Here is a 56,395-nt window from a genome sequence, read left to right as displayed (position 1 = left end):
ATATATATATATATATATATATATATATAAAACAATTAAAAAGGGGGGGTTCCAAATCCGAATTGAGGTCAGGGGGCTTTGGGTGCTGACGAAAAAAAAGGGGGGTTACCCTGGAGACCTCTAGGCCCCTTACAAAAAAAGAAATAAGAAAATATATAAGAAAAAGATAAAAAAAGGGGCCTTTAATAAAATATATATATATATATATATATATATATATATATATATAAAAAAGAAAAAATGTAATTAAAAAAAAGGGGGGGGGGGGTTGCCATCTGGGGCCCTGGGGACCTCTGGGCCCTGGGCCATTTAATAAAAAAAAAATATATATATATATATATATATATATATATATATATATAAAAAGGGGGGTTGCCGTCCGGGGACCTCCGGGCCCTGTATTAAAAAAAATATATATATATATATATATATATATATATATATATATATATATATATATATATATATATATATATATATTAAAAATATGTATTTATCAAAAATAAAAAAGGGGGGTTCCTATCCGGGGCCCTGGAAACCTCCGGGCCCCTGGGGACCTCTGGGCCTTTTAAAAAAAAAAAAAAAAAAATATATATATATATATATATATATATATATAATTTTTTTTTTAATAATTTTATAAAAAAAATATTAAAAAAGGGGGGGGTTGCCATCCGGGGGGACCTCCGGGCCCCTTACAAAAAAAATAAGTAAAAAAAGAGGGTTGCCATCCGGGCCATTGGGGACCTCCAGGCCCCTTACAGGTGTACTGCCTGTACCCCCCTGATGGCGGCCCTGATTAAACTGACCCATCCATGGCCAACTTAAGACCTTTCCTCCTTTGAAAAGTATTTTCAATGCAGCCTCACTTGTTATAAAGGTTATATTTATTTTAATGGAACATTTTATAGAAATACATTATTTACATATTTATTGTAGAGTATTTTTTTTTTTTACAAGGCTTTACAAAAGACGGAGCAATCAAGAATTATTTTTTCCTCTTCATATTCTGTTGACTCCTGAATGGGACGACCTCTTCATACAGCGAATAGGATGGAGATGTGTGGAATGGTGGCGTGTTCCTTGCTTGGTTATCTTGTAGCTGTAATGGCAAAGTGTGAATTACAGTATTTAAACAAATATAATAATTGTAGCAAGGGGGAGGTTGCCATCCTGGGCCCTGGGGACTTGGATGGCAACCCCCCCCCCCTTTTTTTTATAAAAACATTTTTAATTTTTTTTTATATATATTTTTTATGTCTTTATTAAAGGGCCCAGAGGCCCCCTTTTTCTTAAAGATCTTTTTCCTAGATCTGGGGTTCTCTGGGCCCCTTACAAAAAAAAAATATATACAGTATATACCATATTTATCAGTGTATAACACGCACCCTCACTTTAAGAGGGAAGTTTCGGGGAAAAAAATTTCCACAGCCCCCTGCGTATAACACGCAAGCACAGTTTACCCTCTATTTTTAGGGTAAAAAAGTGAGTGTTATATGCCAATAAATTACAGTATATAAAAAATTATTATATAAAAAAAGGGCCCTTTAATAAAATAAAAAAAAATATATATAACATTTTTTTTTTTTATAAATAAAAAAAAAAAAGGGGGGGGGGGGTTGCCATCCTGAGCCCTGGGGACCTCTGAGCCCTTTAATAATAACAAATATATAATTATATTTTTTTTTATATAATTATATATATATATAATATATATATATATTTTTTTTTTATAAAAATAAAATTAAAAAAAAGGGTGGTTGCCATCCAGGGGGCTTGGGGGACTTTTTTAAATAATAATACAAATAAAAATAAATGTTTTATAAAAAATAAAATAAATAAAAAGGGTGGTTGTCATCCAGGGGGCTTGGGGGACCCTTTTTAATAATAATAAAAATAAAAATAAATGTTTTATAAAAAATAAAATAAAAAACAGGGGAGGTTGCCATCCGGGGCCCCTTACAAAGAAAAGGGGGTTGCCATCCGGGCTCTTGGGGACCTCCGGTCCCCTTACAGTTGTACTGCCTGTACCCCCCCCCCCTGATGGCGGCCCTGAACCTCAGACATGAATAATGAACAAAGCATATCCCTCTATAGCAGGGATGCCCCAACCTTTTGGGGAGCGAGGGCCTCAAAAGCTATATATATGTGATCCCACCAAGGGCAAATAAATAAAGCTAATTTGAGTTATTTAACTAGACATGTTCCTTTAAATAGGCATTGGTTAGTGACAGGGGGCCATATTCTTATAGATCTCCGGCGGCGTAACGTATGTCCTTTACGTTACTCCGCCGCAAGTTTAACTGGCAAGTGCCTGATTCCCAAACCACTTACCTGTAAACTTGCGGCGGCGTAGCGTAAATTCCACCCGCGCAAGCACTCCTAATTCAAATGATCCTGGTAGGGGGCGTGGATCATTTAAATTAGGCGCGCTCCCGCGCCGATCGTAATGCGCATGCTCCGTCGGGTAAATTACCCGACGTGCATTGCGCTAAATGACGTCTCACGGACGTCATTTGTTTTGACGGTAACGTAAATGGCGTCCAGCGCCATTCACGGACGACTTACGCAAACGACGTTAAATTTTCAAATTTCGACGCGGGAACGACGGCCATACTTAACATTGAGTACGCCACCTAGGGGGCATGTTTATCTTTACGCCGCGTATCGCTTACGGAAACGACGTAAAATCACTACGACGGGCAAGCGTACGTTAGAGAATCGGCGTGACTAGTCATTTGCATATTTTACGCTGACCGCAAAGGAAACGCCACCTAGCGGTCAGCGTAGATATTGCAGCCTAAGACACACCGGCGCTGGCCGTCGTATCTTAGGCATGTTGAAGTGTATCTCAGTTTGGAAATACACTTAAACATAGGACGGCCTTAGAATCGGACTTACGTTGGCGTATCTACTGATACGCCAGCGTAATTCTTTGAAAATAGGGCCCAGGGTCTCTTTGAAGAATATAAGTACAAGAAGTTACCTGGATTTGTTCGTAGTCCGGACATCTGTCGTCTGTCTGCAATGCTGCATAAGGACTTTCAACCACAGGTTTTGGATTATGCGGCACCTAGAAATTTTAGGACAATTATTATTAGACTGCAAATGTATGGCCAGCTATCAATTAGTCATTTTTGTCTCTACCCTCAAGATTCGAAATACATGCAACAGTACAGGAGGTGACTCAGTACCAAAAGCAAACACCAAAGGGCTCCAACGATATGTAGTATTAAAAATGTATTTTATTAGAAAAAGAAAAGTCACGAGACTTCTCCACTTGTCTTTGTTTTTTTGTTTTTTCAAGTACTACACTTAGCTGTCGTCCTCTGGTGTATGTTTTTCATACTGCTAGTTAGAGATGTCCCAGAATCTATGAAAGGAGCTGCCAGAAGTGTAACCTGATGGAGTTCTATGTACCCTTGTAAAGATTGTTCCCTAGTACAAACGATCGTTTTTCCCGTCAGGAAAACTGCTGTGTTTTCCTTTGGCCGGAAAAACCGGACGTGTGTATGCTCCCGACAGGAAAACTGTGGTTTCAAAAATTAGGACATGTTCTCTTTTTTTCTCGCCGCGAACCGCGGCATTTTCCCCCCCCCGCAGTTTTCCTATGGGAAACACTGCTCTGGAGCATACACACGGCCGGTTTTCCCGACCAAAGTTCTCCTGGCAGTATTCCTGTCGGGAAAACCGGCCGTGTGTACACAGGGGAAAGGGACCGAGACGGTTCTCGGTTTTCCCCCCAGTTTTCCCGGCGGTCAAACCGATCGTGTGTACTAGGCATGTATCTCGTTATTAAAGAACAAAACAAAAAAAACACACAAGGGCTTTATGCCACCTTTGTACCATTATCCAATATTGATTATATGCAGGGCCGCCATCAGGGGGGTGGGACATGCAGTACACCTGTAAGGGGCCCAGAGGTCCCCAGGGGCCCAGATGGCAACCTCTTTTTTTTTGTAAGGGGCCCGGAGTTCCCCAGGGTCCTGAATGGCAACCCCCCTCTTTTTTTTTTTTTTTATAAAAACATTTTATATATATATATATATATATATATATATATATATATATATATATATATATATATATATATATATATATATATATATATATATATATATATATATATATATATATATACTGTGTGTGTATATATATATATTTTTTTTTTTTTTATAGGGCCCAGAGGTCCCCATGGTCCCGGGTGGCAACCCCCCTTTTTTTATTTTTTTTTTATTTTTTTTTTATAATTTTGTTTTTTTTTTGTAATTTTTTTATAATTTTTTTTATATATTTTTTTTTTATAAAAACATAATTTTAATTGTATATGGACTTTTAGGCTGGGTTCACACTTATGAAAATAAAATGTGGGTTTCCCCGCATCCAATTCACATGACAGGAGAGAGTGACCAGCTCTCTCAATGGAGCCGGTTCACACATCTCCGGGGGCCCGCCGCGGAGAGCACAGCATGAGAGTTGAGTTGAGTGGCATCTTGATATAGCGCGGTCATTTACCTCGTAGAGTCCTGTGCGTCTTAGGCTCTGTTTTGGGTCCAAATTTAGGCAAACATTTTGACCTAATTTGGACCTGAAATGGTGAATGGGGAAGCACCAGACCCCTGCTGTGCCCAGCGCCACACATAGTGTGAACCCAGCCTTGTATGAAAAAAAAGTGGATTTTTTTTTTGCAAAAAGTCATAATTTAAAACACAAATACTGACTGTAACATTCACATAGAGATTGGTATCTCTGGAGGCTTCCTCAGTTGCAGGATTCGGTGGCCTTGAAGCTCTTTTTCTTCTGTGAAAAGAAATTTGCTGTTGTATTTAATATAATACAGATATGTGCTAATCCTGCACAAACTGGGGAAGATCCACATACATACGCAGCGCCCGGCGCAGATGTAATATACGCTACGCCGCTGTAACTTACCTGGCTTTGGTTTGAATCCTCAACAAATTCGCGCCGTAAGTTACGGCGGCGTAGTGTATCTCTCGCGGTGGAATTCAAATTGGGCGGGTAGGGGGCGTGTTTCATTTAAATGAAGCGCGTCCCCGCGCCGAACGAACTGCGCATGCGCCGTCCGTAAAAACTCCCAGGGTGCATTGCTCCAAATGACGTCGCAAGGACGTCATTGTTTTCAACGTGAACGTAAATGGCGTCCAGCCCCATTCACGGACGACTCACGCAAACGACGTAAAATTTTTAAAATTAGACGCGGGAACGACGACCATACTTAACATTGAGTACGCCACCATATAGCAGCTTTAATTATACGCCGGAAAAAGCCGAAAAGAAACGACGTAAAAAAATGCGACGGCCGCTCGTACGTTCGTGGATCGTCGGAAATAGCTAATTTGCATACTCGACGCGGATTACGACGTGAACGCCACCTAGCGGACGCCGAAAAATTGCATCTAAGATCCGACGGCGTACGAAGGCGTACGCCTGTCGGATCTAACACAGATGCCGTCGTATCTTGTTTTGTGGATACCAAAACAAAGATACGACGCGCAAAATTCGAAATTACGTGGCGTATCAAGAGATACGCCGCGTAATTTCTTTGAGGATCTGCCCCACTGTGTGCAAAGCTGGTTTGCATGGCCTGTGTTTGGACATCATTGGTTACTGCACTGGTGCCCATGTAGGAGAAAGCAACCAGTGCACCATAATTCCCCTTTGCAATATCACATGGTCAACTTTTCTTGGATCCTTTAAAACAGGTATCCTCAAACTATGGCCCTCCAGCTGTCGCGGAACTACACATCCAATGAGGCATTGTAAAACTCTGACATTCACAGACATGTTTAGGCATGATGGGAATTGTAGTTCCTGAACAACTGGAGGGCCGTAGTTTGAAGACCCATGCTTTAAAAGGTATAGAAATGACTGGGAGTTGCCAATATCATAGCTCACACTGAGCTGTGGGTCCTCCCCATGTGACATCACTAGTGCTCAGGGATTGGCCCTGCACTGTCACATGCCTTTATTATACCTAGAAGCAACTCTGAACAGCTGAACAGAGCAAAGGAAGGGTCTGTTTGTGCTACAGGGAGTGAGGGGATTAAAGTGAACCTTCTGCCCTGACCTGCTTGGGTAAAATAGACTGAAAAAACATTACCCATGCTCAACTGGTTTGTTTTGACATAAATTGCTGAAGGCGGGTGCTCTTGGCTGGAGTGTGTACTCCGAAGGCATCAATCTATGAAAAAAATTATCCGGGAACCCGATACATTCCAAGTTCCAAATACTTTTTTAGGCTACATTTAAAAGCAGCACAATACAGCCAACATGTTTCGGCTATACAGCCTTCTACAAAGTCTCTTTGAAGAACGCAGCGTGGCCGAAACATGTTGGCTGTATTGTGCTGCTTTTAAACGCATCCTTATAAAGTATTTGACCCGGTACTCCAATCTTGGCACACATGTGGCCCTACTCTTGCTCTACAAGTTTCCAAAGTTTGTTGTCTGGGGGGCCTACGGCCCGGGGAGCACCGATTTTTCAAAGCCGGGCACCCCTTCCATAGACTCCCATGTTAAACTTTTAATTTCTCCGGTGATTTTGGGGACCTGGTACTGGCAGGTCGTGGGTCCCCTGGCCCCAAACTTGTTACACATGTCGCCCCATTTCTCCTCTACATGTGTGCAAATTTGTTGTCTGGGGGACCTACAGCTGGGGAGCACCGATTTTTCAAACTGGGCAGCCCTTCCATAGACTCTCATGTTAAACATCAGTCTAGTCATGGGCACAGTGAGGCATGGACACAGTGAGGCATGGGCACAGTGAGGCATGGGCACAGTGAGGCATGGGCACAGTGAGGCATGGGTACCATGAGGCATGGGCATAGTGAGTCATGGACACAGTGAGGCATGGGTACCATGAGGCATGGGCATAGTGAGTCATGGACACAGTGAGGCATTGGTACAGTGAGGCATGGACACAGTGAGGCATGGACACAGTGAGGAATGGGCACAGTGAGGCATGGGCACAGTGAGGCATGGACACAGTGAGGCATGGGTACAGTGAGGCATGGGTACAGTGAGGCATGGGCATAGTGAGTCATGGGCATAGCGAGTCATGGACACAGCGAGGCATGGACACAGTGAGGCATGGACACAGTGAGGCATGGACACAGTGAGGAATGGGCACAGTGAGGAATGGGCACAGTGAGGAATGGGCACAGTGAGGCATGGGTACAGTGAGGCATGGGTACAGTGAGGCATGGGCATAGTGAGGCATGGGCATAGCACAGTGAGGCATGGCACAGACACAGTAAGGCAAAGTGAGGCATGCAGATGGACACCCTAGGCTTATACTCGAGTCAATACGTTTTCTCCGTTTTTTGTGGTAAAATTAGGTGCTTGGCTTATATTTGGGTCGGCTTATACTCGAGTATATATGGTAAGTGTTATGCTGCAGAGGTTAAAATTGTGAGAACCATTTACTTTACCTTTTAAAAAAAGTCGTAGTACTTACCTATACCATATCACAATGACTACTGCCAATAATATGAGCAACACCACCATAACAACTGCCGCCACCACTCCTTTGATGTGTGAAGACGCACAGTCCACACCTAAGTAAAAAGAAACTGAACTTTAATGCACAATTGACCAAAACTGACACATTCTGTTTATTATTGGAGTGGGACAACACTCAACACCAAACAAAAAGTGAGTAGAAATCTGCAGAATATTGATCTAGATAGCAATAAAAAGATGGCCGGGTTTGTTGGCCATTGGGCTGCTTTGCTGATAGAGCTGATAGCCATCCCAGTAGGTAACTGTAGGCGCATAGCTGATGACTTTTAATAAAGGACACTTACCTGTCCAGGGATCCAACCCGTCCTCGCCCAGGCCGGTTCTTTACCGGTCTTCGAGTTCCCAGAATGTTTACTAAGTGGAGCCGGGTGTGAAGCCTTGTGGCTTCACTGCTGGCTTCCCACTGCTCATGTGAGAGTTGTGGTGCACTTTGTAAATGAACCCTCAGCCTTCTGGGACCTGTGACGTGTCCCAGCAGGTTGTGGGGAATTAGGTGAGGCAAGAACTTCCACTCCAATCGCCTACTTGTCCAAATGAAGTACCCGCACCCAGGGCCGATCCGCCCTATAGGCTCACTATGCATGCCGCTTAGGGCCCCACAAAGCTGCGGAGGGCCCCCCAAATTACTAGAGAAGGTGAGAAGTCATTTTCGGCCCCTCACCATGCTTCTCAACTCGCTGGCTGCATAGGAGAAGAGGCAAGAAGTCGGCACCCTCAGCTTCTCACTTTAATGTAAGTTGTAATTTCCGACAGCAGAACACCCCCTCCCCCCGCTTCTCAACTTTAATGTGACATGTCATTTTGCTTAGGGCCCCAGGGAGGTCAGGATCGGCACACGTCCGAGGAACTCGACGGGCAAAACACATCATTTTGCTCGTCGAGTTCTGTGTGAATCTCGGCGGGCCAACTTTCCTCATTGAACAACGAGGAAATAGAGAACATGTTCTCTATTTGGCTCGACGAGGAACTCGTCGGCTTCCTCGGCCAAAAAGTGTACACACGCCGGGTTTCTCGGCAGAATACGGCTCCGACCGAGTTTCTGGCTGAATTCTGCCGAGAAACTCGGTCGTGTGTACGGGGCCTGAGTTCCAAAAAATGATGGCAAAAAATTAGACCTATTTTCCAAGCCTACCTAAGGTTGGTCCCTGGCAGGGATGTATTCTGGCCTAGACCGACAAAGCCCAGGCCTAGGGCAGCACCTTGCGGGGGGCGGCCGGCCGCCGCCCCCCCCGCACTAAAATGGCACTCGCACCCCTGGTCCCTGGGAGAATTGGCTGCCGAGAAATCAGTCCCTGGTGCCAAAAAAGATTGGGGACTGCAGCTCGAAATAGTCATTAATACAATCATAAATCCCCCCCCCCCATCCCATTATGCTTACAAAGCAGTGTGATTGGCTCAGATTTGGTCCCCCCGATATCATTCCTAGCCACACAATAATACTGTCCAGATTTGTCTTCCGTCATCCCATCCACTTCAAAGTCCTCTCCATAGAGGACAATCTGATTGTTCTTGTACCAGGTGTAATTGGTAATATCCGGGTTTCCATAACCCTGACAAATCAGTGAAAACTTGTCACCTTTCCTCACATGGCCGGTCTCGTGGGTACTTTGGACGGACACCATTTTTGGAGGATCTAGGAAAACAAAGTAGCAGCCAATTATATTAGAGCAGATTTAAATCTACCTGGATGTTTGCTAAATCACTGTGTATAATATACAATTAAAAGATACTTTAGTGGCACAAGACCTCAGGATCCAACTAGGGTGTATTTGTCACAGTTAAAAGTATACATAGGATACATAAATACATACTCTTCAGTGTTTCTGCCCAGTACAGGCCTTAGTCATAGCTATGACTAAGGCCAGTACTGGGCAAAAACTTGCTTACTATGTATCTTTTAATCACAACAAATAAAGCCCTAGTTGGATCCTGATTGCTTGTGCCACTAAAGCATTTTATTCATGGCTGATGGTATGCAGGAACCATTAGCGTTCACGCATCAGCTTAGGATATCAGGGATCTGAGCGACGGTGAGTTTTGGTCTGTTTACCTACAATATACAATTTCCTTTTTATGAATTTTGGGTGTTTTTTTTCCGATCCTTTGTTGGGACAAGACTGGACCATGCCTACACAAAGTATGTACATCTGCTTGTAGTCTTTACCAGGAGCCCTTGTGACTGACTGAATGAATGAATGAATGACTTGTATAGCGCTACACATGCAAACTGAATCGCCTCTAGGCGCTTTTTGCAGCCAGTGTCTTCCTGGCTGGTGCAGTCATTTACCCTGTAGGATCTTGACACGCTTGGGGCACACATATATACATATATATATATACTGGGCCAATTTGGCCAGGATCCAATTAACCTACCAGCATGTCTTTGGAGGGTGGGAGGAAACCGGAGTACCCGGAGGAAACCCACGCAGACACAGGGAGAACATGCAAACTCCAAGCAGATGGTGTCGTGGTCGGGATTCGAACCAGCGACCCTTTTGCTGCTAGGTGAAATTGCTAACCACTACACCACTGTGCGACATTTAGAAGGGCAATCAAAGGAAAAGGTAAGAGAACCAACAATGCACTAGCTTAAAGGAGTTGTAAGGAATTTTTTAATTTTTTCCAAATAACAAACATGTTATACTTACCTCCACTGTGCAGTTCGTTTTGCACAGAGAGGCCCCGATCCACGTCTTCGGGGGTCCCTCGGCGGCTGTCGCGGCTCCTCCCCGCAAAAACTACACACAGACATGCGAGCGAGCTCACATGGTGTGTAGCTGTTGCGGGTGCGCTCCCGTGATACAGCGGCGGGCATAGTGGGTTCTGAGACCCGTCACCTGATTGGCCGAGAGGAGAAGCGATTCTATTGGCCGCCAAGGGGGAGGAGGGAGGAGATGAAGGAGGAGGGTGAAGGAGGAGGGTGAAGCTGCTGCCTGCCACCCAGGGAAAGCGATGCCCGCGACCTAGATGGGGTAAATGGGGGGCTGGTATCAGACTGACCGGCGGGTGGATTGTTTGCTGCCCCCCCACCCAGGGGCGGACTGACAACTCATGGGGCCCCCAGGCAATAGAAGATTATGGGGCCCCTGGGCTTACAAATGGCCACCACGCCAGGAGGCAGTACAGAGGCGGGGCAGCTAAAATCTCGGGATTTTCACATCAAAAGCATGTCGGTTTCGGACATATCAGGGACAGATCTAAAAAAAACGTAGATTTTTACATACTGTCCCTGGTTTTACTGAGCCTGGCAACCCTGATGGGGCCACGTAGTGGCACGGGGGCCCTCGGGCAGTGCACGAGTGACTCAATGGTCAGTCCCCTGCCCCCACCCCAAAAAATATACCATCAGCCGCCACTGGTCTTATGTGAACAAGCCATTACCGGCTTGAACAAGCATCTGATCAAACCGATATTGGTTTAATCAGGTGCTTTGGAGGGCAGGGGAGACCTCAAATATCTCAGTAAAAAGTGGCCTGTAAAAATATCACCACACGTGATGAAGGTATCACTATAAACGAGAGCAATAATTCTAGCACCAAACCTCCTGTGTAACTCTAAACTGGTAACCTGTAAAAGCCCTTAAAGCGGATGTCCGCTGAAAAAAAAATATTAAAAGCCAGCAGCTACAAATACGGCAGCTGCTGACTTTTAATATTAGGACACTTACCTGTGCTGGAGTCCAGCGCCGTCCGCAGCAGAGGACGAGCGATCGCTCGTCACCCTGCTGCTCCCCCCTCCATCCACGGTGAGGGAACCAGGAAGTGAATCGCTCTGGCTTCACTGCCCGGTTCCCTACGGCGCATGTGCGAGTTGCGCTGCGCCTGCTGATTGGCTCCCGCTGTGTACTGGGCGCCGAGTGTTCCCAGCACACAATGGGGGGGGGTGACGTAATGCCCGCAGTCTGCCCGAGACTGTGTGGCCAGAAGTGGGTGAAAATACCTGTCTTTAGACAGGTATCTGCACCCCCCTTCCCCCTGAAAGGTGTCAAATGTGACACCGGAGGGGGGAGGGTTTCGATCAGCGGGAGTTCCACTTTATGGTGGAGCTCCGCTTTAAAGCGTCACCTATGGAGATTTTTTAAGTACCGTAGTTTGGCGCCATTCCACCAGCATGCGCAATTTTAAAACTTGACATGTTAGGTATCTATTTACTCAATGTAACATCATCTTTTCTATTTTCCCAAACCATTGGGTATTAGGATTAAGTGGATAACTAACACTTCTGCCATATTTTATTGTTACTTACGCAATACCCTGAGCACCTTTAGTTTTTCTTTTTTTTGTCTGTTAGGATACTGCGCAAAACATTTCAGGATTTCCAAATTATCTTCTGAGTCTACTTTGTAGGTTAGTTTTGAGACGGTCTCCCACTCTCCGTTCAGCAGCTCTTTGTGATGTGTTTTGGCAGACAGATTCCCGACGTTCCACGTGAGTGTTGGTGGGTTGGCAGGACAGGTGTGTTTGGCAGCACAAGTGAAGACATAGGTATTTCCTTCTATTAGTAATTCAGGACCAGATATATTAAGTTCTGGAATGTCTGTAGAAGAAGATATAAACACAGAAAGATAGGAATTAGTATAAGTATCTCTATGTTAGCATGTGGAGATAGAAAGAGGAGAAAGGGGCCCAGCCATGCCTACAGATTGAACCCGATAGGGGTAGGCTGGTACAGGCTACCAAGTACTGTACTGTTATAAGCACAATCTTATGAATCAAGGTAACTCGGTTGGTTACTAAGGATTAATGTGACAATTTTAATCTGTACTGTTAAGTAAATACTTTTAATAACAATCTATTGTTAAAAAAAAAAGAAAGAGGAGGAAGGAAGGAAAGAGAAGAAAGCAAGGAAAGAGAAAGAGGGAAAGAAAGAGAAGAAATAGGAGAGAAAAAGAAGGAGGGAGAAGCAAAGAAAGAGAAGGAAAGGAAGAAAGAAAGAGAAGAAATAGGATAGAAAAAGGAGAGAAAGAGAAGGAGAATAAAGAGAAAGAGGAGAAAAAGGAGAGAAGGAGAGAGAGAAGGAGAGAAAGAGAAGGAGAATAAAGAGAAAGAGAAGAAAAAGGAGACAAAGAGAAGGAGAATATAGAGAAAGAGAAGGAGAGAGAGAAGGAGAGAAAGAGAAGGAGAATAAAGAGAAAGAGAGGAAAAAGGAGAGAAAGAGAAGGAGAATATAGAGAAAGAGAAGAAATAGAAGGAGAGAAAGAGAAGAAGACTATAGAGAAAGAGAAGAAAAAGGAGAGAAAGAGAAGGAGAATATAGAGAAAGAGAAAAAATAGAAGGAGAGAAAGAGAAGGAGAATATAGAGAAAGAGAAGAAAAAGGAGAGAAAGAGAAGGAGAGAGAGAAGGGGAGAGAGAAGGAGAGAAAGAGAAGGAGAATAAAGAGAAGAAATAGAAGGAGAGAAAGAGAAGGAGAATAATGAGAAAGAGAAGAAATAGGAGAGAAAGAGAAGGAGAATATAGAGAAAGAGAAGAAATAGGAGAGAAAGAGAAGGAGAATATAGAGAAAAAGAAGAAATAGAAGGAGAGAAAGAGAAGGAGAATATAGAGAAAGAGAAGAAAAAGGAGAGAAAGAGAAGGAGAATATAGAGAAAGAGAAAAAATAGAAGGAGAGAAAGAGAAGGAGAATATAGAGAAAGAGAAGAAAAAGGAGAGAAAGAGAAGGAGAATATAGAGAAAGAGAAGAAAAAGGAGAGAAAGAGAAGGAGAGAGAGAAGGAGAGAAAGAGAAGGAGGATATAGAGAAAGAGAAGAAAAAGGAGAGAAAGAGAAGGAGAATATAGAGAAAGAGAAAAAATAGAAGGAGAGAAAGAGAAGGAGAATATAGAGAAAGAGAAGAAAAAGGAGAGAAAGAGAAGGAGAGAGAGAAGGAGAGAAAGAGAAGGAGAATAAAGAGAAAGAGAAGAAAAAGGAGAGAAAGAGAAGGAGAATATAGAGAAAGAGAAGAAATAGAAGGAGAGAAAGAGAAGGAGAATATAGAGAAAGAGAAGAAAAAGGAGAGAAAGAGAAGGAGAATATAGAGAAAGAGAAAAAATAGAAGGAGAGAAAGAGGAGAATATAGAGAAAGAGAAGAAAAAGGAGAGAAAGAGAAGGAGAGAGAGAAGGAGAGAGAGAAGGAGAGAAAGAGAAGGAGAATAAAGAGAAGAAATAGAAGGAGAGAAAGAGAAGGAGAATAATGAGAAAGAGAAGAAATAGGAGAGAAAGAGAAGGAGAATATAGAGAAAGAGAAGAAATAGGAGAGAAAGAGAAGGAGAATATAGAGAAAGAGAAGAAATAGAAGGAGAGAAAGAGAAGGAGAATATAGAGAAAGAGAAGAAAAAGGAGAGAAAGAGAAGGAGAATATAGAGAAAGAGAAAAAAATAGAAGGAGAGAAAGAGAAGGAGAATATAGAGAAAGAGAAGAAAAAGGAGAGAAAGAGAAGGAGAGAGAGAAGGAGAGAAAGAGAAGGAGAATATAGAGAAAGAGAAGAAAAAGGAGAGAAAGAGAAGGAGAATATAGAGAAAGAGAAGAAAAAGGAGAGAAAGAGAAGGAGAGAGAGAAGGAGAGAAAGAGAAGGAGAATAAAGAGAAAGAGAAGAAATAGAAGGAAGAAAAAGGAGAGAAAGAGAAGGAGAGCGAGAAGGGGAGAGAGAAGGAGAGAAAGAGAAGGAGAATAAAGAGAAGAAATAGAAGGAGAGAAAGAGAAGGAGAATAATGAGAAAGAGAAGAAATAGGAGAGAAAGAGAAGGAGAATATAGAGAAAGAGAAGAAATAGGAGAGAAAGAGAAGGAGAATATAGAGAAAGAGAAGAAATAGAAGGAGAGAAAGAGAAGGAGAATATAGAGAAAGAGAAGAAAAAGGAGAGAAAGAGAAGGAGAATATAGAGAAAGAGAAAAAATAGAAGGAGAGAAAGAGAAGGAGAATATAGAGAAAGAGAAGAAAAAGGAGAGAAAGAGAAGAAGAGAGAGAAGAAGAGAAAGAGAAGGAGGATATAGAGAAATAGAAGAACAAGGAGAGAAAGAGAAGGAGAATATAGAGAAAGAGAAGAAATAGAAGGAGAGAAAGAGAAGGAGAATATAGAGAAAGAGAAGAAAAAGGAGAGAAAGAGAAGGAGAATATAGAGAAAGAGAAAAAATAGAAGGAGAGAAAGAGGAGAATATAGAGAAAGAGAAGAAAAAGGAGAAAAAGAGAATGAGAGAGAGAAGGAGAGAGAGAAGGAGAGAAAGAGAAGGAGAATAAAGAGAAGAAATAGAAGGAGAGAAAGAGAAGGAGAATAATGAGAAAGAGAAGAAATAGGAGAGAAAGAGAAGGAGAATATAGAGAAAGAGAAGAAATAGAAGGAGAGAAAGAGAAGGAGAATATAGAGAAAGAGAAGAAAAAGGAGATAAAGAGAAGGAGAATATAGAGAAAGAGAAAAAATAGAAGGAGAGAAAGAGAAGGAGAATATAGAGAAAGAGAAGAAAAAGGAGAGAAAGAGAAGGAGAGAGAGAAGGAGAGAAAGAGAAGGAGAATATAGAGAAAGAGAAGAAAAAGGAGAGAAAGAGAAGGAGAATATAGAGAAAGAGAAAAAATAGAAGGAGAGAAAGAGAAGGAGAATATAGAGAAAGAGAAGAAAAAGGAGAGAAAGAGAAGGAGAATATAGAGAAAGAGAAGAAAAAGGAGAGAAAGAGAAGGAGAGAGAGAAGGAGAGAAAGAGAAGGAGAATAAAGAGAAAGAGAAGAAATAGAAGGAGAGAAAGAGAAGGAGAATAATGAGAAAGAGAAGAAATAGGAGAGAAAGAGAAGGAGAATATAGAGAAAGAGAAGAAATAGAAGGAGAGAAGGAGAAAGAGAGAAGAGAGAGAAGGAGAATAACCATTCTACTTTATTAGAGTAGAACGGCTGGTACTGGTACCAGTGGGGAAGCTAGACATTATTTCACCCGGGGCAAAGAATCAGTTCGGTGCCCCCCCCCTTATGGGACAAGATTAGGCAGAAGTGAGAAACTCCCAGGCCATAGCTGTTGAGTCAGCTGTCTGTCCCCTCCCCCATGCTCCTCTGTCGTCCCCCCTGCTCTTCTGCTCCTCCCCCTGCTTCTTTGTTCCCCCCAGGTGAGCACTGCGGGGAGGAAGAGGAGGTGAGCGCTGCGGAAAGAGAGAGACAGAGGAGCGGAGGGGGGGGGGCGTTCCGCTGTCACTGAAGCTGGCCCACTGAGCCATCGGCCCACCGGGAAACTCCCTGTAGTCCCAATGGCCAGTCCATCCCTGTCCGCAACCTCTGATTATGTCCCAGTCCAGCCCTGATCTTATGATAACTCCCCATGAATATGACACAATTCCTTTGCAATTGAAAATCTCTATTCAGGTCGCAATTTTCCACTTACAGCTAATATAAAGATAAACCTCATCCTCGCTTTCTTCTTTCCATGTTGGTGGGTCAGAGTCGATCTGAGGAAAGTAGAGGCCACCATCCATGGAGCTCACATTATTGATCCTGATGGTGCAGTTCCCTTTGGCCAGGTCCCCCACTAAAGATACCCGACCCAAAAATGACTTGAGCACCGAACTCGAATTCTTGCTGTTATAGATTTCTCCCTGATTGCTTTTGCTGTACTTGAGCCATTGGATGACCGGCTTTGGTTTAGCAATAGTGAACTTGCATGGGATGACAACACAGGAGCCTTCCAAAGTTTTCATGGTTTTTGGCAATTCAAATGTCTGCGCTTCTACCGATCTCCACATATCATCTGGAATAGAAGAAAAACTTGTAGATAATCATACAACAACAAGCTTTTGCAAAAGTCTGAACACCTTATGGGGTTGATTCACTTAAAGTGGTTAATCTCTGCATAGAAACTACACTGGTCACCAATGTAATAGGGGTTTACACTGGCCACCAATGTAATAGGGGTTTACACTGGCCACCAATGTAATAGGGGTTTACACTGGCCACCAATGTAATAGGGGTTTACACTGGCCACCAATGTAATAGGGGTTTACACTGGCCACCAATGTAATAGGGGTTTACACTGGCCACCAATGTAATAGGGGTTTACACTGGCCACCAATGTAATAGGGGTTTACACTGGCCACCAATGTAATAGGGGTTTACACTGGCCACCAATGTAATAGGGGTTTACACTGGCCACCAATGTAATAGGAGTTTACACTGACCACCAATGTAATAGGGGTTTACACTGGCCACCAATGTAATAGGGGTTTACACTGGCCACCAATGTAATAGGGGTTTACACTGACCACCAATGTAATAGGGGTTTACACTGACCACCAATGTAATAGAAGCAATTTGCTTACCTTTGCAGAACATGCTGATGGTAGGCTTAATGATCACAGTTGTAGGCAGGACCTATCAGTTGTAGGCATGCTCATGTATTTCCCCAGTGGGCAGCATTCAGAATAGGTGATGGCAGATATGACCTTGGAGCTGGTTCACACTTCCGCGGCACGACTTCGGGGGCGACTCTGCAAAACGACTTCTGTATAGAAGTCAATGCAGGTCGCCCTGAGCCGCCCCCGAAGTCGTACAGGAACCTCTTTCTAAGTCGGAGCCACTCGCTCCTATCAGAACGGTTCCATTGCATTCAATGGGACGCGACTCGCTTGACGAGTCGCCCCAGTGTGAACCGGCTCTCAGGGAGGCATGTTATACATATGAATACCACTCATATTTACATATGAATGCTGCCACTATTTACATATCAATGCCAGTATTTACATGTAAACACAGGGTCTGCGGGTGAGTCATCTGTAAACAAGAATAGGGCAGAGCTGGGTAGCATTAGTAGCAGAACTTCACACTGAAATATAAGGACACAGCACAGGACTAAAACATCAAGGGACAAGAGAATTTTAGCTGACAGGTATGAGGCAGCTGCTTTGGGCCCCAGAACAATGACAGGGCCCAGGGCAGATGTCCCTTTTGCCCTACCTTAAAGACGGCCCTGGTTCCTTCTTGATATTCAGCTTTTCAAAAGGATTGTATAGCTTTGATCTTGGTAGCCAACCTGATTAAACCTGGGATATGATCTTAAGAGCCTGATCCTCCCCTACGAGTCAAACTGCCTTCACTAGATCTGACCATAAGACCCCTTTCACACTGAGGAGTTTTTCAGGCGGTACAGCGCTAAAAATAGCGCTGCTATACCGCCTGAAAAACTCATTCACTGCCTACTTAATGTGAAAGCCGGAGGGCTTTCACACTGAGGCGATGCGCTGGCGGGAGAGAAAAAAATCTCCTGTCAGCAGCATCTATGGAGCAGTGAGAGGAGCGGTGTGTATACCGCTCCTTCCCATTTAAAACAATGGGAAACCGCGGCAATACCGCCCGCAATGTGCCTCTGCAGAGGCGCATTGTGGGTGGTATTAACCCTTTATCGGCCGCTGGCGGGGGTTAATACCGCACTGCTAGCGGCCGATTCCCGCAGCAATCCTGGCGGTATAGCGCCGCTATTTTTAGCAGCGCTATACCGCCACCGCGGCTCCCGCCCCAGTGTGAAAGGGACCTAAGACTAAAAGCCATCTAAATAATGATCCAGTGCCATCAGACACTCCAGTTAACACATTTGGGAGTTAATTTACTAAAACTGGAAAGTGCAAAATTTGGTGCAGATCTGCATAGAAACCAATCAGCTTCCACGTTTTCTTTTTTTTTGTCAAAGCTTTGAACAAGCTGAATTTAGAAGCTGATTGGCTACCATGTACAGCTGCACCAGATTTTGCCCTCTCTGGTTTTAGTAAATCAACTCCATTGTTCCTTCTAGAAATTTAGACAATCTTGATATTAATTATTTTAAAAGGATTATACAGCTTTGATTTCTGTAGCCAACCTGATCCTTTTTTTTTTACCTTTTAGGAGAAGTCCCAGCAGTATTCCGGTGATCAGGTCCATGGCTGATGCTTCTATGAAACGTCTCCGTCTCCTGCTTACTCAGACAGTAATGTTCCCTTAGACGTATTTACGTTGTTCACCGTCAAAAGAGAAGGAAGTTGTTGCAATGTTGCCGATTACTCCACAGTTTACCAATTTCACATTTCAGTGTATGGATGAACATTAAACAAAACGGAACAACATAAAAATAAAATAAAAATAAGGAGGTGGAGATAGAAACAAAGAGCCAGATCCACAACCAGCGGGCGCAATGTAACTTTTGTGATTTAAGTTACACCGCCGCAAATTGCCCAAGTTAGTGCCCGATCCACAAAGCACCTACCTGGAAATTTGCGGCGGTGTATCCTAAATCAGTCTGGCGCAAGGCGGGCCAATTCAAATGGGGCGAGTCCCATTTAAATTAGGCGCGCTCCCGCACCGGACGTACTGCGCATGCTCCCGACGCTATTTTCCCGACGTGCTTTGCGTTACGTTACGTTGCGCCAAGTTTTGTGAATCGCGACGGGTAAAAAAGAGATGCGGCGGGAATTTTTTATTTTATTTTTTAATTGGACAGGGACGCGGGAAAGACGGGTATACTTTTACATGGTGTACTAACTTTACACTTTGTAAAAGCAGCCCTATCTTTGCAACGGCAAACTACCACTTACGACGACTTAACGAAGGGAAAAAGCTTTGTGGATCTCCGTAAGTGCTAATTTGCATACCCGACGCTGGATTACGACGAGAAATGCCCCCAGCGGCGGCCGCGGTACTGCATCCTAAGATCCGACAGTGTAAGTCCATTACACCTGTCGGATCTTAGGACTAGCTATGCATAACTGATTCTATGAATCAGCCGCATAGTTAGAAACAGGGATACGACGGCGTATCAGCAGATACGCCGTCGTATCCCTTTTGTGGATCTGGCCCAAAATGTAAAAAAGGGCAAAATTCCCTTTCTTTGTACTTTGATCTTCCTGTATGCTAGTGTAGCAATGCGTTTACAGAGGCTTCTGGTAACAGACTATGGCCCGGATTCACATACATCGGCGCATATTTATCCCCGCCGTAGCGTATCCCTTTTACGCTACGCCGGTGCAACGCACAGAGGCAAGCACTGGATTCGCAAAGCACTCGCTCCCACTCGCTCTTAAAGATACGCTGGGTTTCCTCGGCGTAGTTGGAAGTGGGCGTGAGCCATGCTAATGAGGCGTGACCCCAAGCAAATGATGGGCCAAGCGCCATAGAAGTACTTAAAATGAACGGCGCATTCGCCGTCCCGTGGCCGCATCCCGGTGCGCATGCTCAGAATCACGTCGGAACTACTCCCTAAGATACGTCCAATCACTGCCTACGACGTGAACGTAACCTACGCCTAGTCATATTCACGTAGAAACGTAAACGACAAAAGATACGACGGCTTGTGTTCCCTGGTCCATACCTTTGCATGAGTTGCGCCTCCTATATGGGGAATAACTTTACGCCGGACGTACGACTTACGCAGACCGCGTATATTATGCGCCGGGCGCAACTACGTTTGTGAATCGGCGTATTTCCCTCATTTGCATATGTGCATAGAAAATCTATGGGAGCGGCAAATGCGCCCGGCGTAAATATGCGCCCACGATACGACGGCGTAGGCAAGTTACGTCGGTCGTAGGAAGCCTATTTATAGGCGTATCTAGTTTTGTGGGCACGGCGCACAGATACGACTGCGCATATTTACAGTTACGCGGCGTATCTCAAGATACGTCGGCGTAAGTGCTTTGTGAATCCGGGCCTATATTTACTTGTTTCAAACATATATTTTTTTACATTTCTTCAGTTACTTCCTGGTTTCTGGCCTAGGCCAAAATGATGTCCTACATCCCAGGAGTCTTTGAGAAGGGAGGAGGGGCTTTCTCAGCTAAGCACACCCTTCTGCCTTCATTAGGGTGACCACGTGTCCTGGATTGCCCGGGACAGTCCCACATTTTGCAGGTCTGTCCCGGGCACATTCATTTCAGGACAATACAGTGTCCCTGAATGAAACTACACAGCCACCCCTCCCCCCCCCCCCCCCCCCCCCCCGGGCCAATCTGATGCCCCCAAAAAAGGCCGCCACATCACCACTTTACTCACTGACAGTACTTTTCCTGGCCGGGAATGCCTGGAGGAGCACAATCCCCGCCTCCTGCTTGTGATTGGAGAAATCATAAATCCCGCCTCTTGTGTCCAATCACTGTGCTGTGATTCGTTACAGCACAAGCTGATTTTTGGGAAGGGAGGGTGTCCCTGAATGGTAGTTTGGAAACGTGGTCACCCTAACCTACATGCCTAAGCTAAGGGCAGATGGATTTTAGGAAGTAAATGTTACATGAACCATCTGCCCTTACTCAAGATGGCCATGCCCATAAACACTAGGAAGGGGGGGGGGTTTCAAAGTGATTTCTCAGTTAAAAAAAAAATGGATAGGGGAGTTTTTGCTTTGAATATTAAAACTGAACTAAATAGCGTTTTTGATTTGTGGTGCTCAGACACAGTGTAGTTCCAGATCACAGAAAACAAACTCTCCTGCGCACGAGTGGATTGTCAAACAATCAATAGTCCATGGAAGTAGTACCAACAACGGTGTAGTTCCACTTTTAGTTTTTTATTAGCATGATGAATCTGGGCCTTTACATCTTAACCACTTACCCCCCGGACCATATTGCTGCCCAAAGACCAGAGTACTTTTTGCGATTCGGGACTGCGTCGCTTTAACAGACAATTGCGCGGTCGTGCGACGTGGCTCCCAAACAAAATTGGCGTCCTTTTTTTCCCACAAATAGAGCTTTCTTTTGGTGGTATTTGATCACCTCTGTGGTTTTTAGTTTTTGCGCTATAAACAAAAATAGAGCGACAATTTTGAAAAAAATGAATATTTTTTACATTTTGCTATAATAAATATCCCCCAAAAATATATATATAAAAAAAAAAAATTTTTTCCTTAGTTTAGGCCGATACGTTTTCTTCTACATATTTTTCGTAAAAAAAAATCGCAATAAGCGTTTATTGATTGGTTTGCGCAAAAGTTATAGCGTTTACAAAATAGGGGGTATTTTTATGTCATTTTTATTATATTTTTTTTACTAGTAATGGCGACGATCAGCGATTTTTTTTTCGGTACTGCGACATTATGGCGGACACTTCGGACACTTTTGACACATTTTTGGTACCATTGGCATTTTTATAGCGATCAGTGCTATAAAAATGCATTGGATTACTATAAAAATGCCACTGGCAGTGAAGGGGTTAACACTAGGGGGCGGGGAAGGGGTTAAAGCGGGGGTTCACCCTTAGAGGGCACTTTTCCCCCTTAGATTCCTGCTCGTTATTACTAGGGGAATCGGCTATTTATTTTAAAATATGTGCAGTACTTACCCGTTTACGAGACGCATCCTCTCCGTCGCTTCCGGGTATGGGCTGCGGGAATGGGCGTTCCTTCTTGATTGACAGGTTTCCGAGAGGCTTCCGACGGTCGCATCCATCGCGTCACGATTTTCCGAAAGAAGCCGAATGTCGGTGCGCAGGCGCAGTATAGAGCCGCACCGAGGTTCGGCTTCTTTCGGCTACGAGTGACGCGATGGATGCGACCGTCGGAAGCCTCTCGGAAGAATGTCAATCAAGAAGGAACGCCCGCTCCCGAAGACCCATACCCGGAAGCGACGGAGAAGATGCAGCTCGAAAACGGGTAAGTACTGCACATATTTTAATATAAATAGCCGATTCCCCTAGACCGAACGAGCAGGAAGCTAAGGGGAGATTTTTTTTTTTTTTTTAAATGGGTGAACTCCCGCTTTAAGTATGTTCCTGGGTGTGTTCTTACTGTGGGGGGGTGGGGTGGCCTCACTAGGGGAAACACTGATCCTCTGTTCATACATTGTATGAACCGAAGATCAACATTTCCCCTGCTGACAGGACCGGGAGCTGTGTGTTTACACACACAGCTCCCGGTCCCCGCTCTGTACCGAGCGATCGCGTGTGCCCGGCGGCGATCGCGCCCGCCGGGCACACGCACGGGGGTCGGGGGCGAGCGGGGGGCGCGCGCGCGCCCCTAGTGGCGGCTGGGAGAGAGGACGTCATACTACGTGCTCTCGCCCAGCCGAGCCACATTGTCGCCGTATAACGGCGGTGGCCGGTCGGCAAGTGGTTAACCACTTCCCACTCGGCTAATAAAAAAAAAAAAAAGTGACATAATTCCCCAGAGTAGTACAATGTTACAGTGTGTTAAAAGAAAAAAAAGGGGTTAACCACTAGGGGGCTAGGAAAGGGTTAAGTGTGTCCTAGGGAGTGATTCTAACTGTGTGGGGGCTGGGCTACAAGTGACACAACACTGATCACTGCTCCCGATGACTGGGAGCAGACGATCAGTGTCCTGTCACTAAGGCAGAACACGGAAATGCCTTGTTTACAGAGGCATCTCCCCGTGCTGCTTCTCCTTGACACGATCGCAGGACACCGGTGGACACGGTCACGGAGCATGCGGAGGGCGCGCCCACAATGCCACGATTTAAAGGGGAACATACCTGTACGCCCATTTGCCCAGCCGAGCCATTGTGTCGCCGTATATCGTCGTGCGCTGGTCGGCATTTGTGGTTAAATACCCCCAAAAAGAAAGATCTTGTTGTGTGAACAAAATGATCAAAATGTCATTTGGGTACAGTGTAGCACGACCGCATAATTGTCATTCAAAGTGCGACAGCGCTGAAAGCTGGCCTGGGCAGGAAGGGGGTGAAAGTGTCTGGTATTGGAAGGGTTAAAGGAAGAAGTTGTACTATGCGCAGACAACAAAAGAACGATCATTATTATTATTATCTCTACAGCCACAATTGGTAACATCACAGGAAGTATCTGATTGGGCTCCGTGTGAAAACGTCTCATTTGCGCTTTTCACAACACGGCCGGTGTGGTCAGCAAGTTGGGAAATTAGGAAATTTCCCATGATGCTGTTTTGGAAATTCAAGCGTCAATTGCTCAAGTCGCGGGAATTGAACGCTTCTTTTAATATTAACCACTTCAATACCGGGCACTTTCACCCCCTGCCTGAACCGTAGGGATGAGCTTCGTATTCGAGTCCAACTCATGTTCGATCGTTCGTCGAAATACGAACAAAACGGGTCGTTCGCGCCAAATTTGAGTTACTTTTCACAGCCCATAATGCACTGCGGCATCGCTGGCTGATGATTGGCCAAGCATGCACTATGACCCGCATGCTTGGCCAATCACAGCGTGCAAAACACAGAGAGCCGTAATTGGCCAAAGCCAGTAAACACAGCTTCCCCGTTCTTCACTGTGGCGCTGTCATCGATCGTGTGTTCCCTTTTATAGGGAGACACAATCGATGACGTCACACCTACAGCCACACCCCCCTACAGTTAGAAACACAAATGAGGTCACACATAACTCCATCAGCGCCCCCTTGTGGTTAACTCCCAAACTGCAATTGTCATTTTCACAGTAAACAATGCATTTTAAATGCATTTTTTGCTGTAAAAATGACAATGGTCCCAAAAATGTGTCAAAATTGTCCGAAGTGTCCGCCATAATGTCGCAGTCACGAAAAAAAAAACGCTGATCGCCGCCATTAGTAGTAAAAAAAAACCGAATTAATAAAAATGCAATAAAACTATCCCCTATTTTGTAAACGCTATAAATTTTGCGCAAACCAACCGATAAACGCTTATTGCGATTTTTTTTACCAAAAATAGGTAGAAGAATTCGTATCGGCCTAAACTGAGGGAAAAACATTTTTTTATATATTTTTGGGGGATATTTATTATAGAAAAAAGTAAAAAATATTGATTTTTTTCAAAATTGTCGCTCTATTTTTGTTTATAGCGCAAAAAATCAAAACCGCAGAGGTGATCAAATACCACCAAAAGAAAGCTCTATTTGTGGGGAAAAAAAGGACGCCAATTTTGTTTGGGAGCCACGTCGCACGACCGCGCAATTGGCAGTTAAAGCGACGCGGTGCCGAATCGCAAAAACTGGCCGGGTCCTTTAGCTGCCTAAAGGTCCAGGTCTTAAGTGGTTAAAGAAAACTTTACTCCGTTGAAAATGAATTTGAATGCAGCTTAACTTGTTATAAAAGTTCTATTTATTTAGTGCAACATTTTATAGAAATACATTATTTACATATTTATTGTACAGTCATTTATTTAAATATATATATAAAAAAACAGGAGCATAAATTATTAGGAATATTTTTTTCACTTTTTATTCTGTAGACTTCTGAATGGGACGACCTCCTCATACAGCGAATAGGAAGGGGATGTGTGGAATGGTGGCTTGTTCGTGGCTTGGATATTTTGTGGCTGCAAGTAATGGCACAGTGTGAATTATTTAAAGGGGAAAAAATAAATTAGCAAATAAAAAATTAAAATAAATAATAATAATAATAATACAGCATATACAATTGCGACACGAGTCATATTGTAATTGAATGTTATTAAAAAATTACGGGCCAGATTCACAAAAGAGATACGATTGTCGTATCTATGCGCCTGATTCATAGAATCAGTTACGCATAGATAGCCCTAAGATCCGACAGGTGTAAGCGACTTACACCGTCGGATCTTAGGCTGCAATTCTAGGCCGGCCGCTAGGTGGCGATTCCATTGCGGTCGGCGTAGAATATGCAAATGACTAGTTACGCCGATTCACGAATGTCCGCTTTGCCCGCCGATCTAAATTTACGTCGTTTCCGTAGAGATGCGTCGCGTAAAACTAAGCGTGCCCTCTAGGTGGTCTAACCCATGTTAAGTATGGCCGTCGTTCCCGTCATCGAATTTTTAAATTTCACGTCGTTTGCGTAAGTCGTCCGTGAATGGCGCTGGACGCCATTTACGTTAACGTAGAAACCAATGACGTCCTTGCAACGTCATTTAGCGCAATGCACATCGGGAAATTTTAGGGACGGCGCATGCCCGGTACGTTCGGCCTGATTTAAATGGTCCCCGCCCCATTTTGAATTAGGCGGGCTTGCGCCGGGCGGCTTTACGCTTCGCCGCCACAAGTTTACAGGTAAGTGCTTTGTGATTCAGGCACTTACGCTGTAAACTTGCGGCGGTGTAACGTAAATGGGATACGTTACGCCGCCGCAGCGTAACGCAATTCTCTGTGAATCTGGCCCTACATTTCCTTTTCAATCTGTAATTTTCTATAAAATGCAATATGGCTCCCCGGAGGTGGTCTGTACGAGGATGATATACAGAACACGCCCCCCCAGAAATACCATTTCCTGTGATTGGCTGACTGATTTTCCAGAAGTCTGCAGCAATAGGCAAATTCAATTTTTGTGCAACAAAAATGGCAATTTTGTTGAGAGATTCCCTAAGGAAATCATGTCCCTGCCACTTTCCTCATTAGAGCCCTGCAGGTGCAGCAGCTAATTGATCATCGCAATACCATTCCCATACAGATTCAGTCTGAACATGGACACAGAAAAAACAAACAGCGATTCCCCTCAGTCAGAATAATAAAAAGTTGGAATCTGCGACAGAGTTTGTTACAATCCTTGTCTGGCGTATCTATGGATACGCCGCGTAACTTCTAGTTTGCTCCGGCGTATCTTTGTTTTGTATCCACAAGATACGCCTGAAGCTGGGCTAGATCCGACTGACGTACGTCTTAGTACGCCGTCGGATCTAAGGTGCATATTTCCGCTGGCCGCTAGTAGGCGTTTCCATCGATTTCCGCGTCGATTTCCGCGTCGAGTACACGAATCCACAAACGTACGTCCGGCCGGCGCATTTTTTTTTACGTAGTTTCCGTAAGGCTTTTTTCGGCGTATAGTTACCCCTGCTAAATATGCCATTTACCAGCCCCTTCCCTTTCTGAATGAACATCGTAAATGATTGGTAGAGTGTGTTTGAGCTTTGGGGGTGCACACCCTAATGCCAAAGGCTGCGCACACCTATGGTTACGGGTTAGCGACAGGGTCTCTTTGAACAATATAAGTACAAGAATTGTGGCTGTTAGGAAGTTGTTACCTGCAGTTGTTCGTAGTCCGGACATCTGTTGTCTGTCTGCAATGCTGCATAAGGACTTTCAACCACAGGTTTTGGATCATGGGGCACCTAGAAATTTTGGGACAATTGTTATTAGACTGCAAAGGTGTCATTTGAGTCATTTTGGCTCTGCCATCAAGATCAAGTACCGTGTTTTCCTGAAAATAAGACCTACCCCGAATATAAGACCTAGCATTATTTTCCAGGAGGGCTGCAATATAAGACCCACCCCCAGAAATAAGACCTATCGTTATTTCCCAGGAGGGCTGCAATATAAGCCCTACCCCCAGAAATAAGACCTATTGTTATTTCCCAGGAGGGCTGCAATATAAGACCTACCCCCAGAAATAAGACCTATTGTTATTTCCCAGGAGGGCTGCAATATAAGACCTACCCCAGAAATAAGACATATCGTTATTTCCCAGGAGGGCTGCAATATAAGACCTACCCCCAGAAATAAGACCTATTGTTATTTCCCAGGAGGGCTGCAATATAAGACCTACCCCAGAAATAAGACCTATCGTTATTTCCCAGGAGGGCTGCAATATAAGACCTACCCCCAGAAATAAGACCTATTGTTATTTCCCAGGAGGGCTGCAATATAAGACCTACCCCCAGAAATAAGACCTATTGTTATTTCCCAGGAGGGCTGCAATATAAGACCTACCCCCAGAAATAAGACCTATTGTTATTTCCCAGGAGGGCTGCAATATAAGACCTACCCCAGAAATAAGACCTATCGTTATTTCCCAGGAGGGCTGCAATATAAGACCTACCCCCAGAAATAAGACCTATTGTTATTTCCCAGGAGGGCTGCAATATAAGACCTACCCCCAGAAATAAGACCTATCGTTATTTCCCAGGAGGGCTGCAATATAAGACCTACCCCCAGAAATAAGACATATCGTTATTTCCCAGGAGGGCTGCAATATAAGACCTACCCCCAGAAATAAGACCTATCGTTATTTTCCAGGAGGGCTGCAATATAAGACCTAACCCCAGAAATAAGACATATCGTTATTTCCCAGGAGGGCTGCAATATAAGACCTACCCCAGAAATAAGACCTATCGTTATTTTCCAGGAGGGCTGCAATATAAGACCTACCCCAGAAATAAGACCTATCGTTATTTTCCAGGAGGGCTGCAATATAAGACCTACCCCAGAAATAAGCCCTCGTTTAAATGCTTGTAAAATCCTATAATCCACTCTATTACTGTATTATATAATGTACAATGTGTGTGTTTCTGTAATATAATTGTGCCAAATACCTTCGTTATAGCGCCGCTCTGCGCTTCTGTGACCCGCCGGAGCTCTCCTCCCCGCAATTATATTACAGAAACACACACATTGTACATTATATAATACTGTTATAGAGTGGATTATAGGATTTTACAAGCATTTTAAACTAGGGCTTATTTTCGGGGTAGGGCTTACCATGTAATTTGTCGTCTTCTCTCCACCTCTCCCTCCCTGCCTGTCAGGAATCCCCGGTGGGAACTAAGTTTAAAATGCTTGTAAAATCCTAAAATCCACTCTATTATAGTATTACCGTATTTATCGGCGTATAACGCGCACTTTTTCCCCCTTAAAATCAGGGGGAAATCGTGGGTGCGCGATATACGCCGATCCCCGCTGTCTCTCCGAGAGCCGAGCTGAGTGTACTGCGCACTCAGCTAGGCTCGGCCATGCTCGGCTCCGCCCGCCGCAGCCTAGAGCCAAGCCGAGTGTACTGCGCACTCAGCTAGGCTCGGCCATGCTCGGCTCCGCCCGTTGCAGCCTAGAGCCAAGCCGAGTGTACTGCGCACTCAGCTAGGCTCGGCCATGCTCGGCTCCGCCCGCCGCAGCCTAGAGCCAAGCCGAGTGTACTGCGCACTCAGCTAGGCTCGGCCATGCTCGGCTCCGCCCGCCGCAGCCTAGAGCCAAGCCGAGTGCACTGCGCACTCAGCTAGGCTCGGCCACGCTCGGCTCCGCCCGCCGCAGCCTAGAGCCAAGCCGAGTGTACTGCACACTCGGCTAGGCTTGGCCACGCTTGGCTCTGCCCGCCACAGCCTAGAGCCGAGCCGAGTGTACTGCGCATTCGGCTAGGCTCGGCCACGCTCGGTTCCGCCCGCAGCCACGCGAGAGGAGCCGAGAGAAGCAGAGACAAGGCGAGAGGAGCCGAACATACAGGAAATCCGGCTCCTCTCGGCTCGCGCCAAAATCGAACACCGGACACGCTCACCTGGATGGAGGCCGCAGACGGACACGCTGGATGGAGACGAACACCTGGATGGACGGCCGCAGACGGACACGCTGGACGGAGACGGGCACCTGGATGGACGGCCGCAGACGGACACGCTGGGCGGAGACGGGCACCTGGATGGACGGCCAAAGATGGACACGCTGGACGGAGACGGACACCTGGATGGACGGCCGCAGACGGACACGCCGGACGGAAACGGACACCTGGATGGACGGCCGCAGACGGACACGCTGGACGGAGACGGACACCTGGATGGAGGCCGCAGACAGACACGCTGGACGGAGACGGACACCTGGATGGACGGCCGCAGACAGACACGCTGGACGGAGACGGACACCTGGATGGACGGCCGCAGACGGACACGGTGGACGGAGACGGACACCTGGATGGACGGCCGCAGACAGACACGCTGGACGGAGACGGACACCTGGATGGACGGCCGCAGACAGACACGCTGGACGGAGACGGACACCTGGATGGACGGCCGCAGACGGACACGGTGGACGGAGACGGACACCTGGATGGACGGCCGCAGACGGACACCTCGCAAGGAAGCTGCAGATGGACACCCACAAGGCCGCAGATGGACGCCGGACAAGGCCGCCGATGGACGCAGGGCAAAAATGTAAGTTTTCTTTTTTTCCTCTTTTACCTTGCTAAGCTAGAGGTGCGCGTTATACGCCGGGGCGCGGTATACCCCGATAAATACGGTATATAATGTACCGTAATGGACGTCTTCGTTCTAAGATAAGTATTTCATAATGTGCTAGTATTAAAATGGAAAACAAAAACTGAAAAAAGTCGTAATTATTTAAAACACAAATGCTGACCATAACATTCATATAGACATTGGTGCATCTGGAGGCTTCTTCAGTCTCAGGATTCGGTGGCCTTGAAGCTCTTTTTCTTCTGTGAAAAGAAATTTGATTTTTAATAAAATCACTGCTCCTGAAAAAAAATGCAGTTTTTAAAACTTTTTTTTTCATTGATACATGTCCCCTGGGGCAGGACCCGGGTCCCCAAACACTTTTTATGACAATAACTTGTATATAAGCCTTTAAAATTGGCACTTTTGGTTCTTCCTGTTAGTGCCCCATAGATTTTAACGGGGTTCTGCGGCTTTCGAATTTGCCCCGAACTCCGCATATTGTTTATTGTTCGCCGAACAACCAGAGTTCAACCCAAACTTATGCTCGGGCCAAACCGTTCGCATTTTTTTTGTACAATTCAACCTTAACCACTTAAGCTAAATGCTAAATGCCCAGGCCAGGTTTTGCGATTCGGCACTGCGTCGCTTTAACAGACAATTGCGCGGTCGTGCGCAAAATTGGCATCCTTTTTTTCCCACAAATAGAACTTTCTTTTGGTGGTATTTGATCACCTCTGCGGTTTTTATTTTTTGCGCAATAAACAAAAATAGAGCGACAATTTTGAAAAAAATGCAATATTTTTTACTTTTTGTTATATTAAATATCCCCAAAAATATATCTAAAAAAAATGTTTTCCCCTCAGTTTAGGCCGATACGTATTCTTCTACATAATTTTAGTAAAAAAAATTGCGAAAAGCGTTTATCGATTGGTTTGCGCAAAATTTATAGCGTTTACAAAATAGGGGATAGTTTTATTGCATTTTTATCAATTTTTTTTTTTTTACTACTAATGGCGGCGATCAGCGATTTTTTTTTTCGTGACTGCGACATTATGGCGGACACTTCGGACAATTTTGACACATTTTTGGGACTATTGTCATTTTCACAGCAAAAAATGCATTTAAATTGCATTGTTTATTGTGAAAATGACAGTTGCAGTTTGGGAGTTAACCACAAGGGGGCGCTGTAGGAGTTATGTTTCACCTAGTGTGTGTTTACAACTGTAGGGGGGTGTGGCTGTAGGAGTGACGTCATCGATCGAGTCTCCCTATAAAAGGGATCACTCGATCGATACGCCGCCACAGTGAAGCACGGGGAAGCCGCGTTTACATACGGCTCTCCCCGTTCTTCAGCTCCCGGGGAGCGATCCCGACAGAGCGGCTATAAACAAATAGCCGCGCCGTCGTCCCGGATCGCTCCCCGAGGGAACACGACCGCCGCATGTAGCGGGGGGGGTCTCGATCGGACCCCCTACCCGCTAGAAGGCAAGGACGTACAGGTAAGCCCATTTGCCTGTACGTGCCATTCTGTGGACGTACATATACATGCGGCGGTCGGGAAGTGGTTAAGGGGGCGTGGCAAGGGGTGTGTCCTATGCCTACATACTTTTGCTAATAGGTGTCCCTCATTCCCATCTCAGAATGTTGTGAGGTATGCATAAGTGTTATGCTGTAGAGGTTGGAGTTGGGTGAACCATTTACTGTTTTACCTTTCAAATAGCATAGCTCCCATCTGTCCCTGATTTCGAGGGACTGTCCCTGATTTGGAGCAATGTCCCTCTGCCCCTCTTTCCTTCTTATTTGTCCCTCATTTTGGTCTGATCTATAGAGATGCATATAAAATGCACTTTTTATCTTTCAGAAAATGTTTCCCAGTGTTAAACCCTTCATCCGATTTCTTAATTGCTGCATTTGTAAATTCCAAAAGTCAATATAAAGGAATGGTGGTGGTAAAAAAAAAACACTTGTTTCTTTTTGTACAATTCTCCTTTAAGGGGTGTGACCAGGGGTGTGTCCTATGCCTGCATCCTTTATCTGATAGGCAGGGGCGGACTGACCATTCGGGCACTTGGGCACTGCCCGAGGGCCACATGCCACTAGGGGGCCCCATCAGGGTTGCCAGCCTCAGTAAAACCAGGGACAGTATATAAAAATATGTTTTTTTTTTTTACATTTGTCCCTGAAATGTCCGAAACCGACATCCTTTTGGTCTAAAAATCACAAGATTGTAGCTGCCCCGCCTCTCCGGTACCTTCTCAGTGTATGTATGTGTATTCTGTGAGTATGTATACTGTGTGTGTATATTGTGTGTCTGTGTGTGTATACTGTGTATGTATACTGTATGTGTGTGTATACTGTGTATGTATACTGTATGTGTGTGTGTATACTGTGTATGTATACTGTGTGTGTGTACTGTGTATGTATACTGTATGTGTGTGTGTATACTGTGTATGTATACTGTGTGTGTGTGTGTGTGTGTGTGTGTACTGTGTGTCTGTATGTGTATTCTGTGTGTATACTGTGTGTGTATATTGTGTGTCTGTGTGTATACTGTGTATGTATACTGTATGTGTGTGTGTGTATACTGTGTATGTATACTGTATGTGTGTGTATTCTGTGTGTGTGTGTGTGTGTACTGTGTGTCTGTATGTGTATTCTGTGTGTATGTATACTGTGTGTGTATATTGTGTGTCTGTGTGTATACTGTGTATGTATACTGTGTGTGTATACTGTGTATGTATACTGTGTGTGTGTATACTGTGTATGTATACTGTGTGTGTGTGTACTGTGTGTCTGTATGTGTATTCTGTGTGTATGTATACTGTGTGTTTATATTGTGTGTCTGTGTGTATACTGTGTGTATGTATACTGTGTGTGTATATTGTGTGTCTGTGTGTATACTGTGTGTGTATACTGTGTATGTATACTGTGTATGTATACTGTGTGTGTGTCTGTATGTGTATTCTATGTGTATGTATACTGTGTGTGTGTGTGTACTGTGTGTCTGTATGTGTATTCTGTGTGTATGTATACTGTGTGTGTATATTGTGTGTCTGTGTGTATACTGTGTATGTATACTGTTTGGCCCCATAATCTATTGCCTGGGGACCCTATAATCTCCTATTGCCCGGGGGCCCCATAATGTCCTATTGCCTGGGGGCCCCATAATCTCCTATTGCCTGGGGCCCCATAATCTCCTATTGCCCGGGGGCCCCATGAGTTGTCAGTCCGCCCCTGCTGATAGGTATCCCTCATTCCCATCTCAAAAAGGTTGGGAGGCATGCAACAGTACCATAGTAACCTACCATACCATAGTACTTACCTATACCACATCACAATGACTACTGCCAGTATAATGACCAACACCACCATAACGACTGCCGCCACCACTGCTTTGATGTGTGAAGACGCACAGTCCACACCTAAGTAAAAAGAAACTGAACTTTAATGCACCAAAACTGACACATTCTAGTTATTATTCTTAGTGGGACAACAAAACTAAACGGGGTGTGAGTGGAAATCTGCAGAATATTGATCTAGATAGCAATAAAAAGATGGCCGGGTTTGTTGGCCATTGGGCTGCTTTGCTGATAGACCTGATAGCCACCCCAGTAGGTAACTGTAGGCGAATAGCTGATGACTTTTAATTAAGGACACTTACCTGTCCAGGGATCCAACCCGTCCTCACCCAGGCCGGTTCTTTGCTGGTCTTTGAGTTCCCAGCGCCGGCATGTTTACTAAGTGAAGCTTTGTGGGAAGAGGAGGTTGGTGGGTGGGTTTGATTGGGTGAGAACTTCCACTCTGATCGCATAGGCCAGCGGTCTCCAAACTTCGCCCCGGGGGGGCCAGATGGCTTGCCTTTATCCGGCCCTTGGGGCACTTTTCCTTCCACTGACACCAACAATGGGGTAATATTCCTGCTACTGACATCAACGATGGGGGCACTATTCCTCCCACTGACACCAATGATGGGGGCTCACTATTCCTCCCACTGACACCAACGATGGGGGCACTATTCCTCCCACTGACACCAACGATGGGGGCACTATTCCTCCCACTGACACCAACGATGGGGGCACTATTCATCCCACTGACACCAACGATGGGGGCACTATTCCTCCCACTGACACCAATGATGGGGGCACTATTCCTCCCACTGACACCAACGATGGGGGCACTATTCATCCCACTGACACCAACGATGGGGGCACTATTCCTCCCACTGACACCAACGATGGGGGCACTATTCCTCCCACTGACACCAACGATGGGGGCACTATTCCTCCCACTGACACCAACGATGGGGGCACTATTCCTCCCACTGACACCAACGATGGGGGCACTATTCATCCCACTGACACCAACGATGGGGGCACTATTCCTCCCACTGACACCAATGATGGGGGCACTATTCCTCCCACTGACACCAACGATGGGGGCACTATTCCTCCCACTGACACCAACGATGGGGGCACTATTCATCCCACTGACACCAACGATGGGGGCACTATTCCTCCCACTGACACCAATGAGTGAGTGAGTGAAAAATGTATATAGCGCTACACATGCGAACTGAATCGCCTCTGGGCGCTTGTTTGAGCATTTCTCCCTTGAGCTCAGAAGAGGTGGGTTTTGATCTTTCTCCTAAAGGCCAAGTGGTTCTCCTCCAACCGAATGAACGTTGGCAAAGTGTTCCAAAGTCGAGGGCCTTGGACAGCAAATCTTCTTTCTCCTTTGGACTTGTATCTGGTTTTGGGGATTTGGAGTAAATTTTGGTTGGAGGATCGCAGAGCGCGATTGGGGTTGTAGGCTTTTATTTTGTCGCATAGATATTGGGGGGGCATTTCCCCAAATACATTTATGCGTTAGACAGAGTGCTTTGAAAGTGATTCTGTCTTTCACTGGTAGCCAGTGAAGGCTTCTCAGTGATGGGGAGATTGATTCCCAAGGTTTTTTTCCAGTCACCAGACGCGCGGCCGTATTCTGAACGACCTGCAGGCGTGTGATTTGGTATTTTGGGAGTCCGAGATAGAGGGCATTTGCATAGTCCAGTCTGGAGTTAACAATTGTCCCCACCACGACTGCTATGTCCTCTTTAGGAATAAATGGGATTAGTCTGCGTAATAAGCGTAGCAGATAGTGGGATCCGCTGACTACTGACCCTATTTGTGCATCCATTGTCATGTTGGTGTCAAAGAAGACCCCGAGACTTTTGACTTTGGTGCTAGGGGTGATGATTTTTCCTAGAATGGGCGGAGGTGTCCAGGTTGTTGCCAGTTGATTCTTCCGATTGGCGTGAAACAGGAGAAGTTCTGTTTCTGAGCCGTTGAGTTTAAGATAACTCTTTGTCATCCAGTTCTCTATCAAAGAGAGGCATGTCTCTAGAGCGAGATGGTGATCTTTTTTGTTGCAGATACGAAAACACAATTGTGTGTCATCCGCATAAGAGTGGTAGAGCAGCTTTTGGCTGCTGATAATTTCAAAAAGAGGGCGAAGATAGATATTAAACAGCACCAGGGACAGAGGGGATCCTTGAGGGACTCCGCATGACACCGTGCGTTTTTCAGAAGTGAATGGTCCCAGTTTCACTACTTGTGATGGGTTGTCCAAAAAGGAGGAGAACCAGGGTAAGTCACATTCCGCGATCTTGGCTACTTCAGTTAGCCGAATAAGCAATAGTTTGTGGACAACCGTTTCAAAAGCTGCGCTAAGGTCCAACAGTACTAGAAGACAAGGATCTTCTTCGTCTGCGGCCTCAAGAGCATCATCCCATATTTTGAGCAATGCTGTTTCCGTCCCGTACCCTGGACGGAAACCCGATTGATAAGGATCGAACAAATTATGGGTGTCTAAATGCTGTTGCAGCTGTTGTACCACCACTTTCTCCATTACCTTGGAGAAAACGTTCAGGCCTGTTATGGGACGACGATGTTCAGGGTCTTTGGGGTCAAGGGTGGGTTTCTTTAAGATGGGTTTGATTATCCCTTGTTTCAACAGGGAGGGCACTATGCCTTCCCTGAATTACTGGTTAATCAGCTGCTTGATGGGTGGTGCCAATAATGGGGCATTATTCCTCCCACTGACACCAATGGTGGGGCACCATTCCTCCCACTGACACCAATGATGGGGGCACTATTCCTCCCACTGACACCAATGATGGGGGCACTATTCCTCCCACTGACACCAATTATGGGGCACTATTCTTCCCACTAATACCAATGGTGGGGCACCATTCCTCCCACTGACACCAATGATGGGGGCACTATTCCTCCCACTGACACCAATTATGGGGCACTATTCCTCCCACTGATACCAATGGTGGGGCACCATTCCTCCCACTGATACCAATGGTGGGGCACTATTCCTCCCACTGACACCAATGGTGGGGCACTATTCCTCCCACAGACACCAACGATGGGACACTATTCCTCCCCCTAATACCAAAGATGCCTTGTTTACTCCCACTGATGTCATGACAATTTCTACTCCCAATTGCCACAGTGCTGCCCCCCTTAAGTCTGGAGGACAGTAAACTGGGCGTTTGTTTAGACCTAGGTGGTCAGAGTGGAAGTGGGAGCGGGTACCTGTAAAAACGAAAAAACAGGTACCCGCTCCCCCCACAAATAAACAAAAAAAAGTCAAAAGTGGGAGAGAAGGAGGAATTAAAGTGAAACTTCTTTTTTGGATGAAATTCCTTTTTATCCCCCATCATGTTTCTTTGTCTCCAAAAAATTGTGGTGAAAAAAAACCCAGATCTCCTTGGGGTGTCTAACTTCCAGGCCTACCTAAAGCCGGCCATAGACGGTTCAAATCTTGGCTGGTTCAGCCGGGACCGGCCGGGGATTCGAACCATGTATGGGTGGGCTGAGGGTACCCAAGTGATTTTATTCCCTGTAACCCGTGGTCTTTGGTGGGCTTTAGGTTCAGTATATTGGCTCAAGGTCCCACTAATCCAGGGGGTCTCAAACTGGCGACCTTCCAGCTGTTGCCAAACTACAAGTCCCATCACGCCTCTGCCTGTGGGAGTCATGCTTGTAACTGTCAGCCTTGCAATGCCTCATGGGACTTGTAGTTTCGCAAACAGCTGGAGGGCCACCAGTTTGAGACCCCTGCAAAACATCTTCAGGTTGGTTGCTGGAGATGGCTCGGTAATTGACAACAGAAGTTCCTGGTCAACTACTGGTCCTCCCTTTCTATTGGCCAGCAAGTCTGCCCATTGCGAGAAACCTGGCTTGGGAAGCAGCCCCTGCCCTGCCTTATGGACTTGGCACCATCGTGCCACAGATTCACTTTAACCACTTAAGACCCGGACCAAAATGCAGCTAAAGGACCTTGCCCCTTTTTGCGATTCGGCACTGCGTCGCTTTAACTGACAATTGCGCGGTCGTGCGACGTGGCTCCCAAACAAAATTGGCGTCCTTTTTTTCCCACAAATAGAGCTTTCTTTTGGTGGTATTTGATCACCTCTGCGGTTTTTATTTTTTGCGCTATAAACAAAAATAGAGCGACAATTTTGAAAAAAATGCAATATTTTTTACTTTTTGCTGTAATAAATATTCACCAAAAATATATAAAAACGTTTTTTTTCCTCAGTTTAGGCCGATACGTATTCTTCTACCTATTTTTGGTAAAAAAAATCACAATAAGCGTTTATCGATTGGTTTGCGCAAAATTTGTAGCGTTTACAAAATAGGGGATAGTTTTATTGCATTTTTATTATTTTTTTTTTTTTACTACTAATGGCGGTGATCAGAGATTTTTTTTCGTGACTGCGACATTATGGCGGAACACTTCGGACAATTTTGACACATTTTTGGGACCATTGTCATTTTCACAGCAAAAAATGCATTGTTTATTGTGAAAATGACAATTGCAGTTTGGGAGTTAACCACAAGGGGGCGCTGATGGGGTTATGTGTGACCTCATGTGTGTTTACAACTGTAGGGGGGTGTGGCTGTAGGTGTGACATCATCGATTGTGTCTCCCTATAAAAGGGATCACTCGATCGATGACGCCGTCACAGTGAAGAACGGGGAAGCCGTGTTTACATACGGATCTCCCCGTTCTTCAGCTCCGGGGGCCGATCGCGGGACTCCAGCGGCGATCGGGTCCACGAGTCCCGCGGTCACGGAGCTTCGGACTGGTGCCCGCGACCCCACGGCTGGGCTTAAGGGACAACGTACATATACGTTGATGTGCCCAGCCGTGCCATTCTGCCGACGTATATCGACGTGAAGAGGTCCTTAAGTGGTTAATATAGACAGTAGTATTCAGTGTGGGTAGTGTGAGGGAGGGGTTGGCACCCTAGAACTAGGGATTTCATTTTAGAACAATGGGGGACATTTAGCAATACAGTGAAACTTCGGATTGCGAGTAACGAGGTTAACGAGCGTTATTTCGCCAATACGAGCATTTAAAAAAAAAAAAAAATCCTGGCTCGGTTTGCGAGTGTTGTCTCAGGGTTCAAGCCACAGTGGTGTGCAGTACGGCATTTGGCCTGAGGTGCGGGGGCGCCGGAGCCCTTCAGAAATGCTCGAACAAACTCGGAAATGCTTTGTTTCCGAGCCTTTCCAAGGGTTCTGGGGTTCAGCCGAGCTGTCCCGAGTATTTCTGAGGCTCTCCGGCGCCCCCCCACCTCTGGCCACATGCGGTATTGCATGCCGTAGACGTCAAATTATTTTGGTTTCCATTGACTTCTATGGGGAAACTCGCTTTGATATGAGGGTGCTTTGGATTACGAGCATTCTCCTGGAACGGGTTATACTCGTAATCCAGGGTTCCACCGTATTGTCGCATCCATTGCAACCATTAGTTCTGTCGCAGTGTGAAATTTAATGGCAATGTGTGACTTTATATACTTCTCTCTTCCCAGAATCAGTCACATTTAAAACCTTTGTGGCACAAAAACATTCTCTTATGAAATTGCTATTGCTGTTGCGACGGTTCTATTCTGCAGCACTGATTTTAGATAAATAGAGTTGATATCAGAGCTGTCCACTAGAGGGCGACCAATGATTAAAGATTGAACATCAAATTGAAACATTGCGACAGTTTTATCGGATCACATGTATCGGAGGGGATCGGAGCATTCAGACCGCGCTGGAAGGAGCCAGATGTTGAACAATTTGAAGAAGGGGCGAAGTATGCCAAGGAAAGAAAATTATGACACAGAGGGAAACAGCCAGAAGAGGAGCTCAATTAACCACTTAAGGACCTTGGGTGTTTTTCAGATTTGGCGTTTACAAAACTAAAACATTTTTTTTTTTTGCTAGAAAATTACTTAAAACCCCCAAACATTATATATATATATATTTTTTTCCAAACACCCTAGAGAATAAAATGTCGGTCATTGCAATACTTTTTGTCACACCGTATTTGCGCAGCGGTCTTACAAGCGCACTTTTTTGGGAAAAAAAAACACTTTTTTTAATTAAAAAATAAGACATCAGTAAAGTTAGCCCAATTTTTTTTTTTACATATTGTGAAAGATAATGTTACGCCGAGTAAAATGATACCCAACATGTCACGCTTCGAAATTGCGCCCGCTCGTGGAATGGCGTCAAACTTTTACCCTTAAAAATCCCCAAAGGCGACGTTTAAAAAATTCTATAGGTTGCAGCTTTTGAGCTACAGAGGAGGTCTAGGGCTAGAATTATTGCTCTCGCTCTAACGATTCCGGCGATACCTCACTTGTGTGGTTTGAACACCGTTTTCACATGCGGGCGCTACTCACGTATGCATTCGCTCCTGCACGCGAGCTCGTCGGGACGGGGGCGCTTTAAGAAAATATTTTTTTGTTTTCTTATTTATTTTTATTTATTTTATTATTTTTTACACTGAAAAAAAAATTTGATCACTTTTATTCCTTTTACAGGGAATGTACACATCCCTTGTAATAGAAAAAAGCATGACAGGTCCTCTTAAATATGAGATCTGGGGTCAAAAAGACCTCACTTCTCATATTTAGACTTGAATGCAAAAAAAAAAATTGTCATTTGAAAAAATGACATTTAGAAAATATTTCTTTAACCACTTAAGACCCGGACCTTTAGGCAGCTAAAGGACCCGGACAGTTTTTGCGATTCGGCACTGCGTCGCTTTAACTGACAATTGCGCGGTCGTGCGACGTGGCTCCCAAACAAAATTGGCGTCCTTTTTTTCCCACAAATAGAGCTTTCTTTTGGTGGTATTTGATCACCTCTGTTTTTTTTATTTTTGGCGCTATAAACAAAAATAGAGCGACAATTTTGAAAAAAAATCAATATTTTTTCCTTTTTGCTATAATAAATATCCCCCAAAAATATATATAAAAAAAAATGTCCTCAGTTTAGGCCGATACGTATTCTTCTACATATTTTTGGTAAAAAAAATCGCAATAAGCGCTTATCGATTGGTTTGCGCCAAAATTTATAGTGTTTACAAAAAAGGGGATAGTTTTATTGCATTTTTATTAATTATTTTTATTTTTTACTACTAATGGCGGCGATCAGCGATTTTTTTCGTAACTGTGACATTATGGCGGACACTTCGGACAATTTTGACACATTTCTGGGACCATTGTCATTTTCACAGCAAAAAATGCACTGATTACTGTGAAAATGACAATTGCAGTTTGGGAGTTAACCACTAGGGGGCCCTGAAGGGGCTACGTGTGACCTCATTTGTGTTTCTAACTGTAGGGGGGCGGGGCTGGATGTGTGACATCATTGATCGTGTTTCCCTATATCAGGGAACACACAATCAATGACAGCACCACAGTGAAGAACGGGGAAGCTGTGTTTACACACAGCTTCCCCGTTCTTCAGCTCCGGGGACCGATCGCGGGACTCCAGCGGCGATCGGGTCCGCGAGTCCCGCGGCCGCGATCACGGAGCTTCGGACCGGGTCGCGTGCACGTGACCCCACGGCTGGGCTTAAAGGGCAACGTACAGGTACGTTGATGTGCCCAGCCTTGCCATTCTCCCGACGTATATCGGCGTGAAGGGGTCCTTAAGTGGTTAAGGGGCGTGACAAGGGGTGTGTCCTATACCTGCATACTTTTGCTGATAGGTGTCCCTGGTTCCCATCTCAAAAAGTTGGAAGGTATGTAAACCAGGGGGTCTCAAACTGGCGGCCCTCCAGCTGTTGCGAAACCACAAGTCCCATCATGCCTCTGCCTGTGGGAGTCATGCTTCTAACTGTCAGCCTTGCAGTGCGTCATGGGACTTGTAGTTTTGCAACAGCTGGAGGGTCGCCAGTTTGAGACCCCTGGTAAACAGACTTGTGTCCGTTTACACCAACCTACCTTCAATCCGATTCGGTCCTTTAAAAGAAACGGAAGGGTATCCGTTCTCTTCTGTCTAGGTCAGGGGTTTTCAAACTTTGGCCCGAGGACTAGATTTGGCCCTTTGCTAGCCTTTATCCGGCCCTCTGGCACTAATCCTCTCACTGATATGAGGTACTATTCCTTCCACCGACATCAACAAGGAGGCACTATTTCTTCCACTGATGGGATACTATTCCTCCTACTAATAGGGGGAATACTCCTCTTCCTACTGACCACCAACCCTGAGGCCATATGTTCTCACTGGTGCCGGGCCCGGGACATTTTCTGCCCCTGCTGGCCACAATCTGGCCCTTCTAAAGCCTGAAAGACAATAAACTGGCCCTTTGTTTGAAAAGTTTGGAGACCCCTGGTCTGGGTGGATCGGATCGGAGGTAGTTGGAGGTCAATGGGGATGCGTCCTCCTCCCTCTAGGACAGTTGGATGGCAGTTCGGTGTAAACGAACAGCAGAGTATGTCTACACCGGCCTAGAGCACAGCCGCCCGTCTTCCGCCCGTTCTGCTCTGATCAGCAGACAGATCCCCTTCTGATCTAATCGGAGTCCCCCCCTGTGTGGAAGGGCCCTTATTGCTACACGTAGAAGGATGCATGGAGTACAAATTGGAGCACTTGTCTATACACAGTAGTCAGAGAAGCAAAGTCCTCTAAATCAGGGGTCTCCAAACTTTTCAAAGGGCCAGTTTATTGTCCTTCAGACTTTTAGGAGGGCCGGATCGTGGCCAGCAGGGGCAGAAGATGTCACGGGCTCCGCATGAGTGAGAATAAATATGGCCTCAGGGCTAGTGGTTAATAGGAGGAGGAGTAGTGTAGTGTCCCCAGGCCTCAAAATTTCAAGTCCTGAGCTACTAGCCAGGCCTTAAAGTTACTAGCCACCTGTTGCCCCACCCAAACCCTACCTTGCCCCGCCCCTTAAACACGCCCTTGTAAATGATCAGTGGTGACAATTCATGGCACAGTGGCTGCGTTTGATGGCATGGCACAGTGGCTGCGTTTGATGGCATGGCACAGTGGCTGCGTTTGATGGCATGGCACAGTGGCTGCGTTTGATGGCATGGCACAGTGACTGCGTTTGATGGCATGGCACAGTGGCTGCGTTTAATGGCATGGCACAGTGACTGCATTTGATGGCATGGCACAGTGGTGCGAATTGATGGCATAGTGACTGCATTTGATGGCATGGCACAGTGGCTGCGTTTGATGGCATGGCACAGTGACTGCGTTTGGCATGGCACAGTGGTGCGAATTGATGGCATAGTGAGTGCATTTGATGGCATGGCACAGTGGTGATGATTGATTGCACAGTGGCTGCGTTTCATGGCATGGCACAGTGGTGACAATTGATGGCACAGTGACTGCATTTGATGGCATGGCACAGTGGTGCGAATTGATGGCATAGTGACTGCATTTGATGGCATGGCACAGTGGTGCGAATTGATGGCACAGTGGCTGCGTTTGATGGCATGGCACGGTGGTGAGAATTGATGGCACAGTGGCTGCATTTGATGGGCACAGTGAGGCTGCAATTTTTTTTTTGTTTGCGCCCCCCCAAAAACTCAAATTCCGTCCCCCTGCCCCCATTCTATCACATCTATGCCTCCAATTCCGTCCCCCTGCCCCCATTCTATCATACCTATGCCTCCAATTCCTCCCCCATCTATCATATGGTATGATAGATGGGGGGGGGGGCAGAATTGGAGGAATAGGTATGATAGAATGGGGGGAGGGGGACGGAATTGGAGGCATAAGCATGATAGATTGGGGGGAGGGGGGCAGAATTGGGGGCATAGGTATAATGGATTGGGGGAATAATTTAGTCTTAATCTGCAATTACCCATACACCCCCCCCCCCACACACACACACACATTCCAGCAAATAGGTTCCTTGTGCCTCCAGAACATCACACCGCACATCTGTTTTAAACATACCATTTACTGCACGTGCACTTCCTTGGATGTGTGGGAGCCTGGGAGGTGGAGGGGGGCGGTCCGAGGTGGAGAGGGTCGGTCCCGGGCGGCGTCTAGGATCGTAGCGCTGTGAGAGGCGGTTCCGGGCAGGAGTTGGAGGCACATTTCCATTGGACAGTGGGCGGTGAAGAGGCGGTCCCGGGCTGCATGGTAACGTTTTTACTGGCCTATGGGAGGTGGCTAGGGGGGGGTCCCGGGCCGGCGCTTGTGTCCAATCAGCTGCTAGCCTGTGCTAGCATGTGAAGGGACGGCGCGCCAGCCTGTGAAGAGACTGGCCGCAATGTGTGTGTGTGTCTGAGCGGCGCTCGCACGGGACATAAAACTCCTCGCCAAATGCGAGGAGGCGACCACAAATTTTGAGCCCTGGTGTCCCTCTTAGTAGGAGGAATAGTATCCCATCATTGGTATCGGTGGAAGAAATAGTGCCCCATTGTTGGTGTCGGTTAGGGGTGCAACGGATCAAAAAACTCACAATTCGGATCGTTCCTCGGATCAGGAGTCACGGATCGGATCATTTTTCGGATCGGCAAATAATAAAAAAAAATTCTCCCCCACTGTAATATACACATCTCCCCCCCCCCCCCACTGTAATATACACATCTCCCCCCCCACTGTAATATACACATCTCCCCCCCCCACTGAAATATACACATCCCCCCCCACTGTTCACCCCCCCACCAACTATAGTACCCCCTCGGTGCAAACACCCCCCCTCCTCTCAGTACAAGAGATCCCCCCCTCCTCAGTACAAGAGACCCCCCCCTCCTCAGTACAAGAGACCCCCCTCCTCTCAGTACAAGAGACCCCCCTCCTCTAGGGGCAAGAGACCCCCCCCCTCCTCTAGGGGCAAGAGACCCCCCTCCTCTCGGGGCAAGAGACACCCCTCGGGCAGTACAGAAACTCCCAGCGTGTGCTTTTTCCCCACGAGTGCGGGCTCCTCCTCTGTGGGTGTAAACAGAGGAGGGCCGCCGCCGGGTGTACCAAGATGGCCGCGGCTCCGGAGCTAGGCCGAAGCCGCTGCCTTTCCTAATGTTATTCCTGCGGCTCCGGAGGTAGGCCGAAGCCGCGGCCATAACGTTAGGAAAGGCCGCAGTTTGGAGACCCCTGCTCTAAATAGTTGTTAATGTGATTATAACCCCCCCCCCCCCCCACCACCACCACCATTATGCTTACAAATCAGTGTGATTGGCTCAGATTTGGTCTCCCCGATATCGTTACCGGCCAAGCAATAATACTGTCCAGATTTGTCTTCCGTCATCCCATCCATGTGAAGGACTTTAATTGTGTGTCCGAAGAAGACGGTCTGATTGTTCTTGTACCAGGTGTAATTAGTAATATTCGGGTTTCCATAACCCTGACAAATCAGTGCAAACTTGTCACCTTTCCTCACATGGCCGGTCTCGTGGGTACTTTGGACGGACACCATTTTTGGAGGATCTAGGAAAACAAAGTAGAAGCCGATTACATTAGAGCAGATTTAAATCTACCTGGATGTTTGCTAAATCACTGTGTATAATATACAATTAAAAGATACTTTAGTGGCACAAGACCTCAGGATCCAACTAGGGTGTATTTGTCACAGTTAAAAGGATACATAGGATACATGAATACATACTCTTCAGTGTTTCTGCCCAGTACAGGCCTTAGTCATAGCTATGACTCCGTATGCGCCCTATGCTCAGCGGGGATCGCTCCTTTGATCCCCACTGAGCCGGCGGATGACAGGGCAGTCCCCGCACACTGTGCAGGGAACGCCCTGTCTTTTCTCCGATCTCCCCTATGGGGGGATCGGATGAACACGGACCTTATATCAATGAAAAGTGATCTATGAATGGAGAACTGGTGGATGAATGAAAAGTCCGTCTCCTCAGTTCATATATTGCTTAGAAGTTTTTTTGGCTTATGTTATATGACATTTAAATAACTCTTCTGCAATATTTTGGTGGTACTCACACAATATGTTTAGCATCCGCAGTGTTCCTGTTTTTTTGTTGTTAGGATACTCTGCAAAACATTTCAGGGCCTTCCCATTGTCTTCTGAGTCTGCTTTGAAGGTTAGTTTTGAAACAGTTTCCCACACTCCATTTCCCAGCTCTCTGTGATGCGTTTTGGCAGGCAGGTTCCTGAAGTTCCATGTGAGTGTTGGTAGGTTGGCAGGACAGGTGTGTTTGGCATCACAAGTGAAGACATAGGTATTTCCTTCCATCGGTTTATCAGGGCCATATATCATACTGGGGTCTGGGACGTCTGTACAAGAGATAAACAGGGAAAGATGGGAGCGAGTATAAGGGGTAGATCCACATAGAATTAGATCTGCGCAGCGTATGTGAGATACGCTACGCCGCTGTAACTTACTTTTTGCTGGTTCGAATCCCCAAAGAATTCACGCCGTAAGTTACGGCGGCGTAGTGTATCCCTGGCGGCGGAATTCAAATCGGCGATTAGGGGGCGTGTTTCATTTAACCACTTCCCGACCTCCTCATGTACATATACGTCAGCAGAATGGCACGGACAGGCACATGTACGTACCGGTACGTCCTCTGCTTGACGTGGGTCGGGGGTCCGATCGGGACCCCCCCCCGGTACATGTGGAGGTCGGGTCCGCTCGGGGTGCGATCCGGGACGACGGCGCGGCTATTTGTTTTTAGCCGCTCCGTCGCGAACGCTCCCCGGAGCTGAAGAACGGGGAGAGCCGTATGTAAACACGGCTTCCCCGTGCTTCACTATGGCGGCGCATCGATCGGGTGATTCCCTTTATAGGGAAGACCCGATCGATGATGTCATTCCTACAGCCACACCCCCCTGCACTAGTAAACACACACAAAATGAACACTAAATGTTACAGCGCCCCCTGTGTTTAACTCCCAAACTGCAACTGTCATTTTCACAATAAACAATGCAATTTAAATGCATTTTTTGCTGTGAAAATGACAATGGTCCCAAAAATGTGTCAAAATTGTCCGAAGTGTCCGCCATAATGTCGCAGTCACGAAAAAAATCGCTGATCGCCGCCATTAGTAGTAAAAAAAAATAAAAAAAATAAAAATGCAAAAAAACTATCCCCTATTTTGTAAACGCTATAAATTTCGCGCAAACCAACCGATAAACGATTATTGCGATTTTTTTTACCAAAAATAGGTAGAAGAATACGTATCGGCCTAAACTGAGGAAAAAAAAAATTATATATGTTTTTGGGGGATATTTATTATAGCAAAAAGTAAAAAATATTGAATTTTTTTCAAAATTGTCGCTCTATTTTTGTTTATAGCGCAAAAAATAAAAACCGCAGAGGTGATCAAATACCACCAAAAGAAAGCTCTATTTGTGGGAAAAAAAGGACGTCAATTTTGTTTGGGAGCCACGTCACACAACCGCGCAATTGTCTGTTAAAGCGACGCAGTCCCGAACTGTAAAAACCCCTTGGGTCTTTAGGCAGCAATATGGTCCGGGGCTTAAGTGGTTAAATGAAGCGCGTCCCCGCGCCGAATGAACTGCGCATGCGTCGTCCCATAATTTCCCGCCGTGCATTGCGCTAAATGACGTCGCTAGGACGTCATTTTTTTGAACATAGACGTGACTTACGTCCATCCCGATTCACGGACGACTTACGCAAAAATTAAATAAAAATTCAAATTAAACGCGGGAACGACGGCCATACTTAACATGGCAAATCTAACTTTACGCCGCAAAACACCAGCTTTAACTATACGCCGGAAAAAGCCGACTAGAGACGACGTAAAAGAATGTGACGGCCGCGCGTACATTCATGGATCGTCGGAAATAGCTAATTTGCATACCCGACGCGGAAAACGACGTAAACGCCACCCAGCGGACGCCGAAGTATTGCATCGTAGATCCGAAGGCGTACGAAGCCGTATGCCTGTCGGATCTAACCCAGATGCCGTCGTATCTTGGTTTGAGGATTCAAACTAAAGATACGACGCGGGAAATTTGAAAGTACGCCGGCGTATCAGTAGATACACCGGCGTACTCTGTCTGTGGATCTGCCCCTAAGTATCTCTGTTATGTCAGCATGTGGAACCAATACGAGGGAGGAAAGAGAGAAAGAAGAGGAGAAAGGGAGAGACTGAAGAAGGAAGAATTGGAGGAAAGAAATAAATACAAAGGGAGGGGACAAAAACCACAGCTCAGTATAGATTTTTCAAGCATTAATCCCAACTTCAGGCTCCCCCCCTCCATTAGGGTGACCACATGCCCCGGATTGCCTGGGAGTAATTGTGTAACCGGGAGTGTAATTTAGTGTCCGTTTTGTCCGACGCAATATCGCAGTCCCGCTATAAGCCACTGATTTGCTGCCATTGCTATAATTTTTTTTTTATAAAACGATCCCATAGTTTGTAGACGCTATAACGTTTGCGCAAACCAATCAATATACGCTTATTGGGATTTTTTTAACCAAAAACTATATTATATAACAAAATATACATTGGCCTAAACTGATGAAGAAATTCGATTTTTTTTTCCAATTTTTGTAATGGATATGTTTTATAGCAGAAAGTAAAAAATACTTTTTCACTATTGTTGTGAATTATTTAAAGGCGCAAAAAAACAACAACGCAGAGGTGATCAAATACCACCAAAAGAAATCTCTATTTGTGGGAAAAGAACGACAAGAATTTTATTTGGGTACAACGTCGCACGTAGGGTTGCCACCTGTCTGGGATTCACCCGGACAGGCAGGGTTTTAGATCCTGTGTCCAGGTTTCAGTCCACCTGAACCCCGGACACATTAGTGGCAGCCCTGCAGCACCAGTCCTCCTATCCCCCTCTCCCCAACCAAACAGCTTCCAGTGTTTTTAATTATATTGGTGGGGGGCGCTTTAACTGGGGTACAGACTGGCCTGGTAGGGATTATACTGGGGGGAACGGACCTAGGGGGGATCTACTGGGGGACAGACTGACTAAGGAGGGATTATACTGGGATACAGACTGACCTGGGGGGACGACGACTGTACTGGGGGACAGACTGACCTGGGGGGGGCGACTGTACTGGAGGACAGACTGACCTGGGGGGGTGACTGTACTGGGGGACATACTGATCTGGGGGGCACTGTCTCGGGGGACAGACTGATCTGGGGGGGAGGACTGTACTGGGGGACAGACTGATCTGGGGGGGACTGTACTGGGGGACTGTACTGGGGGACAGACTGACCTGGGGGGGACTGTACTGGGGGACTGTACTGGGGGACAGACTGACCTGGGGGGGAGTGACTGTACTGGGGGACAGTGTATTTATGGTATCTCGCGCCAAAATAAATTATTTTTAAATATAAAAATAAAAATGAATAAAATCGCTGCTACCCAAGAATAATCAAGTGATTATACAGTGCAAAAATATTGGTGAATGGGTGCGCTGATTAATCAATAATAATACATAATCAAATATAAATTAGTGTACATAATCAAATATAAATTAATATACAGAATATATGAATGCTATAACACCTATTACTAGTAAGTGATCTAGTAAAAAAGCTTTCTTTTCAGGTTTCCATCGCCAATATCAAAGCATTGAAAAAATCTTTAAGAAACATTGGCCCATCCTGCTTAAAGATAATGACTTGGCCGCAATTTTACCCCCTAAACCCAAATTTGTGTATAGGAGAGCTCCAGGATTGAGGAACATGATTGCTCCCAATGTACCGGACCCTCCACCTCGACCTCCAACCTTTCTCGATGGATCAGGTTTCCACCACTGCACTAGGTGCAAATCATGTAAGAGCACTACTAGAATAAGCAGAAAAATCACCAAATTCAAATCTAACATAACACAAAAAGAATATACGGTGAAACCTCTTATAACTTGTGACTCCCATCATGTTACCTACTTGCTCGAGTGCCCATGCTCTTTACAATATGTGGGTCGTACCACCAGAAAATTGAGAGTAAGAATTAATGAACACGTAGCAAATATTAAAAATGGCTTTCCCAACCATAGCGTGTCACGGTACTTCGAACAACACCATAATAAAGATCCCAGCAAGCTATCTTTTGTTGGTATAGATAGGATAACCAGCCATTGGAGGGGGACCAACATGACGCAGGCTATTTCACAGAACGAGACCATGTGGATCCATCGTCTGGGGACGATGCATCCGCATGGACTCAACATTGAACTAGACCTGAATTGTTTCCTCACCAATTATTGATATAAGGTATTGAGCAAAATGTGTTTATTTTACATTTATTTATTTTAAAAAAAAATTTGTATCAATTTTAATAATAATTTTTATATATATCGTCTTAATAGACTATAGTAATATTACTATTAGCCGATTATTACTTTTACAACTAGTGAGAATTGGTAATCCAGGTTATTATAAAGTGTGTTAAATACAACTATCTTCCCCCAAGGGGTCAACCTGGGCACTACCACCTATTTAAAGTTCGTCTGGATGGTTTTAACATTTTAGGTTCTCTGATTATCATCATTTTCTTTTCTCTAAACCTAGCAATAGTTTGGTACTTTTTAGTTTGATGCTGGCTTAGCTACAAACACAGCCATCACGATGATTGTACTGTATTGAATGAACCTTGTTTAATGTAAGGGGCGTGACGGTACTGCCGTCAAACGTGTTATTGTAGCATCCAATCCGCTACTGAGGCTGGTATTAGTCACTCCCCGCCCATAGTGATTGACGGACAAATAAATAAACCTATTTAGCGTGGTTGGGCACGCCTCCTGAGGACGTTAACCACGAAACCTACGTCGGGGCGGCACCCAACCACGCAATCGTACCTGTCACTTCCTGTATCCTGCTCTGCAGGCTCCGTTCATCGCAGACGTGGAACGCACGCTCGGGACACGAGCTGAGCATCTAAGCGCCCAGGATCCTGCTATCTGACCCTATGCTACTGAGCCTCAGTGCCGGGTTTGAGGCACCTCTTAAAGTAAGCAGCCACTTGGCTCCCTCTGTCTATTATTTTAACATTTATTAAACAAAGTTACACTATGTTTGGCCACATCTTATTATTTTTCATGCTCATATTGGATTTCCAATGATTGCAACTGTCACTGCTGCCAGGACGTATTTGCCACTACAGGTGATCCTGTGACAAGCTTTAAATGTCCTCCTTTTTGATACCAAAATAGGGGGCATTTTCATCTGGTAAGGAGCCAATTTACTTATTCACTTTGGGTGTAAGCCAACATTATGGTGAAGGTGGATCTATAGCCTGATTGCAAGCATGTTTTTCTTCAACTGAGGACTATTCAAGAGATTATTATATCCAACCACTTATGCCTACTTTGGACTTTCTTTATGTTTTGGCACTATTCACTTTTGAGCACAACAGATATCTGCATTATAATTATTTTGGACTTTTTTACTAGATCACTTACTAGTAATAGGTGTTATAGCATTCATATATTCTGTATATTAATTTATATTTGATTATGTACACTAATTTATATTTGATTATGTATTATTATTGATTAATCAGCGCACCCATTCACCAATATTTTTGTACTGGGGGACAGACTGACCTGGGGGGACTGTACCGGGGGACAGATTGATCTGGGGGAAGGACTGTACTGGGGAACAGACTGATCTGGGAAAGGACTGTACTAAGGAACAGACTGACCTGGGGGGAGGACTGTACTGGGGGACAGACTGACCTGGGGGGAGGACTGTACTGGTGAACAGACTGACCTGGGGGGAGGACTGTACTGAGGGACAGACTGACCTGGGGGGAGGACTGTACTGGGGAGAGGGCTGTACTGGGGGGCAGACTAACCTGGGGGGAGGACTGTACTGGGGGACAGACTGATCCGGGGGGACTGTACTGGGGGACAGACTGACCTGGGTGAGGACTGTACTGGGGGACGGACAGACCTGGGTGGAGGACTGTATTGGAAACAGACTGACCTGGGGGGGGCTGTACTGGGGGACAGACTGACCTGGGGGAGGACTGTACTGGGGGGACGACGACTGTACTGGGGGACAGACTGACCTGGGGGGGCGACTGTACTGGAGGACAGACTGACCTGGGGGAGTGACTGTACTGGGGGACAGACTGACCTGGGGGGAGGAATGTACTGGGGGACAGACTGACCTGGGGGGAGGAGTGTACTGAGGGACAGACTGACCTGGGGAAGGACTGTATTGGGGGACAGGCTGACCTGGGGGGGGGGGGGGCTGTACTGGGGGACAGACTGACCTTGTTTGATTTAACTAAGTTCCTTAAACTTCTCCCATTATTAACACAATTTGGCCACACCCACTGTTCATCACAGGATTCTACATGGGCTGCAATACTACTCTTCTTGGGGTGCTCCAGGTCTTTTACAATCCTATATTCTTAAAAAAAAGAAAAAGAAAAATTGCTGCTAAACTGTTCGGGTTTGGTTTGATGGAAAGGTGGTAACAGTAGTTGCACGACCGCACAATTGTCAGTAAAAGTAACACAGTGCCGTATCGCAAAAAAGGGCCTGGTCACAAAGGGGGGGGGGGGGGCGGGTATATCTCCTGGAGGTCTAGTGGTTTATTTGATGCACACTCATTGGATGGCAGCCCTACTTACCGTATTTATCGGCGTATACCGCGCACTTTTTTCCCCTTAAAATCAGGGGAAAATCATGGGTGCGCAATATACGCCGATATTGTTGCAGCGGTGTTTTTTTTTAATTAGGCGCCGAGCGCCGCAGCCTAGAGCGGAGCCAAGCCGAGTATACTGCACACTCGGGTAGGCTCGGCTACGCCAGCAGCGATGCGAGAGGAGCCGAGAGAAGCCGGGAGGAGCCGAACAAACAGGAAATCCGGCTCCTCTCGGCTTGGCGCCTAATTCAAAAACGAACACCGCCGCAACCCGGGGCCCGGGCAACATGCGGATGGAGGACTGGATGGACCCCGCAGACGGACACCGGACACCTGGACGAACCCCGCGAGGAAGCCACAGACAGACACCTGGACGGACGCCGCGACAAAGCCGCAGACGGACACCTGGACAGACCCCGCGCACGGCCGCAAACGGACGCCGGACCGAACAAGGCCGCCGATGGATGCGGGGCAAGACACCAAAACTGTAAGTAATTCATTTTTTTTTTCAGGAATTTCCCTTCTAGATTAGGGGTGTGCGCTATATGCCGGTGCGCGCTATACGCCGGTGCGCGCTATAGGCAGATAAATACGGTATTCCTCATATGACAACTCCCCATAAATATGACACAGCAGATGCACATTTCCTTTGTAATTGAAAATCTTTTCTCCGGTTAGACTTTTCCACTTACTGTTAATATAAAGAGGAACATTTTCGTCGCTTTCTTCTTTCCATGTTGGTGGGTCAGAGTCGATCTGAGGAAAGTAGAGGCCACCATCCATGGAGCTCACATTATTGATCCTGATGGTGCAGTTCCCTTTGGCCAGGTCCCCCACTAAAGATACCCGACCCAAAAATGACTTGAGCACCGAACTCGAATTCTTGCTGTTATAGATTTCTCCCCGATTGCTTTTGCTGTACTTGAGCCATTGGATGACCGGCTTTGGTTTAGCAATAGTGAACTTGCATGGGATGACAACACAGGAACCTTCCAAAGTCTTCATGGTTTTTGGCAATTCAAATGTCTGCGCTTCTACCGATCTCCACATATCATCTGGAATAGAAGAAAAACATAAAACATGCAGGTAACAAAACAACGACAAGATTTCGGAAAAGTCGGAACCAGGGGCGGACTGACCATTGAGTCACTCGGGCACTGCCCGAGGGCCCCATGCCACTAGGGGGCCCCATCAGGGTTGCCAGGCTCAGTAAAACCAGGGACAGTATGTAAAAATCTGTGTTTTTTTTAGATCTGTCCCTGATAGGTCCGAAACCGACATGCTTTTGATGTGAAAATCCCGAGATTTTAGCTGCCCCGCCTCTGCACTGCCTCCTGGCGTGGTGGCCATCTGTAAGCCCAGGGGCCCCATAATCTTCTATTGCCCAGGGGCCCCATGAATTGTCAGTCCGCCCCTGGTCGGAACACCTTATGGGGTTGATTTACTAAAACTGGAGAGTAAAAGATGTAGCTGTGCATAAAAACCAACCAGCTTCCATTTTTTTTTTTATCAAAGCTTAACCTCTTACCGTCCACGCCATAGCCGAATGACCGCTACAGCGCGGACCTACATTCCCGGGAGGCCGTCAATAGACGTCCACCCTTGCAGGTCAAGTGTGCCCTCCTGCAGGTCACGCATGGTGCGCTCCCCGTGTGCCCTCCTGCAGGTCACGCATGGTGCGCTCTGTGTTTACCGAGTCAATGAGACTCTTGATCCCGGCCCCTTACCACGCGATCAGCTGTCAGCCAATGACAGCTGATCACGTGATGTAAACAGAAGCTCGGTAATAATTTTTTCTTCTCCTCACGCTGATAGCGTGAGGAGAAATAAAAAGCCGATCACCGGCTTCTGTTGAAGGGACATCGGTCCCGAAGGGGAAGAGGCACAGCCGCCTCATCTGTGCCAACCACCTGCCAGTGCCCACAGTGCCATCAATCAGTGCCCACCAGTGAATATCAGTGCCGCCAATCTGTGCCAATTATCGATGCCCAAGAGTGCCACCTATCAATGCCCAAGAGTGCCACCTATAAATGCCCATCAGTGATGCCAATCAGTGCCATCTAGCGCTGCTGCCTATCAGTGTCACTTCCCAGTGCCCATTACTGCCACCCATCAGTGCCCACCAGTGCTGCCCATCAGTGCTGCCTTATCACTGCCCATCAGTGCCACCTTATCAGTACTAATCATTGCCACCCATCCGTGCAACCTCTCAGTGCCCACCAGTGCCGCCTCATCAGTGCCCACCAGTGCCGCCTCATCAGTGCCCATCAGTGCTGCCTTATCAGTGCCCATCAGTGCCATCTTATCAGTACCCATCAGTGCCACCCATCCGTGCAACCTCTCAGTGCCCACCAGTGCCTCCTCTCAGTGCCCACCAGTGTCCACCAGTGCTGCCTTATCAGTGCCACCTTATCAGTACCCATCAGTGCCACCCATCCGTGCCACCTCTCAGTGCCCACCAGTACCACCTTTCAGTGCCCACCAGTGCCCATCACTGCTGCCTATCAGTGGCACCTTATCAGTGGCCATCAGTGCCACCTTATCAGTGCCCATCAGTGTCACCCATCCGTGCCACCTATCAGTGCCCAAGAGTGCCACCTATAAATGCCCACCAGTGGTGCCAATCAGTGCCATCTAGCACTGCTGCCTATCAGTGTCCCTTACCAATGCCCATTACTGCTACCCATCAGTGCCGCCCATCAGTGCTGCCTTATCACTGCCCATCAGTGCCACCTTATCAGTACCCATCAGTGCCACCCATCCGTGCAACCTCTCAGTGCCCACCAGTGCCCAGGGATGGACTGGCCATTGGGACTACAGGGAGTTTCCCGGTGGGCCGATGGCTCAGTGGGCCGGCCTCAGTGACAGCGGACTGCTGCCCCCTCCGCTCCTCTGCATCTCCCTCCCCGCAGTGCTCACCTGGGGGGAAAAAAAGAAGCAGGGGGAGGAGCAGAGGAGCAGGGGGGGGACGACAGAGGAGCATGGGGGGAGGGGACAGACAGCTGACTCAACAGCTATGGCCTGGGAGTTTCTCACTTCTGCTTAATCTTGTCCCATAGGGGGGGGCACCAAACTGATTCTTTGCCCCGGGTGAAATAATGTCTAGCTTCCCCACTGGTACTGCCTATAAGAGTACCAGTATCTAGTACAGTAGAATGGCTAGTGGCTAGTGAAGGGGGAGAGGGGGGTGGGGGGGGGGTGCTGGAGTTGTCCGGTCGCCATGGGAGAGACCTGTCAAAGTGGGCCAGTCTGGATGAAGTCCAGGGCCAAATTTTTGTCCTAGTCCAGCCCTGTCAGTACCCATCAGTGCCACCCATCCGTGCAACCTCTCAGTGCCCACCAGTGCCGCCTCATTAGTGCCCACCAGTGCCTTCTCATCAGTGCCCATCACTGCCACCTATCAGTGCCACCTTATCAGTGGACATCAGTGCCACCTTATCAGTGCCACCTTATCAGTACCCATCAGTGCAGTCTCATTAGCGTACATCAATGAAGGAGAAAAAAATATCTGTTTGCAAAATTTTATAACAAAATATAAAACCGTTTTGTTTTGGGATTTTTTGGGTTTTTATTTTTTTTGAACAAAAAATAAAAAACCAAGTGGCGATCCAATACCACCAAAAGAAAGCTCTATTTGTGGGGAAACAATGATACAAATGTCATTTGGGTACAGTGTTACATGACCGCGCAATTGTCGTTCAAAGAGTGAGAGCGCTGAAAGCTGAAATGGGTCTGGACAGGAAGGGGGTTTAAGTGCCCGGTAAGCAAGTGGTTAATTGAAAAAGCTGAAGTTAGAAGCTGATTGGCTACCATGCAGAGCTGTGCCAGATTTTGCCCCCTCCTGATCCTATTCCATTACCTTTTAGGAGAAGTCCCAGCAGTATTCCGGTGATCAGGTCCATGGCCGATGCTTCTATGAAACGTCTCCGTCTCCTGCTCACTCAGACAGTAATGTTCCCTTAGAAGTGTTCACGTTGTTCACCGTTAAGAGAAGGAAGTTGTTGCAATCTTGCTGATTACTCCACAGTTTACCAATTTCAAAAACCACTGCAGTTTATAGATGAACATAAAAACATCCGGAACAACATAAAAAAAAAATTAGAAGGTGGAGATTAAAGCAAAACGTAAAAAAAAGGAAAAAATCCCTTTCTTTATACACCAATCTTCCTGTAGGCTAGTAATAAAAAAGTAAAAATAGGGGTATTTATACATTTTAGTGTTTCCTTAGTAGGCATGTGCAAAAGGGAAAATTTTGTTTCGTTTCGTTTTAATTCGTTATTTAATTAATTTAGTTAAGTTAGGTTCGTTACATGTGTTAAATTCGTTTTCGGAACTTGTTCGTTTTCGACCGAATTTAGAAAAATCCGGTCGAATTCGGAAGTATTTCGACTGGATTCGACAACAAATAGTCTCTTTTCGAATATAATTTCGAAATTCGATCGGAATTCGAAAAAAAAAATAAAAATTTAGAATTCCAAATCAAAAACCCGCGGACGAAATTCGATCGGAATTAAAATAAAAAAAAAAAATTGGAATTCCAAATCGAAAACCCGCGGACGAAATTCGATCTGAATTCCAAAAAAAAAAAAAAAAAAAAAATTGGAATTCCAAATCGAAAACCCGCGGACGAAATTCGATCGGAATTCGAAAAAAAAAAGAAAAAAAAAAAAAAATTTGAATTCCAAATCGAAAACCCGCGGACGAAATTCGATCGGAATTAAAAAATTTTTTTTTTTCGAATTCCAAATCGAAAACCCGCGGACAAAATTCGATCGGAATTCGAAAAAAAAAAAAAAAAAATCGAATTCCGATCGAATTTCGTCCGCGGGTTTTCGATTCGGAATCGAAAACGTTCGTTCGGATTAGGTAAATTCATTAATATTGCAATTCGGGAATTCGTATGCATCCGAATGTCCGAATAATGAAAAATTTGTCCGAATTTCGATTCGGAACGAAACGAAATGCACATGCCTATTCCTTAGTGATATTCAGGGGGATCGCAAAAAGCACACTCTAGATGCAGTGGCGTCGCTAGGGGGTGGCTTTTGGGGCTATTGCCCCCGAATCTGGGGCCCATAGCCCCAAGTCTCTCAGAGGCGGCTGTGGCCTCTCTGCAGCCGGGCCACGAGGGCGGCGGGCAGCGCCAGAGAGTGGGCAGGCAGCACAAGAGAGCCAGGCAGGCGAGAGATCTGAGAGATGACATCATTTCTCACCACCCACCCTGCATCACCGCTGTTCTGCTCTAA

At 46.0% G+C, this 56,395-nt stretch overlaps 2 protein-coding genes across 2 annotated transcripts; both read right to left on the bottom strand.

The window, feature by feature from the left end:
- Nucleotides 1–941: 941 nt before the first annotated feature.
- On the bottom strand, nucleotides 942–18,452 carry LOC120915995 (sialoadhesin-like). Its single transcript, XM_040326838.1, has 8 exons — nucleotides 18,356–18,452; nucleotides 15,874–16,236; nucleotides 11,787–12,077; nucleotides 8,920–9,174; nucleotides 7,477–7,576; nucleotides 4,722–4,800; nucleotides 2,987–3,073; nucleotides 942–1,102 (listed from the first exon to the last, which is right to left on the bottom strand). The coding sequence occupies exons 1-8, from the start codon at nucleotides 18,396–18,398 to the stop codon at nucleotides 989–991; spliced, it is 1,332 nt and encodes a 443-aa protein (XP_040182772.1). The 5' UTR covers nucleotides 18,399–18,452; the 3' UTR covers nucleotides 942–988.
- Nucleotides 18,453–24,586: 6,134 nt separating this feature from the next.
- LOC120916339 (B-cell receptor CD22-like) lies at nucleotides 24,587–55,249 on the bottom strand. Its single transcript, XM_040327249.1, has 8 exons — nucleotides 55,009–55,249; nucleotides 51,842–52,204; nucleotides 44,545–44,838; nucleotides 43,765–44,028; nucleotides 32,625–32,724; nucleotides 29,484–29,562; nucleotides 26,393–26,479; nucleotides 24,587–24,715 (listed from the first exon to the last, which is right to left on the bottom strand). The coding sequence occupies exons 1-8, from the start codon at nucleotides 55,049–55,051 to the stop codon at nucleotides 24,611–24,613; spliced, it is 1,335 nt and encodes a 444-aa protein (XP_040183183.1). The 5' UTR covers nucleotides 55,052–55,249; the 3' UTR covers nucleotides 24,587–24,610.
- Between the last annotated feature and the right edge of the window lie 1,146 nt (nucleotides 55,250–56,395).

Source organism: Rana temporaria, chromosome 10 (genome assembly GCF_905171775.1).
Source record: "Rana temporaria chromosome 10, aRanTem1.1, whole genome shotgun sequence".
In the NCBI taxonomy this organism is placed as follows: Eukaryota; Metazoa; Chordata; class Amphibia; order Anura; family Ranidae; genus Rana; species Rana temporaria.
Note: the sequence above shows the minus strand (reverse complement) of the source record. Positions and strands in the feature narration are given on the sequence as shown.

Excerpts from the sequence above, each read along its gene's own strand:
- LOC120915995 (XM_040326838.1), bottom strand. The coding sequence starts at position 18,398 with ATGGACCTGATCACCGGAATACTGCTGGGACTTCTCCTAAAAG. Across the intron at positions 9,175-11,786 it reads AAAGGTGCTCAGGGTATTGC|ATCCTCCAAAAATGGTGTCC; the intron begins GTAAGTAACAAT and ends TTGTTTTCCTAG. Across the intron at positions 1,103-2,986 it reads CGGACTACGAACAAATCCAG|CTACAAGATAACCAAGCAAG; the intron begins GTAACTTCTTGT and ends TTGCCATTACAG.
- LOC120916339 (XM_040327249.1), bottom strand. The coding sequence starts at position 55,051 with ATGGACCTGATCACCGGAATACTGCTGGGACTTCTCCTAAAAG. Across the intron at positions 29,563-32,624 it reads GTCATTGTGATGTGGTATAG|AAGAAAAAGAGCTTCAAGGC; the intron begins GTAAGTACTATG and ends TTCTTTTCACAG. Across the intron at positions 26,480-29,483 it reads ATGTCTATATGAATGTTATG|GTGCCCCATGATCCAAAACC; the intron begins GTCAGCATTTGT and ends CAAAATTTCTAG.